The following is a 72,089-nucleotide window of genomic DNA, read 5'->3' as shown; positions in this document are numbered from 1 at the left end:
TGCGCCATTAGTATGTCCCCTGGTGCGCCATTAGTATGCCTCCCAGGGGGCCATATTTACGTTGTGCTCTGTGTTAATAATGGTGCACTAACAGATAATGCGCCACTAGTATTTTTTACAGCGGTGTGCCACTAATGTGCTGTATGGTGCGCCACTAGTATGAATATTAGGAATTATTATTTTTTTTCTTTTTTGATATTTGCACAGGTTACAAAATATATTACTGCACAGAATATAGACAGCAAAACATATAAACAGCCGATTCATTGAATACAATAGAAGATTAGCCTCCGAATATAATTCATCATATTTTTTTGACACTGAAACAGTAGGAGAGCCTCCTACTGTGTAATTAAATTAATAGAATGGGGTGAGGTTACATATGGATCTGTACATGTCTTCCCCTTTGGGGAATGGGGTGAGGTTACAATTCATCATATTAGCTAGTCTCTGAATTCAAAATACCGAACAAAGTTAGAACATTACAAATCTCGAGACCGCGAGTAGCGAGTCTGTCTTCACATTACAAGTCGATATCGATCATCTAAACTACCATCACATAGAAGAGAGCTACGGTCATCACGATGAGCATCATCGCGATGAAACTGGTCTTCATCCGGTTCCTCCTCTGCTCCCTCCTCTCTGCCGCTAGATAGCGCGCGTATCTAGCTTCCGCCTCCGCCCTAGTGGTGTACCCTTTGTAACTGTTACCGCTGAAACGGTGAACCTGTCTCCGACACTCCTCCCAGTCGTCATAGACTCCAGGAACCTTACCCTTGTACACGACATACGACGGCATCTCTATGCACTAGCCAAACAAAACATTAGTAGCAATTCACAGACAATACATAAGCAATATATAAGTATGCAACAAAAGGATCGGAAGAGAAAAGCAAGACATTAATAGCACGATTCATGGTCCTACTAATAAATAGCATCGATTACATATAAGTTGAGCGACTGTCCAAACCAAAGAGACATACAAGTTCATTAAAGTTTAATTACAACATGAGCTAATCGATATTTCAGAACTACATAACATCACTACTTTCGACTAGACTCAGGGACCGGAGCGTGGATGAAGCCGCCGTCTGTCGTGATGGTCATGCAATCGCAGGCGTTGTCAGCCTCCATTTGTAGCATTGTTTCTATCTCACTGTTGGACGGTTGATATCTGAGGTAGAACTGCCCCGAGGTAAGAAGGACATCTTGATGGATGATTTCCGCAAACTCCGACTGGATGCAAAAGAATTCTTGTTTGATGTCCTCGTCCTGGATTGCCGACAAGCGTGCGGCCCAATCTTTGACATCATTTGGTAGCAGAAGGTGATTATGGTCCCGTACGATCGCTCGCATGTGATGGAGGGCGTAGTAGGCATCCTGCTAACCGCCAGGTGGCTGCTTGATGCAGGGGAACGTCGTATTGTGGGTGAACACGTGCTTGCCGTGCCTACGAACTGGCCTGCTGAAGGTGCCTCCAGATCTGGCATAGCCGGGGAGAACATCATCAAGAACTTTCTTGATATTTGTGTAGTCTTTCTTCGACTGACGGTCCGAGTTGAAATACGTGGCCATGGAATATTTCGGGCTTAAGAGGATGAGTGTGCAATGTGTGTCACTGCACAAAACACGGAGTGTTAGAAAAAAAGAACGATCGAAATCTAAGAAATCATATGATACGGGGCGGTGAGGGGATGACTTACTCGGGAAAGTAAGGCACGAGGAAGTTATCCTTATCTGGGTTTGCCAGAATGATGCCTTCGAGGTATGAACTCGCGACTTGCCGGTCCCCAGCTCTGCCCAAGATCTTGGCACGCATGTAGAAGGGGTCGACTATCACGATGTCCGGGGTCTTGTCTCTAATGATCCGCATCTCCATACTCAGCGAAAATAGCCGAACGAAGGTGTAGTGCAGCGGATGAAGGTTAAACATATCGAAGAAGTCATCAAACCGCAGGACGATCGTACCCCCGATGGCGTTATCCACAAAGCCCTTGCCCTCTGGCACCTTGGCCATGAAAACCGGGTATGCCACATCATTCTCGGAGAGACGCCGCTTCTCCAAAGAAAGAACACTATCATGCAGACTCCGCATAGCACTGGTTGCAGCATTGAGCAGATTAGTCGGTAGCATCGGCCTACCCGCCACATGCACCCTCCTCGAGATATCCTTAGGTGAAGGTGGACCGTCCTGAGCACGGATCGTACTCGGTGCCGGCTGGCTCGCACCCTTGTTAGTCTTTCTTTTCCGTCCCTTCTTCTTCTGCTGTAATGGGATCGAGTTCTGCTCAGAGACCGCCTTCTTGAGTGTGTTGGGGCTGATAATATTTTGCACCTCGGTTATCTGAGGCTCGGTGAAGGCGGCAGCTGGAGGCGTCTCCTGAGAACTGAACGCCAGACGACGCCTGTTGCAATTGGGTTTCTCCACGGTACCAGTTAGATCGCGATCGTCTTTTGCAGTGTTGGGTTCTTGAGAAGGAGGCCCCAAGAATACGTCATCGTACCCATGCTCGTTGAAGTACTTATCGACGTTGGTAAATGTACCGTCGTCGTCCGGATCCTGTGCCATATGCATGTCCGGCATCTCCGGTAGCGTTGGCGGGGTCTTGCCATGGCTTGGCGCCAGCACAACTGGCGGTGTTGTCTGTGGGGTGGTGTCCCCCGCCCCCAAACGAATCTGGCTCTTCGGCCAAAGCATGGGCCAGCTTATGCAGGCGCTGAGGATCATCACATCATCTTCGTCGGCCCCATGGGGTCGATACGGAGGTAACATGTCGTCGAAGCCCGGCAGCACCCGAACTAGTTGAACCCTATAAACGGTGGGTGGCATCGGATTACCGTGGAACACGCGGCTGCCCGGTTGAACGATTCTGCCATTGGCGACATCGACCAACTCATCGTTCACGGAGTGCAGGAGAGTGCACGAAACGTCGGCGGCGCCCTACGTAAACATGTAGGGCGTCAGGGATGCCTAGTCAAAGGCAAGGAGATGAAGTCATCGGCTGAGAGGCTTAATTAGTTACCGTGATGGCGTCGAGCTCGGCTAATGTCGAGGCATCGCCAACGGCGGGCGTGCAATTGATAGAGGGGCCGCTTGCTGCCAAGGTGCCGGCCGGCGTATTCTTCCCACACCCGGGTGCATTAAGCTGCAATGCCGGCGCCGCCGCGGGAGACACCAATGCCGCCTCCGCCGGAGACACCAATGGTGCCGCCGCGGGAGACACCAATGCCGCCTCCGCCGGAGACACCAATGGCGCCGCCGGCGCATTGCGCCAGTTGCTGCCCGTGAAGCTGGGAATCGGGGGCGGCCCCTGTTGGCCGCCCGCCACCCACGCCTGCAGCCCAGAAACCAAGGTAGGTATAATGGCGGTGATCGTCGCTCCTAGTTGGTATTGCACTTGCTCTTCGACCATCTCCGGAATCCGCGCCACTTGTGCCTTGAGTTGTTCAACCTCACGCTGCTGGCTTTCCGAGCTGGTCTTTCTCTCCTTTCGCCCAGCGGTATAGTAGTCCGACCATTTCGTGGACAAGCCTTTGCCGGCCACACGACCAGCTGACGACGGCTTACTGAGCTTATCCTTGTTTTTCATTTTGTTCAACGCCCTATTTAAAGGGGTGTCAAAAGGGGAGCTCTGAGATGACCCCGCGCTACTGCTTTCAGTGTCATGCGGAAGGAACGTGAACCATTTAGAAATTTGGCTTCATTAACTAGAATGCAACCATATATGGAGCTAATTACGCAGGGGTGTATTCCTTACCAGAACTTTCTCAAGCGCCTTGGTCTTCGGATCCGTGGTAAGCTCCTTGGTTACCGGGTCAATCTTGTACCAGGCCCTGACATAGTTCCTGGTCTGCTTGTCACGGTATTTCTCGAAGCGGGGCGGTAGGCCTTGCTCGGCACGCTCCGCGTCCTCCTTGTCCCATATAGGTTCCGCCACTCTGTAACCGCCGGGACCGAGTCTGTGGACCCCTAAGTTCAAGTCCCGCATATCTTTCCCCCACTGACTTGATTCCTCGGATGCGTTGCTCTCGCACTTGATCTTGAACTCCCGGTAGTCATCTTCGTTGATCAAAGGATTTTTCTTCTTGATCTTCTCATAACTATCACCTTTTTCAATCATGCTCTTCACCGCGCCTCTCCAAGTAGCCAGGGCCTTGGTCATCTTCGTGAGGGCGGCACTATTCACTTTATTCCCTGAGAGGCGTGTGTTTGCGAAGTCACCGGGGAACTTGTATCGTTCGTGCAGCTTCGTGAAGAGGAGGTTGCGCAAATTCCCTCGGTCACGATGCCTTAGGTTCTCGGTGTTGATCGAGACGGTGCTCCGGAGAATGCACCCGAGCTGTCCCGCGTACCCCTTGACTATTTCTTTTGGCGCCGTTGGATGCCCCTCGGAGGACACTTCAGTAAATTCCTCCTTGATGGTGTCGAGCACATTCGGGCGCCGGTCCTTCCGTTGCCTCTTCGGTTGGGTGCCATCTGTGCGTGCGCCGCCATCATCAGTGGTGGCATCCTCGGCGGCACCATCAGTGGTGTCATCCCCGACGCCACTAGGGGTTGTGTAGTGGGGATCGGTGTCTTCCGCGGCATCCTCATAGCGGTGAGGTTCTTCCTCCATCTCCTGGGACAGCTCCTAGAATGCCTTGCCCGAACCGCCGGCCTCATTGTTGTGGGCCATGTTTCGCTCTAAATAGGAAAAAAAATTGGTCAAAAAGTTGGTTATTGTCAAGGAACAAGATCATGGTCTCATCATTTAGGGTTTGTCGACACCGAGGCATCCTAAAAGCTAAGCTTTTATCATTTAGGGTTTGTCGACGCCGAGGCACCCTAAAAGCCTAAGCTTTCATCATTTAGGTTTTTATCAACACCGAGGCACCCTAAAAGCCAAGGTTTTATCATTTAGGGTTTGTCGACGCTGAGGCCCAAGCATAACACAAGAGGCGGTTGATCCTACTTAATTAAGTACTAAGATACCCCGGCCCATGCATTAGTCGCAAGTACCCCATATGTCCTATTTTTAGCAAAGTCATGCTAAAATTCACGGAAAATTTCAGCATGACCTTTGCTGAAAATAGGACATATGGAGTACCCGAATTTGCCGGAATGGAAGTTAATGGACATTCCGGCAAACTCAAGGGCCTCTCGGGGTACCTGCAAAATCATCACGACATGATGGTCGGAGACAAAACCCAACAAACTAGCACCACAATGTGCCTCTACTTTCATATGGATGAAAAGGCCACAGACCATATGGTCCTCTGCTTTCATATGGAAAAAAATCAGCTCAACTTATGTGAGCTTCCATTCCAGATCTAATAGGTCACCCAACAAAAAATCATCAATAGTTTAGCAAGTCTGTACCCTCAAGAATGAACATATAGCAATATCTGTTGTCCCCCCATAACATACGGAAATCAAAATCAGCTCAACTTAGATGAAAATTGCCTTTGTTGCATGGAATAGAACATAACGTAAGGAGGTGTTGCAACAACGTATATACTTTATCACATTATAAGTCCTCACACCATCAACTATGACAAAATCTGAGAGTATAAGTCTGGTTACATTCACCCAAGTCCAAACATAAAATTCTGTCCAACATAGTACAGCCCACTTTGATAATTTCATAGGATTTAATATACCGAACGAAACCTGACAAGTGATATGTGTTTTAAGCATCTACAGAACAGCCTCTAAAATTTTCATGTTGTAACTTTATTTTAATACCACCTCTAACAGGGCCTAATCTCCCATATCAAAATACTGTACCCAGGAACATATATTTCAGGACAGCAAACTAAACTGATAGCTTCTCTCAAACCGTACATCCAAACGACACAAATAAATACTCTAAAGAAACCTTGAAACTTTATCTAAAACTTATGTAAAGGGGACAACTCAAAATTCTGAGCCTAGCTAACTCATTTTTCAGATATAAGCTTGCTGTCCAGATTTGACAGTGCAGTTTTTAACCGAACCAAGTTCAGTTTACAGCCAGAGTCACCCCACGATCCAGATTTTCTCTAAAAGGCAACCAACATCTCGCAATATTTCTCATGAATGGGTTATCATCCGTAACTAATTTGATTAAACAAAGGGTCTAGAATGACAAAGATTCTGGAGTTATGCTCACAACAGAAATATATGCGCAGGTGTGCAATGACAAAATTCTGGAGTTATGCTATGCAATCTAGAATGTAGTCTAAGGGGAACTGACTAGCAGCAGCTCATCTAGAACACATGTGAGTACTTTAATGGAAATAGCAACATCAGGAAAGAAAAGAAGGAACATTGTCCCACAGTAGCAACAGGGCGATACGGCTGGGCGCAGCCCGAGCGTAGTGGAGGCGCGGTCGCGGTGCGGTGAGCGCGCCTGGGCGGGGCCAGGGCGCGGCCAGGGGCCGAGGGGAGCACGGCCATGGGGGGTGGCAACCAGGAGCTGGGGCGCGGTGGTGCGACAGTCTACGGCGACAAAATCGAAGGGGGGGAGGAGGAACCGGTGCAGCTCACCGAGAGGAAGATGATGGCGAGCTCGTGCGGGGCCGGGGTTGACGAGGTGACGCAGATCGACGGTGAGGCCGCGGTGGCCGGAGGTGGAAGAAGACCTCGTTCCGCACGATGCAGAGTCGTCGAGCTCGAACGAGTGGCCGTAGATGACGTAGAAGAACACTGCAGAGCTCCTGGACTCCTGGTGGGGTGCGGGGACGATGGTGGTCACGGGGACGATGCGGTGACGGCGACGACCTAGTCGGGTGAAGCAGCGCGAGGGGAGGGGAAGTGGGGAGGTGCTAGGGTTTGCACAGGGGTCTTGCTCGGCCTTATCCAACAGGGGAGCCGAAGCGGGTGTGGAGCTGGCGCGGGGGTCATCGGAGCGGGTGTGGCGAGGGAGGGAAGGGGGATCTGGCGAAGGAGAGGGAAGGGGGATTGGGCGAAGGGGTATCCAGCTAGAGGGGGGAATGTTAGTAATGGCGCACCATCTAGGGGTGCGCCATAAAAACACGGATAGCAATGGCGCACCATCCTCTGGTGCACCATTAGTAACTCTTTTTTTCGATAGCAATGGCGCACCCTCCGTGTGGTGCGCCATTAGTAACTTTTTTTCATTATTTTTTGTTGCATCTAATAATTTGTTTTTTTATCAAATTTGTTATTTTCATGAGGACTAGAACAGAAGATATCATCAAATTTGTTTTTTTTGAAAATATCATCAAATTTGTTTTTTTATTTTTAATCCAAAAATTTGTTATTTAAAAATATCATCAATATTTTTTTTGGATTTTTAGTTGCATTCATTTGTGAATTGGTAAAACATTTATGAATATGAAAAAATATAATCAAATTTGACAAAATATTCTTGAATTCAAAAAGTGCCCATAAAATTTAAAAATATTCATGAGTTTAAAAAATATTAACAAATTCAATATTCATGAGGACTAGAACAGAAGAAATATCATTTCAAAATGTCGAAATACAATCGAGAAATGAAGACTACAATTTAAATACAATCGATCTTAGCTAGCTAGCTATCTTTTCACAATCTTCTTGCCCTTCTTTTTCGCAACTGGAGTTCTTCTGTGGAACGGACGTCTTTTAGATAGGGTGGTCCTGCTTTTTCTTGTGGTGTATGGCACTTCATCGTCATCGTCATGTTCCATCTTCGGGTCGCCGTACTTGTCGAATTCTTGCTCATTGGCGACTCCATCCATTCCGATGATCTTCCTTTTGCCTCTCCTCACGACAACACGACTGGGCTTTGAAGGGTCGGTAATGAAGAAGCATTGGTCCACTTGGGAAGCCAGTACCCATGGCTCATTTTTCGCGGTGACGTTTGCGCCCGCGGTCTTGGATTTGGCTTCGCGTATAACCATGGTGGTGAAATACCGGTCTTCTTTTAGGACGCTCTTGGCCCATCTGACACGGAACATCAGGACCTTCTCTCCAGCGTAGCTCAGCTCCCAGATCTCCTCGATCCTTCCGTAGTATCTATCCTTGTCGTTACCGGTGTAGGATTCCATCGTTACCCCAGAGTTCTGATAACCATCGCTCTTCATGTCCTTGTCCTCGGTGTAGAATGTGTAGCCATTGATATCGTATGCCTCATAGGTCATCAGGTTGTGCTCGGCGCCCTGTGACAAGGCGAATATGAGTTTTTCTTCCGCGGAAGAATCCTCATGTAAAGGGTATGATAGAAGCTTCTCCTTGAACCAACGCGTGAAACATGAGTTGTGCTCTTTGATTATATCTCCGTCCGTCCTCTGTTGGCCTCAGTCATTGTACGTCTTCTCAATAAAGGTTTTGTGCTCTACCACCCAAGGATCGACCACATCTATGTGTTGTAGCGCGACTAGGTTTGCTCTTTCAAGTCGGCGAGTCGACCCTCGAAGTCGACATGCATTTTGCGGCAACCCTCGCGGTGACCCCATCCAGCGAGCCTGCCGAGGTGCCTGTTGGCGGGCAGACCAACGGGGTTCTCGATGCCTAGATAATTCGTGCAGTAGGAGATGCACTCTTCAGTCAGAAAGCCCCTGGCTATGCTTCCCTCTGGACGTGACATATTGCGAACGTATCCTTTGATGACACCATTCATCCTTTCGAACGGCATCATGCTGTGCAGGAACGTCGGCCCGAGTTGGATGATATCCTCCACGATATGGACCAGCAGATGCACCATAACATCGAAGAATGCGGGCGGGAAGTACATCTCAAGCTCGCATAGTATCACCATGATCTCTTCCTGTAGCCTTCTGAGTTGCCTCACGCCAACCGACTTCCGAGAGATGGCGTCGAAAAAGTTGCATAGGCCAAATAGCGTTTCACGGACGTGCGCGTCCATGATCCCATGGATTGCAACTGGAAGTATCTGCGTCATCAGCACATGACATTCGTGAGACTTCATCCCGCTGAACTTCTGCTTCGCTGAGTCTAGGTATCTGCTTATCTTCCCCGCGTAACCGTAAGGAAGTTTTACTCCTACGAAGCAGGTGAAAAACTGGTCGATCTCCTCCTGACTTAGAGTGAAGCACGCGGGAGGGTAGTCATTTCCGATCTTCTTGGCCTTTTTGCCTTTGCAACAACTTTCCGTGTCCTGCTTCGCCTCATCATCATCATCATCATTAGTGTGAAGCTCCTCCCTGATGCCCATTGATTTCAAGTCTGCCCTTGCTTTCGGCCCATCTTTGGTCCTCTCTGGCATGTTGAGCAGTGTACCAAGCAGACTCTTGCACACGTTCTTCGTGATATGCATGACATCAAGGCTGTGAGGCACACGGTGGATCTTCCAGTAAGGCAAGTCCCAGAAAACAGACCTCGTTTTCCATACCTTCAGCAGCGGCTCTGGCGCCTTTTGCTTCTTTCCCGGCTCTGGCGCCTTTTGCTTCTTTCCCGGCAGTGGGCAATCTTTCCAATTTTTCAACAGCTCATCTATTTCCTCGCCGCTCCTCATACGCGGGCGTCTTCGGGGTTCGGTTTCACCATCGAACAGATCCTTGCGTTTTCTCCATGGGTCATCGTCGCGAAGCCACCTTCGATGTCCCATGAACACGGTTTTCGAAGACCCAGGATCTCTATCTAGCTGGCGATACGTTGTGTCATCCATGCACCTGACGCATCCAGAAAATCTGTGGACCGCCTGCCCCGCGATATATCCGTAACCGAGATAGTCGTGCACCGTCGTGAGCAGTGCGGCTCTCATAGGGAAATATTCTTTCTCTGCGGCGTCCCACGTATTGGCTGGCGTTTTCCACAGCATGTCTAGCTCCTCTTTCAGCAGCCCCAGATACAGATTGATGTCGTTCCCTGGTTGTTTCGGCCCTTCAATTAGCATACTCATGTGAATGTACTTCCTCTTCATGCACAACCAGGGGGAAGGTTGTACATCCACACAAACACAGGCCAGGTGCTATGTGTGCTTCTCTGGCTGCCAAACGGATTGACTCCATCGGTGCTTGCACCCAGCATGATGTTCCTTGGATCGTTCCCAAATTCTGGGTGTTCGAAGTTCAACGCTTGCCACTGGCTCGCATCCTTAGGGTGACTCGGCATCTTGTCTTTTTTATTTATCTCCGGATCATTTCCGTCATCTTCTCGCTTCTTCTCCTCCCTATCCGCGTGCCAACGCAGGAGCTTTGCTAGCTTAGGGTCCGCGAAATACCGCTGCAGACGAGGAGTGATCGGAAAGTACCACACCACTTTTCGAGGAGCTTTCTTCCTCTTCTTGTATCGAGTGACGTCGCACACCGGACATATGGTAGACTCCGCGTGCTCGTCCCGATAAATGATGCAATTGTTCATGCACACATGGTATTTCACGTGCGGTAAATCCAGAGGACACATGATTTTCTTCACCAACTGGTCGGGCACTTATTCCCCTTGGGAAGACGTTCGTGCCAGAATGGCATGTTCTCGTCGAAGCATGCGTCGGTCATTTTGTGTTTTACCTTCATCTCCAGAGCCATGAGCGTTACTTTCAGGTGGGTATCCTCGGGCCTGCATCCTTCATACAATGGAGTAACTGCGTCTATCTCCAGTTGATCCAGCTTGGCTTTCTCTCGGGCGGTAGCTCTTGCGTTATCCGTCGGCTTGAGAAGCAGCTCTTGAATATGAGGGTCCTGCACCCAGCCCATCGATGGTCCATCGTCGTCTGCTCCGGCATCTTCATCTTCATGATCATGCCCTTCGTCTTGATCTTCCTCATCATCATGTCCTGCATCTTCTACATGATGACTGTGTACAGGATCACCGTCGTGATCATGTCCTGGAGATTCTTCGTCTTCTCGCTCGCCCTCGCCGCGGTGGTTGTCTTGCTGCCCTTCCTCATTTCTTGCTCGGCCCCCATGGACGACTTCATATTCATCTTCATCACCTTGCCACCGATAGCCATCCATGAAACCACGCAAGAGCATGTGGTCCCGCACCTGCCCGAAATCCGGGTCCGCAGTAAGGCTCTTCATCTTGCATCTTCAACACGGACATCTTATCTCCGTCTCGTTCTTTTGAAGCATCTCGGCCTTTGCAGAGCTCAAAAACCTATTCACGATGCCTTTGGTCATCGTGTGGACCATGGTCGCCTGCGGGGTGGAGCAAAACGATACTTTAGAACCAAGAAAAAATTTGGCATGACTTTGCCTAAAAATAGGACCAAAAAGAATGCATAGTGCCAAATTCTCGCCGAAACAGAAATGAATCAACATTCCGGCAAAATATTGGCAACTATCGCATTTCAAATACCGATACCTGCAAACACAAACATATATGCAACACCACAAACATATGCAACACCACAAACATACGTATAGCTAGGCCATAAAAAGTGCATGTGCACGTTGTTGGAGGGAGAAAAAAGTAGATCTACAACATAAAGAAAGCTTTCCCCTTACTTACCTATCAAAAAAGGTAATTTAACCACTTAATTTGGGTGAATCTATGGTGCAAATGAGGTGAGGAGGAGGCAGCCGAGACAAGCTTGGAGGAGGAGGTGGAGAGAATGAAGTGGGGAAAGTGAGTGTGGTAGGTGGCTGTCCAAAATATCTAGCTGGTCTCAGGTTACTAATGGCGCACCACCTAAACATGCGCCATTAGTAACCCTGGTTACTAATGGCGCACCAGTTAGGGGTGCGCCATTACTAGTTTTGCAAAAAAGAAATAATTGTCAGTAGTGGCGCACAGAGCGTGTGGTGCGCCATTACTAGTTAAAACTAGTAATGGCGCACTGTGCCCTGGTGCGCCATTAATAGTTTTGGAAAAATAAAAAAATAAAATTTTCTAGTAATGGCACACCGTGTGTCTGGTGCGCCATTAGTAATGAGGACACTAATGGCGCACCTGTATCTGGTGCGCCACTGCTATATAGCAGTGGCGCACCACATACATGGTGCGCCATTAATGTCCATATCAGCTATAGCCCTTTTCCTAGTAGTGAGGGGCCCACAAGCCCTCAGGGCGCTAGAGGCTTCTGGCATCCTCGGGACTCTTATGTCCCTCTCTCTCCAAGTCACGTAGGTGTCTTCTGGTCCAAGAAAAATCATCATAAAGTTTTATTCCGTTCGGACTCCGTTTGATATTCCTTTTCTATGAAAGTCAAAAACAAGAAGAAAAAAACAGAAACTGGCACTGGGCTCTAGGTTAATAGGTTAGTCCCAAAAACAATATAAAATAGCATATTAATGCATACAAAACATCCAAAACAGATAATATAATAGCATGGCATAATCAAAAATTGCAGATACGTTGGAGACGTATCACGTGCGCATGGGTTGGCTACAGCAGCGAGGCCCGTGGGCACGGGGTGTGCTTCTTCACTTCTAATAGCTCTCCAGATGGCGCGTGGGCATGGGTTCAGGGAGGCCCGCGCGGACGGGGTCGCCTGGGAGGTGCTGACTCCTTCGGGTGGCCGGCCTCCATCTTCCTTATGGCCTTGGTTTCCTTCTCCTAGGCATTGGTGATGCTCCTTAGCCACTTGGTGGGGGTCATCCTCGTACCTAATGACACATAGCATCCTTTAGTGAGGTGGCATCCAAGTTCCATCCATATCCATATCAATCTCATAGAGGAGTGAGTCCACCTCATCTTCAATGGCACATGCGCGAGCTCTTGTCATAGGTCCGCGTGGAGCTTGATGGGTTGATGTGGTGTTCATGGGATGACCAAAGGATGCTCTGCATCAGTCCCTATTTTCACTTTTTGGCGGCACCGCTAAGCTAGCTAGTAGCTACTCACTCGTATTGGAAAAAAAGGCACCATTGTTACCATCATCATTTAACTCAACGAAGGAAGGCATACGGTAGGAACCGATATTTAGCAACAAATCCTTTTGAAGCTTTTCCTATACTTTTTGGAAAACTTTTTTAGATCCACTAGCTAATTACTAGCTCACATCAATCGTCTGTCTTGTGCGACATGTTTTCAAGACCCAACCTCATCTCCAGCCAAATGTTCCATTTCCACATGTTTTCTTGACCACCCTTCCCTTTGTCTACTTTTTTGCATCGAGAAGGGTTGCTCGATGCCTATTGGTCCAAAGGATGATGGGCCCGGCTACGATTGGCACATAGATGGCGATTGACGACGCTCCTAAGGATGTTATGTTGCGAGGCCGTCCGGGTGAGTGTTGCGAGGTGGCACCAGCTGTTGTTCCGAGGTCATCGGAGTTGCTATGAGCAGTGTCGCAATAGGTGGATGTGTCGTTGTGAGTCGGTGTTGCGAGATGACACCGTTGTTCTGCTAGCCAAAGTTGTGATGGTGCCACTGTGCTACGAGGCATGTCGCAAGCCAGTGTTGCGGGAGCGGCGCCATGTTGCGAGGCGTGTTGCAAGTCAGTGCTAGGAGGGGTGTTGGGGGTATAACCCCGCAGTGTGACCCGCCCAGGAGGGGCTGGGTTACACTGTTGGCGACTCAAGAATAAAAGGCTTAGATGGGCCTGAGAATACTTGAAGACTAGAGGAGGCTTAAGAGGCGAGCCTGTTGAAGGCCCCAAGACCCGGAGGTGTGAGCCGCCCGATGGTGACTTGCCTGGTAAGGCAAGGCGACTTGGAAACCGAGTTGGTCACGTTGTTTGATTTGACTTGGACTCTTGTAAAGCCCAGGGCCTCGACCTGTGTATATAAAGGCGAGACCCTACGGCGGGTTAACTCAATAAACAATTGATTGATAGCTAGATCAAGCGATTCCGCTCCCTTGTAATCGATATTCAAGCAAAGTCAACAAAAGCAGGAGTAGGCTTTTACCTCGTTGTGAGGGGCCGAACCAGGGTAAACCCTGTGTCCTTTGTCCCGATCAACCCCTTCAACTTAACCTATGTTGCAATGGCTCCACACCTAAGTCCTTTCACAAGGGCGTCTGTCGTGACAAAACCATGACAGTTGGTGCCCACCGTGGGGCCTGCGCATGGTGGTTTTGAGTTCTTGAAGGGCTCCTTCCCAGGGATCGAAGGGTACACCATGGGCCGGATGACTAAGAGTCGTCGCGGCAAGCTTTACATCGACGACGCTGGCTGGGGCCCCAAGGCCAACTCAATTGAGTACGGGTATCGGGTCCCCTTTGGCGGAATCCACGTCATCATCGGCAAGATCAGCAAATCTGAGCCTGAGCTGGACATCTGCACCAACATCGTTGAGCCGGCTCGGCATGTGCAACCCGCCAGGGTTCAACCCGGCCGGAAGCGTGTTTTCGTCGGGTGTGCGCATGGCACGGACCTTGCGGAGAATTCTGTGTCCGGAGGATATACTCTCTTCTACTCAGGTGATGAGTCCTCGATCAGAGAAACCGAGTTAATCTATCAACTTCAAGATGGCAGGCTTGGGGTCTATTCCGATGGTGACAGTATTCCGGACCCTTATGAGCCGCCGAGCAGGGTTGCTATTTTTATGGCTGGTACACAGTCGGTTCTAAACTCGTCAACAGCTGCTGCTATGACATCCGGCTCAACTGGTGCTGCGACAGCTGGGGCGAGCGGCTCAGTTCGGTTGTCCGCTCAAGTTTTATCTAAACTCTTGGGCACTTTGACGACTCTGTTAGCCATGGAGGTCACTACGGCGAATCAAGCACAGCATAATGCAGAAGTTGCGAAGGTGCGAGATGAGGTGGCCATGGCCCAGGAGGATCTTAATGCAGAGAATACCAAGATGGCAACGGAGCGAGCCCTGATGGAAGCCGAGTCACAGCGGATAAAGGCAGAGGCTTTTCGCCTGAGTCTGGATCAGAATGCGTCCAATGTTGTTCTTCGAAGGAGGCACCAGAGCCGCCTGCCTTTGCTGTACGAGGGACGGAACCTTTTTAACACACCTGGGGCAGGAACGAGTAACCCGCCTAGTGTAACCTGGGTTGCTGAGGCGCGAGGGATCGGGCGGCGGCTCAGCCTCGTTTGCCAGACCCACCTCGTAGGGATCAGACCCAGCCTCAACGGGTTCCAACACCCTCTGGCCATTATTCTAACCCGCTAGATAATATGATAGCCGCAGCTACACGGCTGGCGGCTATCCCGATCGAAGGTGGGTCTCCGGCTGCAGTAGAGACCCGGAACGCTGTCGAGCTTCTTCAGACGGTTGTGGCACAGCAGGCGGCTTATTCATATAGTCGTGTGTGTGCTCATTCAACTCCTCGCCCAAGTGGAAGCTACAAACGGCGTATTAAGTCGCGGCGGTTTCCAGCAGCGAACGGTGTCGTAACCTGCCTTGCAATGATGACCCGCCTCGTGGGCATAACTCGCCCCGTGATGATAATCTGTTGAACAATGCTCAGGCACTTGTAGATCAGGCTAGAGCCCATCATGAGGCGGAATTGGCGGCTCAATTAGGGGCTCATCAATAGCTTCCAGTGAACCCTTCGGCCTCTTTAAAGTGCGTTATATCGACTAGAGGGGGGTGAATAGGCGATTTGTATGAATTCTTCACTGAGGAATTTGCGGGTGAGGAAATTCCTTAGCGAAGAACTACTTGCGGCGGAATAAGTACTCAAAAGTAAGCATAGCAGAACATAGGCATGGTCATCCTGATGAAATGAACACAAACACAGAGTACAAAAAGTGTAAACACAGGATAGCACAGGATGAAGACAAACAGACTGAAGAAATTGAACTGAGGAAATTGAGAAAGTCTTCAGTCAAAGTCTTCAAACACAGATATGAACAAGCACACAGCACAGTTATGAGGAAATGAAAGAGTTGAGGAAATAGAACCAGTAAGCTTGGTGAAGACAATGATTTGGTAGACCAGTTCCAACTTCTGTCTTAGTTGTACATTTGGTTGGAGCGGCTAGGTATTTAAACCTGAGGACACACAGTCCTCACCGTATTCTCCTTGAGCTAAGGTCACACAGACCTCGCCCAATCACTCGTGGTAAGTCTTCAGGTGACTTTCGAACCTTCACAAACTCGGTCACTCGGCGATCCACAATTCCTCTTGGATGCTCTAGACCATGACGCCTAACCGTCTGGAAGAAGCACAGTCTTCACAGGTAACAAGCGTCGGATCCACGCAGGATCAATCTCTTCAGTGATGCTCAATCACTTTGGGTTTGTAGGTGTTTGGGTTTGGGTTTTTCCTCACTCGATGATTTTCAATCAAAGTCCTCGGAGGATGGGATGCTCTCAAATGACAAGTGTCAGTTTCTCTCGGAGCAGCCAACCAGCTAATGGTTGTAGGGGGCAGCTATTTATAGCCTAGGGAGCAGCCCGACATGATAAGACATAAATGCCCTTCAATGATATGACCGTTAGGTGGGTAGATATTTTGGGACAGCTGGCGCATAGCACAGCAACGGTCGGAAATTTGAGTATCAAATTCCTCAGGGCTATCATGTTCCTCACTGTGTAGGCAATCCGCACTGGCGAATTCCTAAATCCTCAGTCAGAACAAATTCCTCAGAGACCAGAAGAACTTCGTCTCTGTCACTGAAGAATATGACTGAACTGTATGAGATTTCCAATGGCTTCACTCGAAGGGATTGGTAGGTGTAGGATTTTGAGTTGAGCATCACATGGAAATTTTTCCTTAGTATTTCCTCGACCCCCTTTAACAATACGGTGTTTCCTATGACTCAAGAAAGAGAAAATGAAACTACGAAAACAAAAGTCTTCACGCTTCATGTTCCTCAAATGAATACCAAGTCTTCAAGGTCACACCAATTTCTTCACTTTCAAAGTCTTCAGGAAGTCTTCAGAAATCCAAAGTCTTCAGTCGAAGAACTTCATTTTTAGGGGTCGACTTTCTTTGTAAATATCAAACTCCTCATAGACTTATAGACCCGTGTACACTCATAAACACATTAGTCCCTTAACCTATAAGTCTTCAATACACCAAAATCACTAAGGGGCACTAGATGCACTTACAATCTCCCCCTTTTTGGTGATTGATGACAATATAGGTTAAGTTTTCAACGGGGATAAACATATGAAGTGTAAATACTGATATTGAGGAATTTGATTGCAAGATATAGAAGAACTCCCCCTGAAGATGTGCATGGTGAGGAATTTGCTTTTGAAGCAATGCACACTTGAAGAGTTGAATCATGGAGATCTCCCCCTATATCTTGTAATTCATACACGCATTGACATAATATATGAAGAATTTGAAATTCATGATGAAATATGGTGACTGATGTAATTCAGCATGCGTGCAATAACATTACTGAGGAATAAGCATGCAGAAGAAACAGCAAAAGTATCAGGCCACCATAGAGTTTTAAGTTTACAACTCGATCCAACAAGGTCATCAGAAGAACGAGAGTTGTAACTTAGAAAATACGGCCATAAAAGATAGACCCGCTTGAAGACTAACTCAAATTTCTCCCCCTTTGTCATCGAATGACCAAAAGGTTCGAAAATGAGGACTAACGCCCCTGAAGAATATCAAGTTGATGAAGGAGCGCTAGCGTTGTTGGGGTCGTTTGTTGATGTAGGGCCTGCCGCAGTGTCGTCCAAGTCTTCATGCTCGTCGGTGTCACGCGATGAAGAATTGGAGCTGGCCACCAAGGACGGAACCTTGACCTTCTTGTATTTCTTCGGTGGAGGAGTAGACCAGTCAAAATCCTCCTTGAGACCCATTTTCTTCAGATCTTCTGCGCTATAAATGTGAGACAGAACAGCCCAGGTACGGTTGAAGGTTTCATGCAGGTAGTAATGGTTTTTCTTCACTGCATTGTGGGTAGCAGTCATGTTGTGAAGAATTGAACCAAACTGACGCTTGACCCATTTGTGATTGCGATCAACCTTCTGGTGAAAACTGAGGAGAAGCTCACGGTCAGTCATCACCCTGGGAGCTGTGCCTTGAGGATTTGGCTTGGTTGCGTTGGCGGCAGAGTCATGGGTGGCAGAGTCATCATTGGTGGAGTAGGATGCAGCCTTGCGAAATTGACCATCGAATGGACGAATGACTTCATCAATAACAGCAGTAGCCTTGCCCTTTTCATCAGCTGAGGAAAATGTCTGTTTGAGGACTACAATCGGGGGTAAGTAGCTGCAATGGTTCAGTGTATCAGCTTTGTAGTTGAGTGAAGACCTTGTTCTGATGAATCTCATAATCCACGGAGCATAAGGCTTCAACTCAAACGGTGACATTGCGACATTGGCCAGAGTCCTCATGAAGAAATCATGGAAGTTCACGGGAACACCATGAATGATATTGAAAAGCAGATTCTTCATGATGCCAACGACTTCTTCTTCATTCGAGTCGTGGCCCTTGATAGGATTCAATGTCTTCGTCAGAATGCGATAAACAGTCCAAGGCACATATAGCAATTCCTTCACAAGGGAATTTAGTTCTTGGGGCCTGACCTGGCTTCAATGGCTTCATCAGCACTTGCATATAGTGATTTGTAAGCTCAGGTTCACTGTAGACGCAACGAGCAGCTTCAAGGGGAGGAGAGGCAAAGCACGAAGCAATTCAGTAGCTAGTGCCTTGTAGTGAGTATTTTCAGACATCCAGTCCAGCACCCATGAATTCACATCTTCAGAGTCTCCGGTGATGTGCAGAGTTGCATAAAATTGAAGAATGAGTTCTTCATTCCAATCACATATATCAGTGCAGAAATTTAACAGCCCAGCATCATGAAGAACACTAAGGACTGGCACGAAGCACGGCAGAGATTCCATATCCACGTGAGGAATGTGCTCATGATCAAAGACTTTGTCTTTGTTGAACAACACTAAGGAATAAAAATTTGCCTGGCTGGCAGTCCAGAAACGCCTCTTCCTAATGCGAGCAGAGTCATAGGGGTTGTAATCAGTGAAGAATACGTGCTCGCCGAAGAAATCATTAGCCTTGAATTTTTGCTTCCTTGAGAATGGATCCTTTGGCTTGGGCAGAGGAGTGTCAGTCAGTTGCATTACAACCTCAGGAATCGCAATCTCAGGTTCTTCAAGCTAAGGAATTTCTGGTTCTTCCTCAGTGACAGCCTGGGTCTTCAATTCTTCATTTTCATTTTCTTCAGTACTACTGGCTGGAATTTCTTCATGACAGATGGGCTTGCACGAGGTTCTTCAGATCCCATTTGTACTTCAGTAGCAACAAGGGACTGAGGAATTTGCTGTAAAGGTGTGAAGAGTGGAGAGTTGGAGTGCTGACTTTCCCAAAAGTCATCATTCATCACTGGTGTGGTACAACCAATGTCCACATCTTCATCTTCTATTTCTTCAACGCCGGCCTCTTCAGCAGTAAACTGAGGCATAGGCGAGGAAATAGCTGGAGTTGAAGGGATTTCATCCACTTCAATTTCTTCATCCATCTGCTCTGACGAAGCAGCAGAAGGATTTTCTTCATCAGATCCGCTAGGGATCACATATTCTTCATCAAAAGGAACAAGGTCCTTTGATGGCATGGTTGAGATCGGAAAAGCGTCAATGGGGTTTGCAACTGAGCTGGTCAGAGACTTCATCTTCTTCGGAGCTGAAGAATCTGCAGAAGCTGATGCCTTCCTTTTCTTCACTGCTGCACGCTCTGCAACCTTAGTCTTCTTCACATCTGAAGCAGATGGAAGGATCAGAGTTGGGGTAGGCGCAGGAGGAGCAGAGGAAGTTGGTTGAGTTTCTTCAGGCACAACTGATGCAGTTGCCCTGACTTCTTCATTTTCTTCAGGCGCACCACTAGTGGATGCCCTGGCAATTTCATCAGCGGCTGGAATACAGTCATCAGCCCTGGAACTCACATTTTCTTCAGCAGCCTGAATGTCATCAGTGGTGCTGGCATGTTCTTCAGTTAGCTGAGCAGATGCTTCAGCCTGAGGAATTTCTTGTTGCGTTGGAGCTGCAACATTGGAAGTGAATTTCTCAGTCAGTTTTACAAACCTGACCTTGGCTCCTTGCCAATCAGCATAGTAAGCATTGAAATCATCGCTGAGGACTTTGATTTCAGACTGGATCTTCACAAGTTCGTCAGTTGTCATAGAGACAACGTTGTTCTTCAGGAATTTCTCCTTCCTGTACTGCACTTTCTTGATCTGCCTGGCCTACTCAAATTTCCATTTCTCTTCTTGGATGAAGGCAGTCAGCATATGATTTTGGCCAGGAGTCAACTTGAAATCAGGCATAGGAGTGTTTGGGTCCTTGTGCCAGAGATCAATGTAGTCGAGGATCAACTTTGGATCCAAAAGCAGTGGCACATTAGTGCCCTTGGCTCTAGCGGCCCTGACTTGCCTATCTCTGATGATTTCAGCAAGTTCCTCATCATCAGCTTCGTCTTCATCAGACGGCACTTGGAAGGCGACCTGCTTCTTGTGAGGACTTGGTCGAGAACCTCGTCCAGCAGTGGTCTTTGTCTTCAGCAGAGAGGGTCCCGTTGAAGAATTTGGAGCAGCTGAGGAACTAGCAGAAGCTCCTGAGGCAATAGAGATGCCTGTCGTCCATTGGCACGTGGCAAGATGCACAAGTGCTGAGGATTTGGTCGGAGCAGCTGAGGACTTGAGCGGAGGAGCTGAGAATTTTGGAGGAGCAGGAGTAGCATGAGGAATTGGCCGTGAGGGCTTTGAAGATTCTGGCCGTGAGGGCTTTGAAGATTCTGGCCGTGAGGGCATTGAAGGTGAAGCACTTGGCTTACGTGTAGGCTTCTTTGCCATGGATTTCTTCGGCTTGCTAGCAGAGGCCTCAGCGGCAGCGGCAGCAGCAGAGTCTTCGTTGAATTTCCTCACTGCTTCTCTGGCTTTTCTAGCCAGCTTGGCTTGGCGCTTGGCCCATTCTTCAGGATAGTCCTCACCACGCTTGAGGCTGGTGGGATCAGCTATTTGGCCAGGTGCCAATGGAGGTCTTGGGCATGGAGGATTGAGTGCGAATTTCTTCATGTATTTGGGAGTAACATATCTGTACTCCCTCCACTCTCTTGCCCATCTCCTTTCTATCCTCTGGATGCGCACCTTGCGCTGATTTTTGTCCTCTTTTCCAAACTTGTCCTCATCAGGAGTGCAGTAATCCTTGCATATGTCATCAGGGATTTCAAAAGCAGTATTAACCTCAGGCCTCTTTCCTCCCTTCTGTGGCTTCTTTCCATCAGCCATTTTCTTCAGATGAGGAATTTGAACAATGGAATTCTCTGAAGAAGTATGCAACTTTTCTTCGAGGAACACTGCAAATGAGTTAAGTTGATGAGAACCTAGTGATTCAGCAGCGGACATGAGTACCTGTGAACAGAGTATAGTTGCGGGGAATTTGGAGAGGTCATATGCGTTCTCAGAAGGTTTTTCAAAAAGAACAAGTTTGAGGAATTTGACCAGATGAGTCTTGAAGAATTTCACTAAGCTTTCTTTGTCTTAGGTTCCAGAGTTGTATAGATCAAAGATCCACACAATTGAGGAAACTTGAAGAAAAACGTAGCTTAGAGAAATGTATCAAGAACAGATGACATGTGAGGTGTTTAGTGTGTGAGGATTTGAAGAAAAACACCTTTGACGATTTTGTGGAAATCATTTGAATCAAAGAGGGCAGTAAAAGTAACCTTTAATTACCCTGGTCGAAGAACACGACGAACTGTGAGGTGGAGATGTGAAGTTCGTCTGTGGGGATCTTCCACGCCCTAACTCGGCGGAGGAAGACAGCTACGGCGACGGCGGAGTGAAGAAATCCGCGGCCAGCGCGAGTATGACGGCGACGAGGTCGAGGCAGTGAAGCTCTTCCTCACCGGCGATGATGAAGTAGCGGCGGAGCTAGGCTTTGAGAAGCTCGAGCTGGAGAGAGGTCGAGCGGAGTAAAGGAAGTGAGGAAGGGGAGGGGGTATTTATAGCCACTGTGAAAAAATGTTCGCCCGAAGAATTTGGACGAACGTGCCCCTGACCCTTCTCATTCACTTGACATGTGTCACCCATGTACTGAGAAGTGGAGATCATGTGAGATCGTGGGTGAATAGATAAGTGTTTCATGGGATGCGGAACGGTTTGAGCGGCAAAACCGAAAAATTTGGATAAGATAAGTTTTAACATTGCATTCGCAAATTCTTCAGCTGACAAGGACACAGTGAAGATTTTGAACGAGTTTCAAATAGAACGCACATGAAGAATTTGTGAATAGATTGGGTTGAGTATAGCATAGAGGGGGAAGGGTCCGGTCACAATCACTTAGCAGAAAAACCAACTTGAAGAATTAGCCATAAGTGAATGCTATAGAGGACATAAACTCACATATATATATAGCCAATGACGAAAAACAACGGAAACAGTGAAGACATTGCAAAGTTGAAGAATTTGAACAACTGAGGAATTTCAAAACTGAGGAAAAACTCAAATTGAAGATTTTCAACTTTTGGTGGTGGCGTGACCCACCGTATAAGAATGATGATTTCAGACACCACGTACAATTGTTGTAGGGTTCTGAGAATCAAATTCTTCGTTAATTTCTTCACACTTAGAGTGTTATTCTTCATTGATTGAAGAAAAACGTTTCTTCATGTGTTGCACATCTAAATCATCAATTTTACATAAGTGTTAGGATGAGTGTCCTTTTCAAAGAACATTCGAAGATTCTAAGATATTTAGCTCACACCGCAACTTGCTAAATCTCTTCTCATCCAAGGGCTTTGTGAAGATATCGGCTAGCTGTTCTTCAGTCTTCACATGCTCAATAGCAATGTCGCCCTTCAACACATGATCACGAAGAAAATGATGACGAATCTGAATGTGCTTTGTCTTCGAGTGCTGAACTGGGTTGTGAGCAATCTTGATGGCACTCTCATTGTCACAGAAGAGAGGCACATTCTTCACGTTGACGCCGTAGTCCTTGAGAGTTTGCTTCATCCACAGCAATTGAGCACAGCAAGAACCAGCAGCAATGTACTCAGCTTCAGCAGTAGACAGTGATACGCAGTTCTGTTTCTTCGAGGACCAACAGACCAAAGATCGTCCGAGGAAATGACATGTACCAGATGTTGACTTGCGGTCCACACGATCACCAGCATAGTCAGAGTCAGAATATCCAATGAGATCAAAAGCCGAGCCCTTGGGGTACCATAATCCAAGTGTTGGTGTGTGAGCTAGATATCGAAGAATATGCTTCACAGCCTTATGGTGTGATTCCTTCGGTGTAGCTTGAAATCGGGCACACATGCAAACACTAAGCATTATATCTGGCCTAGATGCACATAAGTACAATAAAGAACCAATCATGGAGCGGTATACCTTATGATCGAAGTCAATACCATTTTCATCAGTGCACAGATGGCCATTTGTGGGCATAGGAATTTTGACGCCTTTGCAATCTTGCATGCCGAATTTCCTCAGTACATCCTTGAGGTATTTCTCCTGAGATATGAATATGCCATTGCGCTGTTGACGAATTTGAAGACCTAAGAAGAATTTCAATTCTCCCATCATAGACATTTGATATTCTTCACTCATCATATAGGCAAATTCATCACTATAACGTTGGTCAGTACAGCCAAAGATAATATCATCAACATATATTTGGCACACAAACAATTCACCATCATAAGATTTAGTGAAAAGAGTAGGGTCGAGTGAACCGGGTTTGAAGCCTTTCTTCATGAGGAATTCCTTCAAAGTATCATACCACGCCCGAGGGGCCTGCTTGAGGCCATAGAGGGCCTTATTGAGTCTGAAGACTTTGTCAGGATTCTTTGGATCTTCAAAACCTGGGGGTTGAGCAACATATACTTCTTCCTCAAGCTTACCATTGAGGAATGCACTTTTCACATCCATTTGATATAAAGTGATATCATGATGGTTAGCATAAGCAAGTAATATGCGAATAGCCTCAAGTCTAGCAACAGGTGCAAAAGTTTCATCGAAATCAATTCCTTCAACCTGTGTGTAGCCTTGAGCTACAAGCCGTGCCTTATTCCTCACCACAAGGCCATTTTCATCTTGCTTGTTGCGGTAGATCCACTTTGTGCCAATGATATTGTGCTTGCGAGGATCTGGACGTTTGACCAGTTCCCAGACGTTGTTGAGCTCGAATTGATGTAATTCTTCTTGCATGGCCTGAATCCACTCGGGCTCCAGAAATGCTTCATCTACCTTAGTGGGCTCTGTGATAGAGACAAAAGCATAGTGCCCACAAAAGTTAGATAAATGTGAAGCTTTTGAGCGTGTGAGAGGACCTGGTGCTTCAATGTCATCGATGATCTTTTCAACTTGCACTTCTTTTGCAACGCGAGGATGAGCTGGTTGTCGTCGAGGAATTTGATCAGCATTTTCTTCAGCACCATTTTCTTCAGCATTTTCTTCAGGTGCATTAGCTCGACGTTCTTCACGTTCTGGAATGAATTCTTCAGCAGATTCTTCGGTAGGAATGACATCCTCAGTAGCCTTGAACTTGATAGTTTCCTCAGGTGCTGGTTCATCTATCACAGAAGGTAGGTGCTCTCTTTGCGAGCCATTAGTTTCATCGAACCGCACATCTACAGTTTCAACAACCTTGTGAAGAACGTTGTTGAAGACTCTGTAGGTGTGCGAGTCCTTTCCGTAACCAAGCATAAAACCTTCATGTGCTTTCGGTGCAAATTTAGCATTGTGATGAGGATCTCTAATCCAACATTTAGCACCGAAGACTTTGAAATAACTCACATTGGGTTTCTTGTCAGTGAGGAGTTCATAGGCAGTCTTCTTGAAGAATTTGTGAAGATATACCTGTTGATGATGTGGCACGCAGTATAAATTGCCTCAATCCAGAAGTGACGAGGCGTCTTGTACTCATCAAGCATAGTGCAAGCCATCTCAGCAAGAGTCCTGTTCTTGCGCTCCACGACGCCATTCTGCTGAGGACTATAAGGAGCAGATAACTCATGAGTAATACCAAGTTCATCAAGATAGTCATCAAGACCAGAATTCTTGAACTCAGTTCCATTGTCACTTCTGATGTGCTTGATCTTCACACCAAAGTTGGTTGAAGCCCTCGAGGAAAATCGTTTGAAGACTTCCTGCACTTCATGTTTGTAAGTAACAATGTGTACCCATGTATATCGAGAGTAATCATCAACAATAACAAAGCCATATTGAGATGCATCATTTTTGACTGCTGAGTAATGATTAGGACCAAAGAGGTCCATGTGAAGCAATTCGAATGGTCGAGTAGTGGTCATGATAGTCTTCGCTGGATGCTTGGCCTTGGTCATCTTCCCAGCTTCACAGGCTCCGCATAAGTGATCCTTGAGGAATTTGACATTCTCAATGCCAATGACATGCTTCTTCTTCGCAAGCGTGTGCAAATTCCTCATGCCTGCATGACCAAGTCGTCGATGCTAGAGCCAGCCTTCTGAAGCTTTTGCAAGTAGGCACACAGCTGGTTGCGGTCCTGTAGAGAAATCAACAATATACAAGTCTCCTCTCCTAAAGCCTTCGAAGACTTTGGAATTGTCAGCTTCCATAACCACAACACAACGATACTTGCCAAAGACAACAACCATATCAAGATCACAAAGCATTGAGACAGACATGAGGTTGTATCCTAAGGACTCGACAAGCATGACTTTGTCCATGTGTCGATCCTTTGTGATCGCAACCTTACCTAGACCCAATACCTGACTTTTGCCTTTGTTAGCGAAGATGATATGCTTCAGATGCGATGGAGATAAGGGAGCATCCATCAATAGATTCTTGTCACCAGTCATGTGATTTGTACATCCACTATCGAGGACCCACTCAGTGGCTTTGGGTTGATCATCCTGCAGATGAATTAGTGCAGCTTATGAACTCATATACTTCATCAGTGAAGAATATGAATATGACATCAATTCATCAGATCAATTTCATCAAGTAATAGAACACATAAAGCAGTATGAGGACGTGAGAAATGAAAGTTCATTTCTTCATGATTAGCCTGCGTCCTATCAGGCATTTTTCAAGTCTCCAGCAAATTCTTCAAACGTTTGAGCACGTCTGGAGACCTGACCCTGCAGAAGAGATTAGTTATTTTTCTTCACCACCCACATCTGAAGGGGTGGCAAAGAGTTCATCACTCTGCGAGCTCCATATGAGAAAGGTGGCATAGAAGCCAATCCATTTCGTTTCACATAAGAGGAGTTAGGGTAAGCATATGAATAAGCAGAGAAATTCTTCGAGGACTTATGAACATAATGATTAGAAGAATAATGCTCATATTCATAGCCCTTAGCTCTTCCCTGCGAAACAGAGTTGTTAGCACGATGATATTCATATGAGGACTTTGATCCTTTTGAGGAATTTGATCCACGTGAGGAATTTGGTCCGTATGAGGACTTGGATCCATATGAAGAATTTGATCTGGGGTTCCTATTCTTCACAGGTGGTGTCATGAGGACATTCACCTGAAGACTTTCAAGGCACCTTTTGGGAACCCAGATTTTCTTCATAGGGGAACCGTTCCTGCAGTTAGTGCCAACATATCTAGCAAATACTTCACCATTCTGATTTTTGAACAGTTTATAGTTGGAGTCAAATGACTCATCAGAAGAATGAGGAGATTCACATGTAAAGCCAGATAAATTGGATGGATCAACTGGAGGTCCCTTTGCAGCAACCCATGAGGTTTTGGGGTACTGCTCAGGCTTCCAATATGTACCATCAGCATTGAGTTTCCTCTCAAAGGCAATACCCTCTTTCCTAGCGTTCCTGTTGAGGATCTGCTTTTTAAGCACATCACAAAGAGTCTGATGCCCTTTGAGGCTTTTGTACATGCCTGTCATGTACAATTCCTTCAGCCCTACATCGTCAGTGATACTAGCAATGTCCTTAGATGAGGAATTAGTGATAGCAGAGACAGTTGAAGAATTTGTAGCATTAGAAGCATTTGAACATTCAGGTGAAGAATTAGCAGATTCACGTTCAATGCACTTTAAGCATGGAGGAACAAATTCTTCCTGAGAAGCGCTGATTTATTGAGCAAGTAATGAATCGCGCTCCTTCTGAAGATCTTCATAACTCACTCTTAGCTTCTCAAGATCTTGCTTTCTTTGAAGAAATTCATAAGAAAGCTTCTCATGATCAGATAAGAGAGTGTTACGTTGATCTTGAAGGGTGTCATACTTAGTATGAAGTCTCTGAAGACTTTCAGCCAAAGCTTTTGACTGATCCATTTCTTCACCCAACTTATCATCGCTCCTATTTAGCATGTATTGAAATTTTTCCAAAGCTCTTTGTTGTTTAGTGGCAAGGGAAGCAAGTTTGACATAGCTGGGTCCAAATTCATCACCAGATTCATCATCACTAGACTCGGATAGGTAGCATTCAGTTACCTCAGCACTTTTTGCCATAAGGCATGATGAAGAGGATGATGATTCTGGTTCGAATGCCATCGCTTTGAGAGATTCCTTGAAGTCCTCAAACCAAGGATCATGACGGGTTCGATGACCTTCATAGACCTCAGAGAGACGGTCCCAGATAAGCATCGCATGATCGAGATGCATGATGTTCCTGAACTGATTTTGAGACAGACAGGAGCAGATGACGTCCTTCGCCGTGAGATTGAGAAGAGTGTACTTGCGAATGTCATCAGCTTCCGCCATCTTGCATAGATCTGTCAGACCAATCTCAGTGACGGTCCACAACTCGCTGTTCATCGCCATGAGGCGCTTCTTCATCATGGCCTTCCACTTGGGATACTCGTGACCGTCAAAGATGGGGCATGACACAATCTTCATTCCTGTGGTCGACATAACTAAAACTCCAGGTGGTTAAACCAAAATCACATAGAACAAGGGAGTACCTTGCTCTGATACCAATTGAAAGTGCGTTATATCGACTAGAGGGGAGTGAATAGGCGATTTTTATGAATTCTTCACTGAGGAATTTGCGGGTGAGGAAATTCCTTAGCGAAGAACTACTTGCAGCGGAATAAGTACTCAAAAGTAAGCATAGCAGAACATAGGCATGGTCATCATGATGAAATGAAGACAAACACAGAGTACAGAAAGCGTAAACACAGGATAGCACAAGATGAAGACAAACAGACTGAAGAAATTGAACTGAGGAAATTGAGAAAGTCTTCAGTCAAAGTCTTCAAACACAGATATGAACAAGCACACAGCACAGTTATGAGGAAATGAAAGAGTTGAGGAAATAGAACCAGTAAGCTTGGTGAAGACAGTGATTTGGTAGACCAGTTCCAACTGATGTCTCAGTTGTACATCTGGTTGGAGCGGCTAGGTATTTAAACCTGAGGACACATCCGGAAGTCCTCACAGTATTATCCTTGAGCTAAGGTCACACAGACCTCGCCCAATCACTCGTGGTAAGTCTTCAGGTGACTTCTGAACCTTCACAAACTCGATCACTCGGCGATCCACAATTCCTCTTTGATGCTCTAGACCATGACGCCTAACCGTCTGGAAGAAGCACAGTCTTCAAAGGTAACAAGCGTCGGATCCACGCAAGATCAATCTCTTCAGTGATGCTCAATCACTTTGGGTTTGTAGGTGTTTGGGTTTGGGTTTTTCCTCACTCGATGATTTTCGCTCAAAGTCCTCAGAGGATGGGATGCTCTCAAATGACAAGTGTCAGTTTCTCTCAGAGCAGCCAACCAGCTAGTGGTTGTAGGGGGGCGGCTATTTATAGCCTAGGGAGCAGCCCGACATGATAAGACATAAATGCCCTTCAATGATATGACCGTTAGGTGGGTAGATATTTTGGGACAGCTGGCGCATAGCACACCAACGGTCGGAAATTTGAGTATCAAATTCCTCAGGGCTATCATGTTCCTCACTGTGTAGGCAATCCGCACTGGCGAATTCCTAACTCCTCAGTCAGAACAAATTCCTCAGAGACCAGAAGAACTTCGTCTCTGTCACTGAAGAATATGACTGAACTGTATGAGATTTCCAATGGCTTCACTCGAAGGGATTGGTAGGTGTAGGATTTTGAGTTGAGCATCACATGGAAATTTTTCCTTAGTATTTCCTCGACCCCCTTTAACAGTACGGTGTTTCCTATGACTCAAGAAAGAGAAAATGAAACTACGAAAACAAAAGTCTTCACGCTTCATGTTCCTCAAATGAATACCAAGTCTTCAAGGTCACACAAATTTCTTCACTTTCAAAGTCTTCAGAAAGTCTTCAGAAATCCAAAGTCTTCAGTCGAAGAACTTCATTTTTAGGGGTCGACTTTCTTTGTAAATATCAAACTCCTCATAGACTTATAGACCTGTGTACACTCATAAACACATTAGTCCCTTAACCTATAAGTCTTCAATACACCAAAATCACTAAGGGGCACTAGATGTCCTACCTTCGATGGGACGAACTACCCCTACTGGAAGAATAAGATGCGAATGCATCTTGAGGCAATTGATAACGATCTCTGGTATGTTGTGGAAAATGGTGTTCCCTCTGTCTCACCCTCACTGAACGCTACCGATGTGAAGAGATTCAAGCAACTCGATTCTCAAGCGAAGAATATCATATGTGACCTTAGCTCAAGGGGAATACGGTGAGGACTAAGTGTCCTGGACTGCGTGTTCAGGACTGGGTATCCGGGACTGTGTGTCCTCAGGTTTAAATACCTAGCCGCCCTAACCAGACGTACAACTAAGATAGCAGTTGGAACTGGTCTACCAAATCATTATCTTCACCAAGCCAACTGGTTCTATTTCCGCAACTCTTTCATTTCCTCATTACTGTGTTGTGTGCTTATCATATCTGTGTTTGAAGACTTTGACTGAAGACTTTCTCAATTTCCTCAGTTCAATTTCTTCAATCTGTTTGTCTTCATCATGTGTTATCCTGTGTTTACGCTTTCTGTACTCTGTGCCTGTCTTCATTTCACCATGATGACCATGCTTGTATCCTGTTATGTTTACTTCTGAGTACTTATTCCGCTGCAAGTAGTTCTTCGCTAAGGAATTTCCTCACCCGCAAATTCCTCAGTGAAGAATTCATAAAAATCGCCTATTCACCCCCCCCCCCTCTAGTCAATATAACGCACTTTCACCTCTGTTGAAGCTGGGACGACTTCCAGGACAGTTGGTGTGCCATGTTTGGTACCAGCTCTGCGTAATGAATGTTTTCCCAAGGATTTTAAAGGCCCTTGTAAGGTGCCCAATTATACAGCCGATCTTCCCCCTGGGGTGTGGATTGAGAGCTATGAATTGTCCATGGAGATGTTGGATGTTAATGATGTTGTATGCGCCAAGTACTTCACCATGATGCTGGATGGGTCCGCTCGAACCTGCTTGAAAGGGTTGCCCGCAAATTCTATCAACTCATGGGTTGAGTTGAAAGAGCGCTTCATTCTGAATTTTAAAGGAATGTGTAAGCAGCCTCTAACAATTATTGATCTGGATAACTATGTGCAACGGGAGGATGAGTCGGCACACGATTGGGTCCGCCGGGTCTCAGCTATTATCCACTCATTAGATAGCATCGCGGCGGGTTCAACGGTTCTGGTCTTGGAGAAGAATTGTCATTTTACCCCTCTCAAGCAGAAGCTTGGGCTGCTTAAACGTCATTGTAATGACATGGGGGAGCTTATGGCGGCTCTAATTAAGTATGTTGATTCTAATAACACCAAGGACCCTGGATCTGATGATGAGAGGTCCAATCAGGGTAAGAAGAGTAGCAATGGTAAAGGTCAGCAGTAGAATATGGCGACGAACAATGGCAACAACCAAGGTAATGATGGGAAACGCAGACACCCTGATGGCGGGTCAGATCTCGTGGCTAACACCAACACTGGGTATAATGGCCAGCGCCGCAATGGTAATGGTAAGCCGTCCTTTGGTGGGAAAAACTTTAATCTTGAGGCGATGTTCAATGAGGCTTGCCCAAAGCGCAGTTTTCCTGACAAGCTGGCGAGTCATGCTTGAAGGATTGTTTCATCTTGCGGGAGTACAGGAATTACAACTTTAATCAGAATCATGGTAACAATCATGGGCCGCCCGGCGGGTCAGGATCTGGTGCACAAGGGGGCGGCTTTGGTGGAGACAGCTCTAATTCTGGTTATCAAGGCCAAAGCAGTCAAGGTGTATATCGCCAACAGTCTGGTCAGGGCAACCAGCAACAGGGTAATCAGTCAGGATACCAGAGTAATCCAAAGCAGCTCAATGGTGGCCGATACCATGTTTCTACCACCAGTCTTTGTAAACGAGATCAGAAGGTTCATAAGCATGCGGTCAACACTGTTGAGTCGCCGTACCTTAGTACTTACGGTGGTTAGAATTTCCAATCGCCTGGAGTCGGGAGGATCACCCGCCCTGGGTTGAAAATCCAGGTCATCTTGCTTTGGTGGTGTCCCCTCAGGTTGGGGGTTATAAATTTACTAAAGTGCTTATGGATGGAGGAAGAAGTATTAACATCTTGTATTATGACACCTTCCGCCGGATGAATTTAAACGACAAGGATCTTAAGCCAACTTCCACGGTTTTCCATGGCGTCGTGCCTGGTAAGTCGGTGTATCCTGTTGGAAAGATTGCCTTAGAAGCCGCCTTTGGTAATGACTATGACTACAGAGCAGAGACGCTGTGGCTCGAGGTTGTTAAAATCAAGAGCCCATATCATGCCTTGTTTGGGTGGCTGGCTTATGCAAAGTTTATGGCCCGGCCTTGTTATGTTTATTTACAGCTTAAGATGTCAGGGCGCAAGGGCACAATTACGGTTCATGGTGACCCAAAAATCGCCTTGGAGTGTGAGGAAGATGATGCTGCTTATGCTGAGTTGGCCTGCGCCACAGAAGAGCTTAAGTTTTATAAGGACAATGTTGACCCGGCCGATATGACTCCCTTGAAGTTTCAGGCTGATGACACTAAACAGGTTGATTTTGTCCTTGGCGATTCATCTCAACAGTTCACAGTAGGGGCTAATATGGATCCTAAATAGGAAAGCACATTCATCGAGTTCATCCGTGAGAATCGGGACATCTTTGCATGGAAACCTTCTGACATGCTGGGTGTACCGAGAGAATTCGCTGAGCACACTCTTAATGTGGATCCCAAGTTTAAGCCGGTTAAATAGTTCCTTCATCGTTTCAATGAAGAGCGACGTAAAGCTATTGGAGAAGAGGTGGCCCGGCTCTTAGCGGCTGGGTTTATCATTGAAGTCTTTCACCCTGAGTGGTTGGCTAACCCGGTGTTGGTACTCAAGAAGAACGGCACTTGGCGTATGTGTGTTGATTACACAGATCTCAACAAGGCTTGTCCAGCTGATCCATTTTCTCTCCCTCGTATTGACCAGATTATCGACGCTATGGCAGGTTGTGAGAGCTTATGTTTCCTTGATGCTTATTCTGTTTATCATCAGATCAAGATCACAGTTAAAGACCAAGAGAAGACGGCTTTCATCACACCTTTTGGAGCTTTCCACTATGTTTCTATGCCTTTTGGGCTCAAGAGTGCCCAGGCGACTTATCAGCATTGTGTTCAGAGTTGCTTGCATAGTCAGATTGGACACAATGTTCATGCTTATGTGGATGATATTGTGGTCAAGTCCCGGAAGAAGGAGACTCTTCTTGATGATTTGAAGGAGACTTTTGACAATCTCCGGGTCTATAAAATGATGCTTAATCCGGCCAAGTGTGTCTTTGGTATGCCTACAGGCAAACTATTGGGTTTTCTGGTTTCAGAGAGAGGCATTGAAGCTAACCCGGAGAAGATCAAAGCCATCACCTCGCTTGCTAAACCGGCATGTGTCAATGATGTCCAGCGTCTGGCGGGTCGTATTGCGGCGTTGAGCCGGTTCATAAGTCGCCTGGGAGAGAAGGCAATACCTTTATATCAGATGATGAAGAAGACAGATCATTTTGTTTGGAGTGATGCTGCCAATGAGGCATTTGAGGCGCTCAAAAAACAGCTAGTTGAGCCGCCCATCCTTGCAGCTCCAGTTGAGAAAGAACCCTTACTCCTATATGTGGCGGCTAATAGTCACGCTGTCAGTGTGGCTTATTATGTCAGTGAGGTGTTGATCGAATCCAAGCAATGATATCCACATTGGTGGAAATTGGTGTATGGGGTGTTCATGGCAAATCGTAAGCTGAAGCATTATTTTCTTGGTCACCCTATTACTATAGTTAGTTCTACACCTTTGGGGGATATTATTCAGAACCGTGAAGCTACAGGCCGGGTGGCTAAGTGGGCAATTGAACTTGGGCCTCATGGTTTGAAATATGTTCCAAGGACAACCATCAAATCTCAAGCTTTGGTGGATTTCATAAATGACTAGACCGAGTTGCAGACACCTGAGGAGAAGCCTGACAACACGTATTGGACAATCCACTTTGATGGGTCCAGGCAATTGGAAGGCTCAGGGGCTGGAGTAATTTTGACTTCCCCACGAGGTGATAATTTTTTTATGTGTTGAGGCTAATATTTCCTTGTACTAATAATGTAGTTGAGTATGAAACTTTACTCTATGGCCTTCGTATGGCCAAAGAGATGAATTTAAGCCAGGCCAGGTGTCTGGGCGACTCAAATCTTGTAGCTAGGCAAGTTTCTGGCAAGTGGGACTCTAAAGACCCGCTCATGGCGGTTTATCGCCGGGCGGTTGATACTATTGCTGGCCATTTTCAGGGTTATCAAGTGGATCACCTTGACAGAGAAAGAATGAGGCGGCTGATGCCTTAAGTCGGCTTGGGTCTCAACGTAAGTCGGTGCCTCCTAATGTGTTCCTAGATGTGCTACACAATCCTTTTGTCAAATTACCATCTGAAGAAGACCTTGTTGGTCTTGACCCGGAGGTGCAATTGGTGGCGGCTCTTCATGCTATTCCAGATTGGACTTTGCCTTATCTAGCTTATATGACCCGAGGCGAGTTACCAGAGGATGAAACTTTGGCAAGACAGATAACCCGGCGGTCTAAGTCTATGACTATGGTCAACAGCGAGTTACATGATACGTCCATTTTGCATCATGTTTTTATATCGATATTTATTGCATTATGGGCTGTTATTACACATTATGTCACAATACTTATGCCTATTCTCTCTTATTTTACAAGGTTTACATGAAGAGGGAGAATGCCGGCAGCTGGAATTCTGGGCTGGAAAAGGAGCAAATATTAGAGACCTATTCTGCACAACTCCAAAAGTCCTGAAACTTCACTGAGGCACGTTTTGGAATTATTCAAAAATACTCGCGAAAGAATAAACCAGAGGGGGCCCACACCCTGGCCACGAGGGTGGGGGCGCGCACTACCCCCCTGGGCGCACCCCCTGTCTCGTGGGCCCCCTGGCAGGCCTCTGGTGCCCATCTTCTGCTACATGAAGTCTTTCACCCTGGAAAAAATCAGAAGGAAGCTTTCGGGACGAAACACCGCCGCCACAAGGCGGAACCTTGGCGGAGCCAATCTAGGGCTCAGGCGGAGCTGTTCTGCCGGGGAAACATCCCTCCGGGAGGGGGAAATCATAACCATCGTCATCACCATCGATCCTCTTAGCGGGAGGGGGTCAATCTCCATCAACATCTTCACCAGCACCATCTCCTCTCAAACCCTAGTTCATCTCTTGTATCCAATCTTTGTCTCAAAACCTCATATTGGTACCTGTGGGTTGCTAGTAGTGTTGATTACTCCTTGTAGTTGATGCTGGTTGGTTTATTTGGTGGAATGTCATATGTTCAGATCCTTTATGCATATTAATACCCCTCTGATTATGAACATGAATATGATTTGTGAGTAGTTACGTTTTTTCCTGAAGACATGGGAGAAGTCTTGCTATAATTAGTCATGTGAATTTGCTATTCGTTCGATATTTTGGTGAGATGTATGTTGTCTTTCCTCTAGTGGTGTTATGTGAACGTCGACTACATGACACTTCACCATTATTTGGGCCTAGGGGAAGGCATTGGGAAGTAATTAGTAGATGATGGGTTGCTAGAATGACAGAAGCTTAAACCCTAGTTTATGCGTTGCTTCGTAAGGGGCTGATTTGGATCCATTTGTTTCATGCTATGGTTAGGTTTACCTTAATACTTCTTTTGTAGTTGCGGATGCTTGCAATAGGGGTTAATCATAAGTGGGATGCTTGTCCAAGGAAGGCCAGTACCCAAGCGCCGGTCCACCCACATGTCAAATTATCAAAGTAACGAACGCGGATCATATGAGCGTGATGAAAACTAGCTTGACGATAATTCCCATGTGTCCTCGGGAGCGTTTTCCTTCATATAAGAGTTTGTCTAGGCTTGTCCTTTGCTACAAAAAGGATTGGGCCACCTTGCTGCACCTTGTTTACTTTTGTTACTTGCTACCCGTTACAAATTACCTTATCACAAAACTATCTGTTACCGATAATTTCAGTGCTTGCAGAGAATACCTTACTGAAAACCGCTTGTCATTTCCTTCTGCTCCTCGTTGGGTTCGACACTCTTACTTATTGAAAGGACTACGATAGATCCCTACACTTGTGGGTCATCAAGACTCTTTTCTGGCGCCATTGTCGGGGAGTGAAGCGTCTTTGGTAAGTGGAATTTGGTAAGGAAAAATTTATATAGTGTTCTGAAATTTACTGTCACTTGTTACTATGGAAAGTAATCCTTTGAGGGGCTTGTTCGGGGTATCTTCACCCCGACCAATAGAGCAAAGAGTTGCTCCTCAACCTACTGAACCTACTGAAAATGTTTACTTTGAAATTCCTTCGGGTATGATAGAGAAACGGCTAGCTAATCCTTTTACAGGAGATGGAACATTGCATCCCGATTTACACCTAATCTATGTGGATGAAGTTTGTGGATTATTTAAGCTTGCAGGTATGCCCGAGGATGTTATCAAGAAGAAGGTCTTCCCTTTATCTTTGAAGGGAAAGGCATTGACATGGTTTAGGCTATGTGATGATATGGGATCATGGAACTACAACCGATTGAAATTGGAATTTCATCAGAAGTTTTATCCTATGCATCTTGTTCATCGTGATCGTAATTATATATATAATTTTTGGCCTCGCGAAGGAGAAACCATCGCTCAAGCTTGGGGGAGGCTTAAGTTAATGTTATATTCATGCCCCAATCATGAGCTCTCAAGAGAAATTATTATTCAAAAAATTTATGCTCGGCTTTGTCTCAATATTCGCTCCATGCTCGATACTTTTTATACTAGTTCTTTTATGATGAAGACTATTGAATTCAAATGGGATTTATTGGAAAGAATTAAACGCAACTCTGAAGCTTGGGATCTCGATGAAGGTAAGGAGTCAGGTATAACACCTAAGTTTGATTGTGTTAAATCTTTTATGGATACCGATGTTTTCCATGAATTTAGCACTAAATATGGACTTGACTCTGAGATAGTAGCTTCTTTCTGTGAATCATTTGCTACTCATGTTGATCTCCCTAAGGATAAGTGGTTTAAATATCATCCTCCCATTGAAGTAAAAGTAGTTGAACCTATTAAAGTTGAAGAAAAGACTATCACTTGTAATCTTGATCCTATTGTTCCTACCGCTTATATTGAGAAACCACCTTTCCCTGTTAGAATAAAGGATCATGCTAAAGCTTCAACTGTGGTTCATAAGAGCAATACTAGAACACCTACACCCCCTAAGCAAATTAAAGTTGAACCTAGTATTGCTATGGTTAAAGATCTCTTGGCCGATAATATTGATGGGCATGTTATTTACTTCTGCAGTGAAGCTGCTAGAATTGCTAGACCCGATACTAAGGGTAAACATAGACCTGTTGTTGGCATGCCTATTGTTTCTGTTAAAATAGGAGATCATTGTTATCATGGCTTGTGTGATATGGGTGCTAGTGCAAGTGCAATACCTCATTCCTTATACAAAGAAATTATGCATGATACTGCACCTGCTGAGATAGAAGAAATTGATGTTACAATTAAGCTTGCAAATAGAGATACTATTTCACCAGTTGGGATTATTAGAGATGTTGAAGTCTTGTGTGGGAAAGTTAAATATCCTACTGATTTTCTTGTTCTTGGTTCCCTACAAGATGACTTTTGTCCCATTATATTTGGTAGGCCCTTCTTGAATACTGTTAATGCTAAGTTAGATTGCGAAAAGGATATTGTTAATGTTGGTTTAGGGGATATGTCTCAGGAGTTTAATTTTGCTAAATTTGATAGACAACCCCATGATAAAGAATTGCCTAGTAAAGATGAAATTGTTGGTCTTGCTTATATTGCCGTGCCTCCTAATGATCCTTTAGAACAATATTTGCTAGATCATGAAAATGATATGTTTATGAATGAAAGAAGGGAAATAGATGAAGTGTTCTTTAAACAGGGGCCTATTTTGAAACACAACTTGCCTGTTGAAATCCTAGGGGATCCTCCTCCACCCAAGGGTGATCCCGTGTTTGAGCTTAAACCATTACCTGATACTCTTAAATATGCTTATCTTGATGAGAAAAAGATATATCCTGTTATTATTAGTGCTAACCTTTCAAAGCATGAAGAAAACAAATTATTGAAAACTCTGAAGAAGCACCGTGCTGCTATTGGATATACTCTTGATGATCTTAAGGGCATTAGTCCCACTCTATGCCAGCACAAAATAAAATTGGAGAAAGACGCTAAACCGGTTGTTGATCACCAACGACGGTTAAATCCTAAGATGAAAGAAGTGGTAAGAAAAGAAATACTAAAGCTTCTGGAGGCAGGTATAATTTATCCCATTGCTGATAGTCAGTGGGTAAGTCTTGTCCATTGTGTCCCTAAGAAGGGAGGTATTACTGTTATTCCTAATGATAAAGATGAATTGATCCCACAAAGAATCGTTACAGGTTATAGAATGGTAATTGATTTCCGCAAACTAAATAAAGCTACTAAAAAGGATCATTACCCTTTACTTTTTATTGATAAAATGCTAGAAAGATTATCCAAACATACACATTTTTGCTTTCTAGATGGTTATTCTGGTTTCTCTCAAATACCTATGTCAAAAGAGGATCAAGAAAAGACTACTTTTACTTGCCCTTTCGGTACCTTTGCTTATAGACGTATGCCTTTTGGTTTATGCAATGCACCTGCTACCTTTCAAAGATGCATGATGGCTATATTCTCTGACTTTTGTGAAAAGATTGTTGAGGTTTTCATGGATGATTTTTCCGTATATGGAACTTCTTTTGATGATTGCTTGAGCAACCTTGATCGAGTTTTGCAGAGATGTGAAGAAACTAATCTTGTCTTGAATTGGGAGAAGTGCCACTTTATGGTTAATGAAGGTATTGTCTTGGGGCATAAAATTTCTGAAAGAGGTATTGAAGTTGATAAAGCTAAAGTTGATGCTATTGAAAAGATGTCGTGTCCTAAGGACATTAAAGGTATAAGAAGTTTCCTTGGTCATGCCGGTTTTTATAGGAGGTTCATTAAAGACTTCTCAAAAATTTCTAGGCCTCTGACTAATCTATTACAAAAAGATGTTCCTTTTGTCTTTGATGATGATTGTGTAGAAGCATTTGAAATACTTAAGAAAGCCTTGATTTCTGCACCTATTGTTCAGCCTCCTGAGTGGAATTTACCCTTTGAAATTATGTCTGATGCTAGTGATTATGCTGTTGGTGTTGTTCTAGGACAAAGAGTTGATAAGAAATTAAATGTTATTCAATATGCTAGTAAAACTCTAGACAGTGCCCAGAGAAATTATGCTACTACTGAAAAAGAATTTTTAGCAGTTGTATTTGCTTGTGATAAGTTCAGACCTTATATTGTTGATTCTAAAGTAACTGTTCACACTGATCATGCTGCTATTAAATATCTTATGGAAAAGAAAGATGCTAAACCTAGACTTATTAGATGGGTTCTCCTACTACAAGTATTTGATTTGCATAATATTGATAGAAAGGGAGCTGAGAACCCCGTTGCAGACAACTTGTCTAGGTTAGAAAATGTTCTTGATGACCCACTACCTATTGATGATAGCTTTCCTGATGAACAACTGGCTGTCATAAATGCTTCTCGTACTGCTCCATGGTATGCTGATTATGCCAATTACATTGTTGCTAAATTTATACCACCTAGTTTCACATACCAGCAAAAGAAAAAGTTTTTCTATGATTTAGGACATTACTTCTGGGATGATCCACACCTTTATAAAGAAGGAGTAGATGGTGTTATTAGATGTTGTGTACCTGAGCATGAACAGGAAAAGATCCTATGCAAGTGTCACTCCGGGGCTTATGGAGGACACCACACTGGAGATAGAACTGCACATAAGGTATTGCAATCCGGTTTTTATTGGCCTACTCTCTTCAAAGATGCCCGTAAGTTTGTCTTGCCTTGTGATGAATGTCAAAGAATCGGTAATATTAGTAGACGTCAAGAAATGCCTATGAATTATTCACTTGTTATTGAACCATTTGATGTTTGGGGCTTTGATTATATGGGACCATTTCCTTCCTCTAATGGCTATACACATATTTTAGTTGCTGTTGATTATGTTACTAAGTGGGTAGAAGCTATTCCAACTAGTAGTGCTGATCATAACACCTCTATTAAGATGCTTAAAGAAGTTATTTTCCGAGGTTTGGAGTCCCAAGATACTTAATGACTGATGGTGGTTCACATTTTATTCATGGTTCTTTTCGTAAAATGCTTGCTAAGTATGACATTAATCATAGAATTGCATCTCCATATCACCCACAATCTAGTGGCCAAGTAGAATTAAGTAATAGAGAGATCAAATTAATTTTGCAAAAGACTGTTAATAGATCTAGAAAGAATTGGTCCAAGGAACTTGATGATGCATTATGGGCCTATAGAACTGCATATAAAAACCCGATGGGTATGTCTCCGTATAAAATGGTTTATGGAAAAGCATGTCACTTACCTCTCGAACTAGAACATAAGGCATATTGGGCCATTAAAGAGCTCAATTGTGATTTCAAACTTGCTGGTGAGAAGAGACTATTTGATATTAGCTCACTTGATGAATGGAGAACTCAAGCCTATGAGAATGCCAAACTATTTAAAGAAAAAGTTAAAAGATGGCATGACAAAAGGATACAAAAGCGTGAGTTTAATGTAGGTGATTATGTGTTGCTATTCAACTCTCGTTTAAGATTTTTTGCAGGAAAGCTTCTCTCTAAATGGGAAGGTCCTTACGTTATCGAGGAGGTCTATCGTTCCGGTGCCATAAAAATCAACAACTTCGAAGGCACAAATCCGAAGGTAGTGAATGGTCAAAGAATCAAACATTATATCTCAGGTAATCCTATAAATGTTGAAACTAATGTTATTGAAACCGTAACCCCGGAGGAGTACATAAGGGACACCTTCTAGAATGTTTCAGACTCCGAAAAGGAATAGGTATGTGGTACGGTAAGTAAACCAACTCCAAAACAGTTCTAATGGCAGTTTTTCTCCGTTTTGGAATATTTAAGAAAATAGGAAAATAAGAAGTAGTCCGGGAAGGACACGAGGCGTCCACAAGGGTGGAGGGCGCGCCCTACCCCCCTGGGCGCGCCCCCTGCCTCGTGGGCACCTCGTGTGCTCTCTGGACTCCGTTTTCTTGCACGATACTTCTTTTGGTCAGTAAAAATTCAATATATAATCTCCCGAAGGTTTTGATCACCGTACCACGCAAATATCCTCTATTTTTGTTTTGAGTTGTTTCTGCCGCAGATTAGAGCAAGATGTCTTCTCAAGAGTCAGTAGGGGAGAGTCGGCTGTCTCATCCGACACCGGGTCCAGGAGCAAATAACGATGCCTATCACTTTGGGCCATCAACGGAGGAAGAGATGGAGGCCAACTTGAAAAGGATAGATGCCATGGAGGAGAATCGTATCCTGAGGGGCATCATCGCCAAGAATATCACCTCACCACCTCCGAAGAAAGAGACATAAACACAAGGGTATGGGCACTCGCCTTGGCAACCGCCAAGTTTGGGGGAGGTGCCCCGGTATCGTATCACCGTCACACTCCTATCTTTACCGTTTTTCTTAGTTCGATCCTTTTAGTAATATCTTGATCTAGTAGAGTAAAGTTTTAGTATGATCTAGCTTTGAGTTTTGCTTTATGATTCCTCTATGTAATCGAGTCCGTGAGCTATATATATAATAAAGATTAGTGTTGAGTTAAGGGCTTGATTATCTTGCTATGATCTTGAGGGAATAAAAGAAAAAGAAAGAACAAAAAGAAATAAAGAGATCATACTGATCTTATGGAGAGTAATGACTTCACATATAAAGAGTATGATGAATAAAAGTTGTTGAGAGTTGACAAACATAGTTTTGGTCATCGTTGCAATTAATAGGAAATAATAAAGAAAGAGAGGTTTTCACATATAAATATACTATCTTGGACATCTTTTATGATTGTGAGCACTCATTAAAATATGACATGCTAAAAAGTTGATGTTGGACAAGGAAGACAACGTAATGGGTTATGTTTTCTTATATCCAAAATAAAGTATATTGTCATGGATCATCCAACATGTTGAGCTTGCCTTTCCCCCTCATGCTAGCCAAATTCTTTGCACCAAGTAGAGATACTACTTGTGCTTCCGAATATTCTTAAACCCAGTTTGCCATGAGAGTCCACCATATCTACCTATGGATTGAGTAAGATCCCTCAAGTAAGTTGTCATTGTTGCATGCAATAAAAATTTCTCTCTAAATATGTATGATTTATTAGTGTGGAGAAAATAAGCTTTATACGATCTTGTGATGTGGAAGAAATAAAAGCGACGGACTGCATAATAAAGGTCCATATCACAAGTGGCAATATAAAGTGACGTTCTTTCGCATTAAGATTTTGTGCATCCAACCATAAAAGCACATGACAACCTTTGCTTCCCCCTGCGAAGGTCCTATCTTTTATTCTTGTCTCATACTTTATACAAGAGTCATGGTGATCTTCACCTTTCCTTTTTACATTTTATCCTTTGGCAAGCACATTGTGTTGGAAAGATCCTGATATATATATCCAATTGGATGTAAATTATCATGAACTATTATTGTTGACATTACCCTTGAGGTAAAAGGTTGGGAGGAAACACTATAAGCCCCTATCTTTCTCTGTGTCCGATTAAAACTCCATAACCATAAGTATTGTGTGAGTGTTAGCAATTGTGAAAGACTAAATGATAGTTGGGTATGTGGACTTGCTGAAAAGCTCTTATATTGACTCTTTCCTATGTTATGATAAATTGCAATTGCCTCAATGACCGAGATCATAGTTTGTTAGTTTTCAATGAAGTTTCTGATTCATACTTGACATTGTGAATAGATTGTTACTTTAACATAAGAAATCATATGACAATATTTATATATGTTGCTGTTATAAGAATGATCATGATGCCCTCATGTCCGTATTTTATTTTATCGACACCTCTATCTCTAAACATGTGGACATATTTTTCGTTATCGGCTTCCGCTTGAGGACAAGTGAGGTCTAAGCTTGGGGGAGTTGATACGTCCATTTTGCATCATGCTTTTATATCGATATTTATTGCATTATGGGTTGTTATTACACATTATGTCACAATACTTATGCCTATTCTCTCTTATTTTACAAGGTTTACATGAAGAGGGAGAATGCCGGCAGCTGGAATTCTGGGCTGGAAAAGGAGCAAATATTAGAGACCTATTCTGCACACCTCCAAAAGTCCTGAAACTTCACTGAGGCACGTTTTGGAATTATTCAAAAATACTCGCGAAAGAATTAACTAGAGGGGGCCCACACCCTGGCCACGAGGGTGGGGGCGCGCACTACCCCCCTGGGCGCGCCCCCTGTCTCGTGGGCCCCTGGCAGGCCTCCGGTGCCCATCTTCTGCTATATGAAGTCTTTCACCTTGGAAAAAATCAGAAGGAAGCTTTCGGGATGAAACACCGCCGCCACGAGGCGGAACCTTGGCGGAACCACTCTAGGGCTCCGGCGGAGCTGTTCTGCTAGGGAAACATCCCTCCGGGAGGGGGAAATCATCACCATCGTCATCACCATCGATCCTCTCAGCGGGAGGGGGTCAATCTCCATCAACATCTTCACCAACACCATCTCCTCTCAACCCCTAGTTCATCTCTTTTATCCTATCTTTGTCTCAAAACCTCAGATTGGTACCTGTGGGTTGCTAGTAGTGTAGATTACTCCTTGTAGTTGATGCTAGTTGGTTTATTTGGTGGAATATCATATGTTCAGATCCTTTATGCATATTAATACCCCTCTGATTATGAACATGAATATGATGTGTGAGTAGTTACGTTTGTTCCTGAGGACATGGGGGAAGTCTTACTATAAGTAGTCATGTGAATTTGGTATTCGTTCGATATTTTGATGAGATGTATGTTGTCTTTCCTCTAGTGGTGTTATGTGAACGTTGACTACATGACACTTCACCATTATTTGGGCCTAGGGGAAGGCATTGGGAAGTAATTAGTAGATGATGGGTTGCTAGAGTGACAGAAGCTTAAACCCTAGTTTATGCGTTGCTTCGTAAGGGGCTGATTTGGATCCATTTGTTTCATGCTATGGTTAGGTTTACCTTAATACTTCTTTTGTAGTTGCGGATGCTTGCAATAGGGGTTAATCATAAGTGGGATGCTTGTCCAAGGAAGGGCAGTACCCAAGCGCCGGTCCACCCACATGTCAAATTATCAAAGTAACGAACGCGAATCATATGAGCGTGATGAAAACTAGCTTGACGATAATTCCCATGTGTCCTCGGGAGTGTTTTCCTTCATATAAGAGTTTGTCCAGGCTTGTCCTTTTCTACAAAAAGGATTGGGCCACCTTGTTGCACCTTGTTTACTTTTGTTACTTGCTACCCGTTACAAATTACCTTATCACAAAACTATCTGTTGCCGATAATTTCAGTGCTTGCAGAGAATGCCTTACTGAAAACCGCTTGTCATTTCCTTCTGCTCCTCGTTGGGTTCGACGCTCTTACTTATCGAAAGGACTACGATAGATCACCTACACTTGTGGGTCATCATTACACCACTGCAGTGTGACACGGGTATTCCAACATTGTGTTTCTCCTGAGGAGGGCCACGAAATTTTACGAGAGACTTATGAAGGTGATTGTGGTCATCATGCTGGCTCAAAGTATTTAGTGGCTAAGGCGTTTCGTCATGGGTTTTACTGGTTGACGGCTCATGCGGATGTGGAGGATATAGTCAGTAAGTGTGACGGATGTCAGAAATTTTCTTGACGAGCTCATGTGCCGGCTCAAGAGCTGCGGATGATTCCAATAACTTGGCCGTTTGCAGTCTGGGGCTTGATATGGTTGGACCTTTCAAGATGTCTCAGGATAAGAAGACCCACCTTTTGGTGGCGGTTGACAAATTTACCAAGTGGCTAGAAGCAGAGCTAGTTAGCAAGTGTGATGCAGCGACTGCAGTTCAGTTCGTTAAAAAGTTGATCTTCCGTTTTGGTTACCCACATAGTATCATCAATGATAATGGCACTAATTTTTCTAAAGGTGCTATGAAGGAATTCTGTCAAAGAGAGCATATTCATCTTGATATATCTTCTGTGGCTCATCCACAGTCTAATGGTCAGGCGGAAAGGGCTAACCAGGAGATTTTGAGAGGCATCAAGCCCCAGCTTATGGTTCCTTTGGAACAAACGCTGGGTTGTTGGGTTGAGGGGTTACCTTCAGTACTTTGGAGTATCAATACTACCCCCAATAGGTCAACTGGCTATACGCCTTTCTTCATGGTTTATGGTGCAGTGGCGGTTCTCCTAAGTGATATCCGTCATTGTGACGCCCGGATAATTAAGCTACAGTGATCCCCCGCTAATGATGCCACGTCACCACGGTTACTGTTGATAAACTCTCGATAGTTCAGAACCGAAACAAATTCAAAATTTAAATAAAAGCAAACAATAAAAATTTTCAAATATTAAAACTAAAATGTTCGGAGTGAACCAAATATTGCATAGGTAATTATGGTGGAGAAACCACACCTTTATAAAATTCTTATATACTATAAGATGAACAAAATAGCAGTAAAAACAATTAATTAAATACCTTTTATAATTAATAAAATGTCAAACTAAATTATTTGAGGACTAGACTATTTGTGGCTATGGACTAAGTTGAAATACTAATTTAGATGCTACGTGTATATTTTACTAAAACTAAAATTAGTAGGAAACAAAACTAAAACAGAAAAGGTAATATAAATAAAAAGATAAAGGCAAAACAGAAAATAAAACAAAATTAAAAGAAAGAAGAAAAGACCCCCCCCCTCCCTCTCCCTGGGCCGAATGGCCCAACTGGCCATCCAGGCCACTAGGCCGGCCCCCCCACTCCCCATAACCCCTGGGCGACCGAAACCCTAACACCCCCACGACCGCACACTCCCCCCCACTCCCCACGTCTCTCCTCTCCCCCTCCCGATCCGATCTGGATCGGGAACGAAACCGCTCCCCCCTCTCTCTCGCGATGCCTCGCCCACACTCCGTCGCCGGACTCCCCCATCACCGCACGCCCGCGCCGTCCCGCACCCGACGCGCCCACCAGCGCGCCTCGGCGCTCGACGACGCCGCCGCCCGGACCGCCTGGACCTCGCCGGACCTTCCTCGCCGGCCTGCTTCCTCTCCGACGCCGTCGTCCCCGTCACCCTCCTCGCGCCCCGCTGCCCCATCCCTACGGCCCCCGTGAGCTCACCCTCTCCTCCACTTTTCCTCGCGTGCACGCGCTCACGGCCGCGGCCTCCTCCCCGCGGCTCCGCTAGCCGCCGCTGCTTCCGGCACTCATCCCGCCTGCTCTGCTGCTCGTTTGGCCGTGCCCTCCCGCGTCGGAGCCCGCGCTCCGGGCCGCACTCGCCCCCACGGCGCACCGTCGCGCGCGCACGCGCCCGCCTCCCCTGCTCCAGGACGCGCCTGCCCGCACCGACGCACGCGCTCAGCGTGCGCTGCCCGCGCCCCGCGCCGCCACGCCTCCCTGCGACGCCCGCCTCCTTGCCGTGCCACGGCCATGCCCGCAGCCCCCCTCTGCGCCGCCGTCCTCCGCCATGCCCCGTGCCTCCGCTCGCCCCCGCGCGCCCCGCCGGCTCGCCCGGTGCCACTTGGCCCCAGGCCGCGACCCGCCGGCGCCCCGCGGTGCCCCGCCGTCGGCGCCCGGGTCCGCCCCGTCGGGCGCCCGTAACCACCCGCACCAATAGCCCACTATGGCCTCTGTGCCACTGGACGACGGGCCCCGCGGCCAGAACGTTTTTATAAAAAAAAGGAAAATAAAATAAAATAAAATAAAAATGAATTAATAAAATTAATTAATTAATTAATTAGTGAATTAATTAAGTTAATTAATCCGGTTTAATCAATCTAATTAACTAGTTAGTTTAATTGAACAATAATTAGATTAACCTAAACCCTAATTAACCTAACAGTGTATGACAGGTGGGTCCCACTAGGCCCACGTGTCAGTTTGACCAGTCAACACCTTTGTTGACTGCTGACGCCATGATGACGTCAGCAAACACTATTCTGGATAATCTTGGATTAAATTAATTAAATAAATTCTAAAAATGATTTAAAACTTTAGAAAATCATATAAAATAAACCGTAGCTCAGATGAAAATACTTTCTACATGAAAGTTGCTCAGAACGATGAGACAAATCTGGATAAGCAGCCCGTTCGTCCGCCACGCATCCCTAACATATCGAACTCGCAACTTTCCCCCTTCGGTTCATCTGTCCGAAAACGCGAAACACCGGGAATACTTTCCCGGAGGTTCCCCCTTCGCCGGTATCACCTACTACCGCGATTGGGCACACCTAGCATCACGCTTTGTCATGTCATGCATCGTCATGCATTTGTTTGCGTTGTATTTATTGTTTCTTCCCCCTCTTCTCTCGCTAGACACCGAGACCGACGCCGCTGCTACTCAGTACGACTACGGTGTTGACGACCTCTCCTTCTTGCCAGAGCAATCAGGCAAGCCCACCAGATATCGCCTATTCTACTCTATACTGCTTGCATTAGAGTAGTGTAGCATGTTACTGCTTTCCGTTAATCCTATTGAGCTGCATAGCCTGTCCTTGCTACCACTGTTGTTACCTTTACCTGCAATCATACATGCTTAGTATAGGATGCTAGTATTCCATCTGTGGCCCTACAGTCTTGTCCGACCAGGGCCAGGCCCACCTCTCGCCTAGGTGGTCTCAACCTGCCCTGTCGCTCCGCCACAAAGGTTCACTCAGAGGGTCGTCGGGACAAATGTCCTTTCGGACCCAATCCGTGAATTGCTCGCGGGTACTCCTACGAGCCGACCCGACTTTTCCCCTTTCCCTTCTACCTGGTTGTCGCAACCAGATGCCGGAGCCCAGGAGCCAGACGCCACCGTCGACGACGACTCCTACTACACCGGAGGTGCCTACTACTATGTGCAGCCCGCTGACGACGACCGGGAGTAGTTAGGAGGATCCTAGGCAGGAGGCCTGCGCCTCTTTCGATCTGTATCCCAGTTTGTGCTAGCCTTCTTAAGGCAAACTTGTTTAACTTATGTCGTACTCAGATATTGTTGCTTCCGCTGACTCGTCTATGATCGAGCACTTGTATTCGAGCCCTTGAGGCCCCTGGCTTGTATTATGATGCTTCTATGACTTATTTTACTTTTTAGAGTTGTGTTGTGATATCTTCCCGTGAGTCCCTGATCTTGATCGTACACGTTTGCGTGTATGATTAGTGTACGATTGAATAGGGGGCGTCACAGTCATGACTCGCCATGAGTGGCAGCTTATGTTGAGACTGGTAATGAGACGGCGCGACAGAACGCACTTGATGCTATGGATGAAGAACGTGACCTTGTGGCGGGTTGTTCAGCAATATACCAACAAGATCTGTGTCGCTATCATAGTCGCAGAGTCAAGACTCGAGCGTTTCAAGAAGGCGACTTGGTGCTCCAGCTGATTCAAGATCAGACAGATATGCACAAGTTATCCTCACCTTGGGAAGGACCTTTTGTGGTCAGTAAGAATCTTAATAATGGCTCGTATTATCTCATTGATATACGTGAGCGCAAGAAGTCACACACCTCTGAGCAGGAGACCAACAGGCCTTGGAATATTGCTCATCTTCGGCCTTACTATACTTGAGCCACCGGCTCTCTCCATTGTACACACTTTTGTCAATGTATATATCTTTTTGTGATCAAAATAATAAGCCGGCATCCCTGAAAATTCAGGGCCTCTGTCGTTTCATTTCTGTGTATCTGAGTCTTTATTAATTGGTCATAAGGTCACTGGGGGGCTTCCAACCCACAGGGTTTAGCTTTCATACCCTCTTGACCGGCCTGAGTTGCCATATTATGAGTTATACCTGCCTGTTTGCAACTTGCCACTCCGCCAGGTGACTCACCGAACTCTTAACAGTCAATCTTTTTTAAGGCCCGGAACTTGTTAAGGTTAAAACGATGGCTTGTGTCATGTGAGAGCCGACTTACAGTGAGCTAGGATAAACTCAACGACTGTGCGGCCATGAAAGCACAAGGTCTGTGAGCCAACCTGTTCGGTCGTGTTTTGAAAAACCGGCCCAACAATTATTTGAGATTTGTTGTATCTTTCTTTTATTTTCTTTGGATATTTTTATCTTAAGTTTTTTGCTTTTGTGTAAATTTTGATTACCCGGGTCGTGAGGCTCCGGATTATGTGGCTCATGTTCGAGTATTTTGGGGTTGTAACCCGCCCTGGCTTTGGACTTTAAGTCGCCAGTGTATTTTGGTCTGAATAGTCGTGGTCATGAGGATGCAAGTCTTCGAGTTGTCACCCGCACTGACTATTGATTTTTAACCTGCCAGCATGATTTGACTCTACAGGTATGTTTTCAACTATTATATGAGACTACGAGTCTTCGGGTTTGGTAACCCGCCTTGGTTTTTGACCTTAAGTCACTGGTATGTTTTGGCTTGAATAGCCTTGATTATAGTGTTTTTAGTAGTCATATAAGGCTACATATGTTTGGGTTGTCACCCGCCCTGGCTTTTGACTTTAAGTCGCCAACATATATGTTGTTTAATTCTTTGTATGATCACATCAGGCCTATCTTAAAGATTAAACTAGTGGATCAAAAGTCAAGATCAATATGCACGAAGGCATGACATGGCGGACCATTGTTTGACACTACCCTATTACAAGGCTTTACGCTGAAGCCCAAAAAAGTTTTGAATTAAGTATTTCTGGAGCTGCACTCCCATAACCCGGCCCGAGAGCCGCCTGGATCATCATCACTATGCTCAGTTGTCTTCCTGCCACCTTGAAGATTGTGGGTCATCCTGCACCGGCTCTTCTTCGTCGATCATCTGAAGATCAGCCATTGTCCAGTCGATGCCGATTAAAGCTTCGAATGTGGCCTCATCATTTAGTATAATGGAATGATCAACATCAGGGCGACGATATGCTTATGCCAAGAAGGAATGAGATTGACAACATCATGGAGCTGGCGGCTTAATCTTTTGGTTGTTGTTGTCATAAGCCCGCATGTACTCGTTTAAGTTTAGCTCTTCAATGAGCTTGCAAGCCACGTGCCGCATCTCTCGGACGCATTGATTGAAGCCTTTTTCTTCAAAGGTTGACTGGTCATCCTTGAATTTCGGGCACCCGGTGGCTATTTCCTCTGGGCCAAGCTCAGATTGCCATGCTTTGGCCCGGCCAAGAGCCACGATGGCTCCGTCCACAAGACCGCAGAGAGTGCCAGAGTATAACTGCTCTGTTAAAGAGTAAACCGCCTTCAGCTTCAATAACATGTCTTGACCAAGACTTGCACTCCTGGGGCATGTTAAGAAGTTATACAAGAGTCGCCCAGCGAGTTAGTAATGCATATATATATGAGAAACCAGGCGGGTTACAAAATTTGAATGGCACATTACACTTACCGAAGATGGCGGTTGTCATTTGAGAGATGTGTTGTTTTAAGCCGGATAACTCTTCGATTACCGGCTTAAGCGCAGCTTCAACATCTTCGGCCTTTTTTGCTAGAGCAGCCTTGTCAGTCTCCTAGGCGGATCTCTCAATGTCAAAACCTGCTTTAACTTTCTCAATTTCTTCTAATGAGGCCTTCAGCTCGGACTTGGCCTTGGAGGTTTCTGTCTGCTGCAGCTTTAAACTTTTTCTTAAATCGCCAACTTGCGATTCCTTCATGTTCAATTCTACCTGAAATAAATATAGCAATGGTTACAATGCAAGGAGCAAGTTTGATGAGGTATGGTTAATCAAGTCCCAAGCACATTGCAAACAATAAACTTGGCACTTGGGGGCTAATGTAGGTCATTTTAATCTAATTATGACCCGGCTCACTTCATTAAGTTAAGCCGGCCCTTGGGGGCTACATGTTTGGGTTTCTTAAGTGACTATAAGTCTCGGCTCACTTCATTAAGTTAAGCCGGCCCTTGGGGGCTACATGTTTGGATTTTTTTAAGTGCTTATAAAGTCCCGGCTCATCTTGCTAAACTTAAGCCGGTCCTTGAGGGTTGCAAATTGGAAAAGGTTACAAGTCTACAGCATACTCACTATTTTCCTATACTCTAGACTTGACGGCTATATAAGTGAATATGGAAAGGGGTTAGCAACATACCTCATAGCGTTCCTTCATAAGGTTCACTAAGCCGGCTTCCAGGTCACGACTAGTATGAAGGCGGTTCAGATAGCCTGCGTGGATGTCGCTTGCACTGAGGGCAGTGTAGCTTTCCAGGTCCAGCTTCCCCTTGCCTTTGTCCAAGGAAGGAGATTCTTCTTTGGTACCATGCTTAGCTAGCACATTGGAAGCCCCTGGAGCTGTATGAGTCGTCCCAGTGATGGTCACGTCATTAGAGTCCTTTTCAAGAGGGATCGCTTTAGCTGGCTTTGGAGGAGTCGACGACTTGGGGCTCGGCGGGTCATGGCTGGCCGCCGGGTTAAATTCAGTATCCATTTCAAATTCAGTATCCATTTCCTCAGGGACGGTGGCATCGATTGACAGTGGCGGGTCATTAATAGGTTTTGCCGGGTCTTGGGTGAGGGCCTCAGAAATATCTGCAGACTGCTTCTCTGGTTCAGCAGTTTTGGGATCCTTTGAAGACCCGCCCAGCTTCTGTTTCTTGCCTGCTTTGGCAATACCTCTGCAACAAAGATACAAAGTATATGAGTGTATCATTACAAGTCATTGATAAACAAATGAAAATACTAACCCTTGGGCGATCTTGAAAGTGGCCATCTGAGTCCCGGAAGAGTCGCCGGATGACGGAGGCGTCTTCTGATAATTTGAGTTGGAAGGATTAAGAGGTTGACGTATGAGGCCGGCTAATGGATAAAGAGAATTTGGGTTATGTGGAACCTTATGTCGACGCTTGCAAGGAACAGGCGGGTTAGGCAAGCCGGAGATGAGGTCGTGAAAGCCGCTACTCCGGGTCGGGCGTCTTGAATCGTTTTGTTGTTTCTTCAAAAGAAAGTTGGGATCCAAGTGAGCAAGAGGATGACAAAAATTCACCTTCCGGACGACCCATCGAATTTTGTTGGTTGGTAAGGGTTCTGAGCCGGAGGAAATTATACTCTGCTGCGTCTGCATGGCTGGTCTCTGCCTCTTCCTGAGAGGAATCAGCATTAATAAGTTGCATGAAAATAAAGCCAAGGGAGTCAAGTTCTACCTCCGACTCATCATCAAGTTGGAGCATTTCTTCAGCTAATGGTTTCTTGGGGCGACCTGGACCACGAGTTTTTGTTTTGGTCTTCTTAACTGGGGCGGCGGCTTGAAGTTTCCTTCTCCGGAATGGAGAGTCGGCATGTATACAAATGAGCAACAGAAAATTGAAATAAGGAGAAAGTTACAAAAATTGATGAAAACATGAAGTTTGATCTAATGACTTAGAGGAGGAGCCAGGTTAAGTGTGCTGAAAGGATTTAATCCCACTTTGCTGCAGCTTTCCAGGGACTCGCCGAGCAGCGTCTTGACCATCTCATTGATCTCTTTATCAGTCAGACGAGCTGGGTTGTAGCATTGTGGGTCTTTTGGGTCACCAGTATAATGACACATTAAGCCGTCGCGCTGGCTCAATGGCAAAATCCTCCAGGCGACCCAGCAGCAGACCGGGTCAACTCCAGTTAGGCCATTGGAGAGCAAGGCCCTTATCTTTGAAAAGGTGGCAGCAAAGGGAGCGCGTTCCGTGGCAGTTAAACGACCTGGAAGCTGGCCGGTGGTGGTAAGCCGGTAGGGGCGGAAACCTGGCAAGGGGTTCTCTCCAGATGGGGAGGTGTCTTTGCAGTTGAACTAGGTGAAATTCCAGTCTTTGGGTGACTGGGCAGGGTGGCTGAAGGAAAAAACTACATCTCTTCGCCTTTGGATGGAAACGCATCCGAGCTCAAGACTGGTCCCGCCCGTCTAACATTTCAGTTTGACGGTTGATATAAAAGTAGTCTCTAAACAGATCAACAGAGGGTTCTTCCCCAAGATACACCTCGCACAACACTTGGAAGTTGCATATATTGGAGACAGAATTGAGGCCAATGTCTTGTGGATGAAGGTTGTAGAAATGCAAAACATCCCGGAATTTTTTTGACCCGGGGGGCGAGAAACCACGGAGAAGATGATCTGTAAAAACTAAAACCTCCCCTTCTTGGGGCTCGGGGGGGCATTCGGAGCCTGGAACCCGCCAGTGAATGACCTCTTGGGGAGGTAAAAACCCCATGGTCACGAAATCATTGAGTGTGCTCTCCGTGACTTTGGAGGCAATCAAGTCACAGGAGGTGGGAGTCTTAGTCATGATGGTGAGTTAAAAATTATGGTCTGAGGATAAAAGTATGGCAGATTAATGTATGATGATAAACCGCCTGAACGATCATACAACAATTCAACAACGATGATCTAAACATAGTTAAAAGGCTATGCATTATGGGCTAATGAAGGATTTGTGAGCCGCCCTAGCCATGGAACGGAGCAATTTACCAGATTATAAGTACATGGCGGGTTAAGTTGAGAAAATATAAGCCGGCAAACATTGTCGATGGGTTATACAAAACTTTGGATTTCTTGGCGGGTCACAAAGTTGTTATTTAAGCCGCCCGAACAAAGAATGGCGGGTCAGTTGTCTATGAAGACAAGATGGTTGAAATTACGCTAAGTATGGAACAAACAAGTTTCACGAATTGTGCCTAAAATTTTGGATCTACGGCAGTTCGAGAAATGAAGAACAATTCAGAAACCTAAGGTGCAGCAGTAGAAAAAGTGGTAAGCCGTGCATGGATTCTGAAGAAAAGGGATCTACACGAGATGCAAGATAAGGACTAAAAACTGCTACCGCCCCGCATCTACTTCGTTTTTGGATTGAACTACATTTTCTAAGCGGAAGGTGGATGAACTCGAGAGAACCGCGATGAACAGGCCGGTGAACTATATGAACGGCTATGACCTAATGCGGATCTGAAGCGGAAAAGAAGGAGTATCTGATGAAGTTGAAGAAGAGCGGGGGTGCGCCGCCGGTATCTAGTCCGGTCAGGTTGATGCAGCGGCCTTTGTCGGAGTCGCTGGTGAAGAACGGCCGGAGCAGTGGAGCTCTTGAGCGGCGGAGGTCGCGAGGAGGAAGAAGAAGTGGAAGCGAAAGGGGGTAAAAGTGAAAAAGGAACCCCTCCGTGCCTATTTATAAGGGAAAAAGTGAAACCGTGAAATGGTAGGCGCGGAAATCGAGGAGACGTCATAATTATCTTAACACTGGAGGCGCCTCAATTCTCGGACGACCAATTACTGTAAAAAGGTTCGTTGTGATGTCATAGGTTTTTTCTGGATTTATCTCGCATGACGTCACGGCGAGTTACAGCGATTTGTTCAAAGGTAAGCATTGGAAAGAAGACTCGCCAACCAGAAAGTGAAGATTCACATGAACAAGTTCAAATCAATCTGGGGCCTAATGTTGGGGATATAATCCCGCCGTGTGACCCGCCCAGGAGGGGCCGGGTTACACTGTTGGCGACTCAAGAATAAAAGGCTTAGATGGGCCTGAGAAGACATGAAGACTAGAGGCGGCTTAAGAGGCGGGCCTGTTGAAGGCCCAAGACCCGAAGGTGTGAGCCGCCCGATGGTGACTTGCCTGGTAAGGCAAGGCGACTTGGAAACCGAGTTGGTCACGTTGTGTGATTCGACTTGGACTCTTGTAAAGCCCAGGGCCTCGACCTGTGTATATAAAGGCGAGACCCTGCGGCGGGTTAACTCAAGAAACAATTAATCGATAGCTAGGTCAAGCGATTCCGCTCCCTTGTAATCGATATTCAAGCAATAGTAAACAAAAGCAGGAGTAGGCTTTTACATCGTTGTGAGGGGCCAAACCTGGGTAAACCATGTGTCCTTTGTCCCGATCAACCCCTACAAGTTAACCTATGTTGTGATGGCTCCACATCTAAGTCCTTTCACAAGGGCATCTGTCGTGACAAAACCACGACAAGGGGCGTCGTCATGCCGCGTGGAGTGACGCAGTGCGGCTAGGGAATGTTGCGACAGATGGCCCGTGCTCTTGGTAGTGATGGCGTGCTACATGTAGGTGTTGCGAGCCAAGCTATGGGACCACCGTCGGTACGGCGAGGCGATGTTGCATGAGTAATGTCATGTTGTGGGGGAGCGTTGTTGTGCCATGAGGCATGCTACAAGCCGGTGTTGCGAGCCATGCTACGGAAGCGCCGCTGATACGACGAGGCGATGTTGCAATGGGTGGTGGCATGCTGCGGCGGAGCACTGTTATGTAATGTAGCCGTTGTTGCGAGCCATGCGACGGGAGCCTCGTTGATACAACGAGGCGATGTTGCGATAGGTGGTGTCATGCTGCGGGGAGCGCTGTTGTGCTACAAGGCATGCTACAAGCTGGTGTTGCAAGCCATGCTACGGGAGAGCCGCTGAACGGCGAGGCGATGTTGCGATGGGTGGTGTCATGTTGCGGTGGAGCGCTGTTGCGTAATGTTGCCTGCTAAGAGCCGGTGTTGCGAGCCATGCTACGGGAGCACCGTCGATACAACGGGGCGATGTTGTGATGGGAGCTTTGTTGTGCTACAAGGCATGCTATAGATTGGTGTTGTGAGCCATACTAAGGGAGCGATGTCGGTACTGCAAGTCGATTCTACTGGAGCGGCATTGGTGTGGCAAGCCATGTTCGTCATGAACGTATGTGCTACGAGGGGGAAGCATAGGTGGGAGGGTCGTGGTTTGTGTTGAGCACGAGACACACTGTTGTCATCATGTGATCCGACAGATTGCCATGTTGCAAGGGGTGGTCGTTCCCGCTGCAAGTCATGCGAGGAAAGTTGTAAGGGCCGGACACTGCTACCGCAAAGCCCTGATAGGCAAGGCTGCAAGGGTCGGACAACATTGTTGCAAAGCCCGATGCGTCATGCTGCAACAGGCAACTGTCCATACTATTAAGACAGGACGTGTAACGCTGCAAAGGCCGGCCAGGCCGCTGAAAAACTCTGTCATCGTTGTTGCAAATCGAAGATGTATCGCACTACAATGGTCGACCGTTGTTGTTGCAATGCTCACCGAAGCTGCAAAAGGTATAAACAAATTTGTGCTTCTGAGATTATCAACGAACCGCTGATGTCAAAAAACGTGTACGTGCATGGAGCCTAACGACATAATCCTTTTCTTGGTTGACCAATGGCATAATCCTGACTGGCCGCCTGTTTGACGTTACCGTACATGCGGCTTTCGGCTGAAAGCAATGCGTGCGCGCCTGAAAGTAATACTCCCTCCGTTTCAAAATAAATGACTCAACTTTATATTAACTTTAGCATAAAGTTGAGTCATCTATTTTGAAATGGATGGAGTATTTGTGTAGGACAGTTCGCGTTCACACTGACCCAGATGCCAGATGGCACAAAAATCTGACGGTTGGCCTTAATCCTATCACATGGCTTAGACTAGTCACAATAGGTAGTAACTAACATACATATGTTACTAGTTTATGTTACTATCTCTATAGTGGGAAGTAACATATGTGTGGTGTCATGCAACAGTTCATTTATTAGATTGTAGACTCATCTTGTCTTGGTATGTATGATGTTACAGTACCTAGCTATGTTATCATATAGGAGTACCTCTCTTTTCACCCACATTATCTATTTTGCCTAGAGATATGTAATGTTACCATATATGTTACTCCCACTATGGGTAGTCTTAGAGCATGTACAACGATGTACACTCAGCTGTCTAGAAGAGGTTACAGCTAGGATTTTAGATGACGTGCGGAAAGAAATTGAGGAGAGAGAAATAGCCCGTCGGTACAATTAACGACGATCTGCAGCGAGAAATAGCCCGTCGGTACAATTAACGACGATGTGCAGCGCTTGAAAATCGCTCGCTGCAGACGGTCTTTCTAGCGTTGTATCGATTGTGTCTGCAGATACGGCAACTGCCCCTTCTGTAGACAGCATGAGTGGTGGGGTCAGTCAGAGGCGGATGAGATTTAACTTCGTAGATTAAATAACATATTTTTCTAATTTTAGGGTGTTACAGATAGTAAGAAAGGACGGGCCTATTGTATGAGCTGTTTTTACCGCTGTCTACAGGTAACGTGGAGGATCGCTGCAGACTACAGGCGTCTGGACTGATGTACATAGGAGGCGGCTTAAAAATCGTAACCATCATCCGGCTTACGCGTAGATGATTTCTGTAGAAAGAAAAACATAAGCTTGTGAATAGACAAAGTCATTTGGTTCAAATCTATATAAGTTTTGAAATACTCCCTCTGTAACTTTTAATAAGACATTTTTAGAGTCAACTGTGTCAAAAAATGTCTCAAAACTATGTAATGAGATGCACTCCAAATCCAAAAGACAGACGAAATTCTAGGATTATCCTTTTGGACAAAGACTTTTATGCAGCTAGCATATGGTTATGTTTCACTAGATGACGGTGCTCAGAAATATTAGGCTGTTATATTAACCCAAGGATGGATAATCTTCATGAAGCCTTCTGATATTGCCGGACAGCACTCCTCAGCCCAAACTTGGTCAACCCTGGTTCATGGCAACTGTAGTTTGATGGGTAGAGAAGCATGAGAATGGATAGTTTGGATCACCAGGGACGTGCAAGGATTTATTTCTACCACTCTTTTGCTACTTTATTATAAACATAATCTACAATGCACATGTTACGCAATGACAAGTACCATAGTTCTATATCATCCCAAACAAAACCGTCAACACGGTAACTAATAAAAGCTAAAGTTCAGACAAACTAGCAAGCATTTACAGAACATGGGTTCGACCATTACAGGGTTCTCTAGTATGCTAGTGATTGCTAAAATCACAACTTCAAAAAGCAACCATGTCGAGGATAGTTATGCTGGGCTAAATCCTTAAGGACACTTTCCAATCATCAATATGGGTGATATCGTCCTGGGGCAAAACTTCCCCTATTCATCATATCAGGTGTGCCGCCAGGTGCATAAACACCTAGTGCAGGATCATATGCCCCAGCATACATGGCGCCACCAAAGCTATAACTACCAGGGCCACCAAAGCTCTCATCACCACCCCGCCTGTAACCACACAAGTTCCCTCCAGCATAAGGTCCATCAAAGCCTCCTCCATATGGCCCAAAACGGCTAGGATAACCAAAGGAAGACATGCCTTCATAGCCTCCTAATCCCGGATAGTAATGACTGTATCGCTCATGGTAGTCACGTACCCCGCCGTGACCACCAACAAAACCTCCATGGTTCCTATAAGGACCAAATCCACCATTGTTGTAGCTGCTATAAGCATCAGCCAGTCCACCACGGTCATCCCCAGAAGGATGGTCCCTAGAATCCCTACCATATGCTGATCTAGAATCACTACCAGTTGATGTTGGCAGATTTGAGGATTTCTTTGGTTCTGCTTTCTTGATCTCCACCTACAAACAAAGCAACTGACCTAAGTACTGACAAATACAAACCTATAGGTCCTCGCTACCAATGATCTGTAAAGCATGATGGTCCATGACACTAACACAGTTGTTGACATGTACTCCCTCGTTCTCAAATATAAGATGTTCTAACTTTTTTCAGAATTGGACGTATATTAGACACGTCTTAGTGGGGTTCACTCATTTCGGTCCGTATGTAGTCCATATTGAAATATCCAAAACATCTTATATTGTGAACAGAGGGAGTACAAAAGAATGAAATTTCTTTTGGCAGACATTAATTTGAAGTGAAACTTCTTTACACGTTTCAACCTGTAAAGTATTACAGTGGAGGGGCTAACAAATGGTGGCATTTGTGTTATGAAATGCACAAGACTCACCTTCGAACCAGCAAGATCAATCATATTCCCATTTGCTAACAGATCATCTACAACCTCCTCAGATTCAAAAACAACAAATCCAAAGCCTCGGGAGCGTCTTGTTTGATGATCACGCATAATCTGGTGCTCAACCACAGCTCCATATTTTTCGAAGAAATCCTTGAGATCATCTAGTAATAAACACATAGAATGGATGTATAAGGAAGCAGACTCGCAAAAAAGAATGGGAAGCAGACAATATGATTCCATAACGTATAATACCTTCTGTCAGTATTGGGGGAAGGCCACCAACAAATATCTTTTTAGTTCTGAAATCCTTAGGGTTGGACTGCATATAATCTTTTGGAATGGTTCTCTTTATCTCAACCTGGAAACAAAAACAGGGAAGCCCACGAAGTAATTTCCATTACAATCATGTAGGAACAGGGAAGTTATACACTAGGCATATGGTACTCGAGTGCCAATCTACATAGAAGAGAACATGAGTTTTTTTTATATATACAACAACAATAGAGCTAACAAGAACCTAAAAATGGCAAAATAGAACTTTAATCAAAGCATATTTGCATAGGCCAACTTAAAAAAATGAGCAACTGGATTCACACAGTTGATATCAAACTGAACCAGAAACACCATAAATTAAAGAACACAGAGAAACAGACTGACATAGGTGCAACTAAAACCCTATTAGCATTTCAAGTGCTTGATGAATAATTATAATTGAAAATGAAGCAAAGCATCAAATCAACAAGTAAAATAGATATATCAGAAGATCAAGATTTTATAACCAGTAAGTTAACATGGATGAGTATTTAAGCAGGCCATCTATAATGAGCATATGGAAGTCACATGCACAAGGTGTAGGCATTAACAGTAAAGCTAGAAGTGCTTAACTTTATAAAGTATAATAAACAGTTTAGCAATTGTGAAGCTGCACTACTAGGTGGTGTATTTAGAACACAAAACTTACTTGCTTTCCATTGATGACATGGGTGTCCTCCATCACTTTATCAACAATAGCAGGGTCAGAATATGTAATAAAGCCAAAACCCCTTGGCTGAGATGTCTGCTTATTTTTCATTATCACCGAATCAACTATCTCCCCATAGTTGCCAAAATGCTTCTGAAATGTGGCTGTCATTGAAAATTACATATACAAATTAGTACTAAAATATAACTCAAGAGAATATATTACTCAGGGATTCCCTCCATTCCAAAACACATGGAAGTTTTGGTTTGTCCTAAGTCAAACATCTTTGAGTTTGACAAGGTCTATAGAAAAATATTTCAACATCTACAACATCAGCTGTATATAGTATGAAAATACATTTTATGATGAATCTAATGACACTAATTTGATGTTCTAGATGTTAGTATATTTTCTATAGGCTTGGTCAAGCTTAAAGATGTTTGACTTAAGAGGACAAACCTAGAACTTCAAGCATTTTGGAGCGGAGGGATTAACTGGGGTAGTATCTATATCAATCAGATGATTGGTAAAGAACCAAACATAATTGACTCAAACAGTGCTAGTCCGCTCATGCTCCTCTGTAGGCATTAATTCCCGTGGATCAATTGCAACCCACATTGTGCACAAACAGCATCTCCTTGGTCGTGAAAATAACTTAGTAGAGTAATTTAATACGTCAAATAATCTCATGAATAAACAGATGTTTTGCTTCAATACTACAAAACACAAATAGCCACGTGATATGCATGCCACGGGTTGACAACAGTTCCGAATAAAACCACACAAAAAACTACAATACTAAGCACATTTATGTGGCCGTTGATAGAATTTATTTTGAAGATCAAAGGGGGAAGCAATCATAGTATCGTCTTGTCAAAATTTACATGCTACAAAGTCCGCACACTAACTCGGTGTCTCGCTCGACTAACTCGGTGTCTCACTCGCATTAATCAGTGCAACAAAAATAAGCGTATACATGAAAAAATAGAATATGCCTACAGAATCTAATTAAACAAACATACAAATGCATTAAACTGTAGAAATCTAGTCCAGTAAATACCGATCTCTACACGATACGACTGAATCGAGATCTGAGTGACCACATCCAACACAAGGCGCCACAAGCATCACATACCTACAACATAACAGGAAGGAACCAAAGCGAGTTACCTAGTGTGGTGTCGCGCGGGAGGCCTCCGACGAAGATCTTCCTGGAACACAAAACCAAACCCAAACAAATCAGGCAGCCAGATCGAGATAGCTTGACAGCTCGCGAGGAGAGGGGGCTGGGATTCTCTTACCCGGGGCTTCCGCTGCCGCCAACATCGCCGCCGCCATAGCCCTTGGGTCTCGCCTCCGACTTCCCCATGGCAGCGCTAGCGAGATAGGGTTCCGGTCCGTCCTGGGGGTTCGGATCGCGCGTCCGCTCGGTCGATTATCTGATCGGTTTTTTTCCTTTTTTGAGGGGAAACGTTTCCCTCCGGACGACCGGCCGAGCGTTCGGGCAAACTTTTCCCTCCGGACGTCCACCCCTCGCTCGCTCGCTTTTCACACGGGAACCACGTGCGCTCTGTGGACCTCAGCGACAGCGAGACGTCCCTTTCCTTATCTCTTCCACACTGCATTTTTTTTTTCTTTGCTTCTTCTTCCTCTTGCCTGTTAGAAGTAGAATTGGGTTTAAGTTAGAGGTTAGAAGATGGAGATAATTTATGTTTAAACCACGTGTAACTTGTCTTATACTTTAAGCCTCTACTCCTCATGTACTTCTATATATCATACAAGGGTCAGATCAATACAACAACAATATTCACGTACCCATCCTATACTTTCTACATGGTATTAGAGCGGTTAGTCTCACGACACTGATCCTAGGTTTCTCTACCACTTTCGCAGCACGCCGCCCTCGGAAAGATTAATCTTCTCTCCCCGGGGGCGCGGCATTCGATTTGATCAAAGATTAGATTGGTTCATAGATTATATCAGTTCCATAGACTAGGTCAATTCAATTTTCGAAATTCTATTAGATTAGGTTTTCTTTAGCCACCAAATAAATCTTTGAAGACCCAAATTCCGGTGAGAAAAATCCTAGCAGATCGGTGCAGAAATCTTTATCTCAAACCGGCGGTCAATCCTACGACACCTATCGACGTACGCGGCGGCGATCACCTGCGGCATCGAGCTACACGTCTCGTGGCTTTGGGCGGCTCCCTCGACTCCAGGCACACCTTCAATCCGGAAGGCCGCGCCGGCCGCGGCATCATTGCATCGTGATGGATCAAGCCTCAGGCTAGCTAGCTTTGCACAGGCTGAGAGATCAAGGGCAACGACGACCACCTCCTCGCGTCCACCAGCGAAGGCCACACTGCCCACACAGGAGGGCTGGCCACGAGCATGCGCGGCAGGAATCGCGCAAGCGCGATCCAGAAGAGCGGCCACCGGCTCCTCCAACAGCCACCAGAAGCCTCCATCGTCAAAGATCCATCCAGCCATGCGAGGAGATGCATGCAGCAATACATGGACTCCGCCTCCTCCCGTCGCGTATATGTCCACATCTACTTCGACCGGCAAGACGGGAGCTGCACCCCGACGGGTCCGCCGCCCGCAGTTCCACACAAGCGATCGCCAACCGCAGCTACACCTCCGTTCGCGCATACGCGGGCATCGACACCGGGGGTGCCGCGCGATTGAGCGACGCACCAGCCGCCGACCCACGCCTGCACCGAGCGATCTACATCAACCGATCTGCACTACACCGACATCTTCCGAACCGAGACACCAAGCTGTACGACTTCGTGGCGTCCGAGAAAGAAAGAAAGAAAAATTCTTCGTCGAGCACATCTACAGAAGCGACCACGACATGTACCATCCACACGCCAGGCCGGTGTGGAAAGCGAGCAATTCTTCATCGACTTCTTCGACACGACACGGCATCGACACCCCGTCGTCACGAGGGACGCCTCCAAGCGATGCATTATCGTCGACCCGCCGCTGCAACTTCATCGCCAAGATCTTCATCAACGTGGTCATCACCAACATCATCGTCGACACACCGCTGCCGCCTCATCCACAAGACGGACACCTAGCGTCCTCTGACAGACTTTTCTGCAAGACTGCATCGACACAGCGTTACTATAGTGACGACCCCTACACGGCCACACGGTTCTGACAAAACCGATGTGTGCTCGATGGGTTTTCTCCGGTCCTGGCAAAACCGATGGACTCATCACCGACGGCACCCTCTGACATCCGCAAGGTGCATCGTCCACGTTTGCAGCTCTGTCACAGCGCATTTTTTGCGCCTCCGGCTTTGTGCGGCTTCATCATCCACGACGACTAAACCATCGACCACGGCTACATCACCATGATCGGCTACCTCGACATTGACATTAATGGCTACGTCTACATCAACTCATTGGCAACAACTCCAGTCAACAACGTCCGCGTCATCAAAGAGATAGCGAAGGCAGCAGAAGGGGACGCAGTCACCGCACTAGGTGTCGACCCATCAGAGACGCAGTTGATGATGGCGCAGCAGAAAAGACGACATACGCGTAAGACTTCAAATTCAGTCGCAATTGTCCGCTTCACTCCCGCTACGACTGAGGGGGGATATTAGAAGTAGAATTGGGTTTAAGTTAGAGATTAGGAGATAGAGATAAAATATGTTTAAACCACGTGTAACTTGTCTTGTACTCCAAGCCTCTACTCCTCATGTACTTCTATATATACCCCATACGAGGGTCAGATCAATACAACACAATATTAGCCATCCTATATTTTCACATTGCCCGCTTCTTTTCCTCTAGCCTTATACACTGCATGGTGCGCTCGTCAGCGCCGACGGCTCAACCTCCTGCTTCTACGAGTAGCTCCTCCCCCACCGCTGGCAAGCATCTCCTCCCCAATCGATGTGTTACCCACGGGATCGATCTATTGCTTGAACTCGAGAGAATTACGGGGATACAAGGGTTCCTGGCGTCACGTCGAGGTCTGGATCAGATCGAGAGAAAGCTTGGGGAAGGTGAAGAAGGCAGGTAGGAGAAGTACAACCAATCTGGCATATTACATTCGATGCCCCTGCAGCCACGCACGCTCTGACTACTTGTAGCTAGGGCTGCAAACGAGTCGAGTTCGAGCGAGTTGGACTTGGCTCAGCTCAACTCATATTAAAATTTGAGCGAGCTGAAATTGAGTGAAGCTCAAGATCGAGCTGTAGAACATGACTCATGCTCAGCTTGTAATGATCTCGAGTCGATCTCGAGCTCGTTTCAAGCTAAATGAAAGGATAAAATTATAAAATCTATGACTATTATTCCAACTAGATGAAATAAAAGTAAAAAAGGCTTTCTCTAATTGAAGGTCCAACCACTCTTCATGCTCAACTCATATTAAAAGGCTTTCTCTAATTTCTCGGGGGGGGGGGGTGCTACAACCAGTTTATGTGCAACCGCAAAGACGGGACCTGCACCTGAGAAAGATACAACCAGCCAGCAAAAAGCTTCAACCGAGGTGAAGAAAGCTTCAAGTAGGAACTGTGTAGCAGAAAAAGTTGCAACCGTTGTACAAAAAGCTTCGATGGTAGATGGAAAAAGTTTTCTGGAGGCTCCCATTTCCACAGAAGCTGCAACGTCCCAGATGAATTGCAGCGAGACGAGGTGGCGGCGGCGACTGCCAGCGGCGACTGCCAGCGGCTACTCTAAGGGTGGACGGCCGGCGGTGGCCTGCGGACGTTTAATGGTGCTGCATGGCCTCTTTTTTCTAGGCAAACGCTAAGGTGAGGAGCATCACGAGCATGCGTGCAAGGGCAGTTGGGGGAGAAGAGGCGGCGAAGTGGCGGCGACCGGCGGCATGGGAGGTGGTCATCCATGGCGAGTGCCTGCGGCGTCGGCGCTCCTGTTCTCTGCTGGCGTTGCCGGATTTGTTTTCGTGGAAGAAAAAGACACGAGAAGCCCAGATCTGACGGTCGTACATGCATGCATCCAACGCCTGTGTTGCGACCGGCCCAAATTTGGGACGGCATGTCGGCGCCTATCACGCGCCTTTTTTGAGGGGTAAGAGCATCTACAACCGGACCTCTCAAACCTGCCTCATACGCTCGGGCAAGCCGCCCGGTCGCTGCTCGGTCACGATTTTTTGACCCAGATGGGCCTCTCAAACGAACCTCAAATGCCCGGGCTGACCGGCACCCCCATATCCAGCCCAAATATGGGGCGGATATGGGGGCTCCCAGGCACGCCCGCCACGTCGGACCCAACAACCCGACCCGACCCCACCCCACCCCACCCCAAGTTGCACCAAATCCCCCCTCCCCGAGCTACCAGATCCATTTCCTCTCTCCTTTGTTCTTCCTCCTCCACGTCGTCCGGCTCGCAGCTCCGCCGTCGCGCCCGCTGATACGTCCATTTTGCATCATGCTTTTATATTGATATTTATTGCATTATGGGTTGTTATTACACATTATATCACAATACTTATGCCTTTTCTCTCTTATTTTCTAAGGTTTACATGAAGAGGGAGAATGCCGGCAGCTGGAATTCTGGGCTGTAAAAGGAGCAAATATTAGAGACCTATTCTGCACAACTCCAAAAGTCCTGAAACTTCACGGAGAATATTTTTGGAATATATAAAAAATATTGGGCGGAGAAAGTACCAGAGGGGGGCCACCTGCCATCCACAAGGGTGGAGGGCGTGCCCTACTGGGGGCGCCCCCCGTTCTTGTGGGCCCCCTGGCAGCCCCCGACGCCCATCTTCTACTATATAGTTTGTTTTGACCTAGAAAAAAACAGAAGGAAGCTTTCGGGAGAAGCATCGCCGTCTCGAGGCGGAACTTGGGCAGAACCAATCTAGGGCTCCGGCGGAGCTGTTCTGCCAGGGAAACTTCCCTCCGGGAGGGGGAAATCGAAGCCATCATCATCACCAACGATCCTCTCATCGACAGGGGGTCAATCTCCTTCAACATCTTCACCAGCACCATCTCCTCTCGAACCCTAGTTCATCTCTTGTATCCGATCTTTGTCTCAAAACCCCAGATTGGTACCTGTGGGTTGTTAGTAGTGTTGATTACTCCTTGTAGTTGATGCTAGTTGGTTTATTCGGTGGAAGATCATATGTTCAGATCCTTAATGATAATTAAATCTCCTCTTATTATGAACATGAATATGCTTTGTGAGTAGTTACGTTTGTTCTTGAGGACATGGGAGAAGTCTTGTTATAAGTAATCATGTGAATTTGGTATTCGTTCGATATTTTGATGAGATGTATGTTGTCTTTCCTCTAGTGGTGTTATGTGAACGTCGACTACATGACACTTCACCATGATTTGGGCCTAGGGGAAGGCATTGGGAAGTAATAAGTAGATGATGGGTTGCTAGAGTGACAGAAGCTTAAACCCTAGTTTATGCGTTGCTTCGTAAGGGGCTGATTTGTATCCATATGTTTCATGCTATGGTTAGATTTATCTTAATTCTTCTTTCATAGTTGCGGATGCTTGCGAGAGGGGTTAATCATAAGTGGGAGGCTTGTCCAAGGAAGGGCAGCACCCAAGCACCGGTCCACCCACATATCAAATTATCAAAGTAATGAACGCGAATCATATCAGCATGATGAAAACTAACTTGACAACAATTCCCATGTGTCCTCGGGAGCGCTTTGCTTTATATAAGAGTTCGTCCAGGCTTGTCCTTTGCTACAAAAAGGATTGGGCCACCTTGCTTCACCTTGTTTACTTTTTTTACTTGTTACTCGTTACGAATTATCTCATCATACAACTATCTGTTACCGATAATTTCAGTGCTTGCAGAGAATACCTTGCTGAAAACCGCTTGTCATTTCCTTCCGCTCCTCGTTGGGTTCGACACTCTTACTTATCGAAAGGACTACGATAGATCCCCTATACTTGTGGGTCATCAAGACTCTTTTCTGGTGCCATTGCCGGGGAGTGAAGCGCCTTTAGTAAGTGGAATTTGGTAAGGAAACATTTTTATAGTGTGCTGAAATTTACTGTCACTTGTTACTATGGAAAATAATCCTTTGAGGGGCTTGTTCGGGGTATCATCACCTCGACCGGAAGAGCAAAGAGTTGCTCCTCAACCTACTGCACCTACTGAAAATATTTATTATGAAATTCCTTCGGTATGATAGAGAAACTGCGAGCTAATCCTTATGCAGGAGATGGAACATTACATCCTGATATGCACATAATCTATGTGGATGAAGTTTGTGGATTATTTAAGCTTGCAGGTATGCCCGAGGATGTTGTCAAGAAGAAGGTCTTCCCTTTATCTTTGAAGGGAAAGGCATTGACATGGTCACTACTGCAGGATGCTGCTAACGTAACACTACGATCAGAGGCCCTTTGACAAAACTATGTGCGATGCATTAATCGCTAACGGTGATGTAAAAAAATCGTCAAAAAGACGCAAAACGTTTGCGATGAATGATACATCAAACACGGTTCAGATTTTAGTTGTGTGTGTGATGCTGGGCATATGGTTGATCCATACGAACCGTTTGCGATGAGACAGAACAACAGAAACGGGCAGCCAGATCAAGGTGTGTGCGATATACGGCATACAGTTCGCTCGATGAACCGTTTGCGTTGATCGAGGTGAACACAAACGGTTCGGTGTAACAAGATGTGTGTGATACCCGGCAAACAGGTCAGTAATCAGAATTGTGTGCGATCATTATAGATAGCCCATACGGTCTTTTTTGTGAATTGTGTGCTCGTTAGGGCACACAGTTCAACAAACCAACCTGTGGGCGATAATGTAGAAGATCTCTGTCGAATATGTATTACTAACCGTCTGCGATGAGATTGACGGGATAAACAGAGATAACAAATTAATATGAGCGAATGGAAACAGAGATATATACAGTCTGCTTAATTTAGTCCTTCTTCTTATTGTTGTTGTTGTTGTTGTTGTTGGATGGCCCCGCGACATCGTCTTGGCAAGGACGCTTCTTGCCGCTCACTGTTGGCTTTTCATCGCCGCCACCATCGTCATCGTCGTTGCTGTCGTCGTCCTCCTCCTCCTCGTTCGACCATTCCTCCTCATCATCATTGTCGCCCTCTTCTTCGTCCTCTGACGACTCCTCATCCGTCTGGTTGTTGTCTGACGACTCTGGAGGCGGTGTCCCTTCCATGATCCGGATATAATTGAGGTCTGGGATCGACGCCGGGCTCATGGAAGACGAGCGAGATGATTCCGTTATTGACCTATCATCGGGCGCCAGACTGCTGGCCAAACTATCGTCCTTGCTGTCGCTCGACATGGCTGCAGAGTGTGTGCCAGTGAGTAGCGCGGCCTGCCGGGGACGATGAAGATGGTGGACACTTAAGCGGGGTATGAAGAGAAGAGGGAATGCCAATTGAATCGGGGGTTGACGTATTATCTAACCGCTGATATAATCAACCGCAATTATTTATACCCAGTCACTCCAAATTCTTGGGGTTGCGCAGGACTCCTATTGGCTATTTGGCTGGTTTCTTTTTTTAGGACAAAAACAAGGAACGAGTTTTGGGATTACGCACCGGTACCGGTACGAACGGAGTAGGATAGTTGGCAAGCAATACATTGAGCTCTTCTTATTGATAAAGCTAGTAATAATCAATCTACAAAGGAAAAGAAAAAAAGACAAAGGAAAATATCTGCACGAATCTTCGCATAGCATCAATGGCATAGGACCTAGATGTGCATTACTTAGAGCACATCTAGATGTGCTTTAGCAATACTGTCAAACAAAACCCCTAATCATCATTGCAGACAACGCGTAGAACATGGCTAATGCGACAACCACAACTACACATGCTAGTTCCTTCTTGTCTCTTGCTTTCATCTGTTGCCTGTGATTGATTCTTTCTTGCTTCATCGTACTGATTGTACATTCCAGATCAGCCAGTTTCTTCTTCAGCTTTACGTTATCTTCCGTGAGCTTGGTGATAACACTCCGAGCCCTGCCATGCCATTCTTCATCCAGCCAGTTAACAAAGGCACAAGCCTCATATCCCTGCCAATGTTAAATAGTATTCAGGATGAGCGGTGGCATTAACTCAAGTAAAATGATGAACTTAGCACTAACCTCTAAGGGGCAACCGAGAAACCACCTGCCAATGTTGAATCCCATCGTGCATACACGTCGAGCGGGAGTGTGCCCGTGCACACAACTCAGCTTTTGGTACTTCTCGGTGGCGCAAAACTCGAAGTCGAACTCGTGTTGCGGGAGTCTGGAGTCATGCTCCGGATCCGGCGGCAGATCGCTTTCCTGGGGGGGGGGTTCATTCAGGACGGATTCAGCAAGGAGCTACTTTGGACAGGCTAAAAAAGATTAGGATAGATTGGAACCTGACAGGGCGATTCGGATCCATAGTACACCTGTCTTCTGATGACCTTAGGCAAGTGTTCGGCGGTGACCGCTGTCGTGGCGGCGATACGAGCAGGAGCAGCCGCACCGAAACCATCAGCACCACTCGTCCGCATTCCCCTAATGTCAGTGCCACGCGAGGGAATTTGGAGGCTATGTAGGGATTTGGGGGAAATGGGGAAACTGTGGGGATAAGCTAACGGTCGGGAACTACTTATGGCACTATATGTTGTATATGACACATTGTTTATACATGTCGTTTGTGTTAGGTATTACAACGTCACACATGATTTCCGCACCAAACCGTGTGAGAAGACAATGCAGGTGAGACACGGTTGCCGTTACATAACTGTATGTGATGTACTAACCTGTACATATAATTGAGTTACAGTGATACTGTGTAAACAGTCGCTTTGCGGATATTCTTAAAAAAACAGCCGCTCTGCATATAGAGATGGCGGCAGCGGCCTAGGCAGCGGCTACCAAAGAAGAGGTCAATCCTCGGTTGGTGGGCGGTGGCAGCGTCATAGGAGGTCAATCCTCGGTCTACGGCGGGAGATAGGAGGAGCTCAACCATCGAGGTCAGCGACTGTGTGATTCGAGAACATCCATCGCAGTCGATGGCGGGATAGTGGAGGTCGAACTTCAGGCGGCAGCCGCACTAAGCTTTGCTCCTCGACCCTGCTGTCTCGGCGTGCCGCCGCATCGCGCTTCTCTGTCTGCTGGGTGGAGGTCGCCGCACGGCTAATTAATTAAGGTATTCGTTTCGTGAGTGGCTTCATTAAGGTATTCAATTCCTAAGGGTAGTGTTGTACTAGTACTCTGCGTGTAAATTGACTGGCCATTAATTTTTGTCATTGCACGTCTGGATAACAATATGGAGCACCCTCGGTAATTATGAAAATAAAACCTTTTGATTTATGCACACATCTTTGGGCAGTAGTTAATCCGTGTATTGATGTTGTTGTTTTGTTTTTAATTACCATTCATGTGGTGCAGATGGAACGATCTCGATGGATGAAGAATCGGAAAACCGTAGATTTTATCAGTGGCGTGACAGAGTTCATGAATTTGGCTAAAAGTACAAAGAGGAGAATTGGTGATGCGGATTACATCCTGTGTCCATGTACTGATTGTGCCAATACAGAGTCACATGAAGTTGCAGATGTCCAGTGGCACTTAGTCTCTCAGGGATTCATGGATGGATATACACGTTGGACCAGACACGGTGAAGAGGAGGTCGTGGATGAAGATACCCAGGGCTGCGAGATGCCAAACCCCGATTAGTGTCACATGGATGTTGAATCTAACATCGGGGCACAGGCGTCAAGCTACCAATGGAACACCGGAAGCCGAAACGCCCACTGGAAAACCAAGACGTCGACGCAGATGATGACGATCTTGATATGCCAGATTTTGCTGCTATGATTGCAGATTTCGAGGGCCTAAAAAAGGATATGATTGGGTACAAGGATCTTCCAACCATTGAGGCGGACTCCAAGAAAGAACTGTAGGTTGCAAAAAGAAATATTCCAAGTTCGGTGCCACCCTGGCGCTTCTCAGATTTAAGCAGCAAACAGTCTATCAAAAAAGGGCTTCACAGAGATGTTAGGTCTTTTCAAAGAAATTCTTCCAGAAGATAATGTGCTCCCCGGAAGCACGAATGAAGCAAAGAAAATCGTTTGCCCATTGGAACTTGAAGTACAAAAGATACATGCTTGTGTGAATGATTGTATATTGTACCGTGGTGAGTACAAAGATTTGCGTGCATGTCCCACATGCAAGCATGCACGATACAAGCGCAGGAGAGCAAAGGACAAGTACAAATTGGACGACGAGATCAAGACAGGAATCCCGTTCAAGGTTGTTTGGTACCTGCCTTTAATTCCAAGGTTGATGCGTTTGTTTGCAAACCCTAGAGAGGTAAAGAGGTTGCGGTGGCACCATGATGAGCAAATTGCGAATAAGTATATGAGGCACCCGAAAGATGGGGCTCAGTGGGAATTAATCGACAACAAGTTTGAAGACTTTGCCAAGGATCCTAAAACTATAAGGCTCGGGGAGTGTACTGACAGGATGAATCCTTTTGGCGATATGAGCACCAATCACAACACATGGCCAGTGCTTCTATGCATATATAACCTAGCTCCTTGGTTGTGTATGAAGAAAAAATACATTATGATGTCAATGATTATCCAAGGCCCGAAGCAATCTGGAAATGACATGGACATTTACTTTCAACTACTGGTAGAAGAACTGCTGGCAGTGTGGATAGATGTGCCTGTTGTAAAATGTTATGAATCTTACAGAAAGGAGATTTTAGATCTACATGCGATGTTGGTGCACACCATTCAAGATATGCCAACATTAGGTAACACATCGGGGCAGAAAACAAAGGGAGATGTAGGCTGTGTCACATGCATGGACAGGACAGCTAGCAGATTTCTTCCCAACTTGCGCAAAATCGTGTATTTGCGTCATCGTAGGTTATTACGGAAAAATCATCGATACCGAAAGATGAAAGCTGAATTTGATGGTACGGCAGAGGTAGGTGTGGGCCCAAGACCCTATGATGGGGAGGTGGTCCACAACATGGCTAAACAAATTAATGTTGTGCTTGGCAAGAAGCACCCTTTGACGGTGAAACAAACACCCAAGGGTCAAGCGTTTAAGAAGAAATCGGTGTTCTAGAAATTACCTTACTGGGAGATTCTACGTGTACGTCACTGCATCGATGTCATGCACATAGAGAAGAACGTATGTGAAAGCATCCTTGGTACTCTGCTCAAGATTAAAGGTAAAAGAAAGGATGGTGACGGTTCACGGCTCGATATGCTTGTTGATCAATCAAAACACAAGAGTGAAGCAGAAGATGATGACAAATTCATCAAAGCTCGCTAGAGTTACAATTTCAGTACAAAAGAAGCAACACAGTTCTTCACCTATTTGTTGTCAGTTAAGACACCCTCTTCCTACTCCGCAAACATCAGAAGTCTCGTGGATGTGAGCTCAGGTAAAATGAAGTTGGGACACATGAAGTCACATGATTGCCACGTAATGTTGACACAAATCCTCCAGATGGCCATCAGGAATCTGATGGACAAAGATATAAGAAAAACACTCATTGAGCTCTGTGATGTCTTCAACCAACTATGGCAGAAAGTTGTAGATCCTGAAGAGTTGGATCATATGCAAGATGATATTGCAAGAATATTGTCCACCCTAGAGATTTTTTCCCACCGTCATTCTTTGATGTCATGGTCCATCTCACTGTGCACCTTGTCGACGAGATAAAGTATTGTGGTCCTGTGTTTCTTCGCAACATGTATCCCTTCGAGCGGTTCATGGGAATACTGAAGCGCTTTTGTCGGAACCAAAACTATCTAGAGGCAAGCATCTTACAAGGTTATACCGCAAAGGAGGTGGTTGAGTTTTGCACTGAATACATGAAGCAAATACCTATAGGTTTGCCCATATCTCGCCCCGAGGGAAGGCTGAAAGTTAAGTCGGTCCTTGCTGGCACACAAATGGCTGCACCCGGAGAATTGGCAGAGAAAGCCCATTTGACGGTGCTGCTTAACAGCCCAGTTCTCAGCACTTATGCCGAAGAACACTTGGCGGAGATACGCCAAAGCTTCTTATCAATGGTGCCTTCATCAAATGTGGAGATGAAGGAGCACACTAAGAACTACGCCGAACGGCTGAAGAATCGTTTAGCACAAGGATCCATCGATGACGTTGCTACGTGGTTGGCACAAAAGCCATCACCTACGGTGTTGACGTACCAAGCATATGACATAAATGGATA

At 45.8% G+C, this 72,089-nt stretch overlaps 1 protein-coding gene across 4 annotated transcripts; it reads right to left on the bottom strand.

The window, feature by feature from the left end:
* Positions 1-55,781: 55,781 nt before the first annotated feature.
* LOC123165488 (heterogeneous nuclear ribonucleoprotein 1) lies at positions 55,782-60,451 on the bottom strand. 4 transcript variants are annotated; one of them, XR_006483013.1, is made up of 7 exons: positions 60,220-60,451; positions 60,089-60,129; positions 58,919-59,082; positions 58,210-58,315; positions 57,949-58,118; positions 56,215-56,327; positions 55,782-56,078 (listed from the first exon to the last, which is right to left on the bottom strand). XR_006483013.1 is itself a non-coding variant. In XM_044583145.1 (6 exons), exons 1-6 carry the CDS (start codon positions 60,285-60,287, stop codon positions 56,286-56,288), a joined length of 591 nt encoding a protein of 196 aa, XP_044439080.1. In that variant the 5' UTR covers positions 60,288-60,451; the 3' UTR covers positions 56,112-56,285. The 4 variants fall into 4 exon arrangements, 3 of the variants coding, with proteins under 3 accessions (XP_044439080.1, XP_044439081.1, XP_044439079.1); XM_044583145.1 differs by lacking the exon at positions 55,782-56,078 and having other exon boundaries at positions 56,112-56,327; XM_044583146.1 differs by lacking the exons at positions 55,782-56,078; positions 56,215-56,327 and adding an exon at positions 56,357-56,690.
* Positions 60,452-72,089: the final 11,638 nt, after the last annotated feature.

The sequence above is a fragment of the Triticum aestivum genome, chromosome 7D (assembly GCF_018294505.1).
Source record: "Triticum aestivum cultivar Chinese Spring chromosome 7D, IWGSC CS RefSeq v2.1, whole genome shotgun sequence".
NCBI lineage: Eukaryota > Viridiplantae > Streptophyta > Magnoliopsida > Poales > Poaceae > Triticum > Triticum aestivum.
Note: the sequence above shows the minus strand (reverse complement) of the source record. Positions and strands in the feature narration are given on the sequence as shown.

Coding starts and splice junctions, on each gene's coding strand:
- LOC123165488 (XM_044583144.1), bottom strand. CDS start 60,287: ATGGGGAAGTCGGAGGCGAGACCCAAGGGCTATGGCGGCGGCGATGTT. Junction 60,130..60,219: donor GGCGGCAGCGGAAGCCCCGG/GTAAGAGAATCC, acceptor TTTGTGTTCCAG/GAAGATCTTCGTCGGAGGCC. Junction 58,119..58,209: donor TCCCCCAATACTGACAGAAG/GTATTATACGTT, acceptor GTTTATTACTAG/ATGATCTCAAGGATTTCTTC.